The sequence below is a fragment of the Pseudophryne corroboree genome, chromosome 1 (genome assembly GCF_028390025.1).
Source record: "Pseudophryne corroboree isolate aPseCor3 chromosome 1, aPseCor3.hap2, whole genome shotgun sequence".
Lineage (NCBI taxonomy): Eukaryota > Metazoa > Chordata > Amphibia > Anura > Myobatrachidae > Pseudophryne > Pseudophryne corroboree.
In genome coordinates, this window is record NC_086444.1 from 914,222,663 (window position 1) to 914,294,751 (window position 72,089).

The following is a 72,089-nucleotide window of genomic DNA, read 5'->3' on the forward strand; positions in this document are numbered from 1 at the left end:
GTCTGGAGCGACTGCTGATGCTGACATCTGGTCCGGACTGAAGGACCTGCCAACAATTACTGACATGTCGTCTACTGTCACTGCATATGATTCTCTCACCATTGAAAGAATGGTGGAGGATTATATGAGTGACCGCATCCAAGTAGGCACGTCAGACAGTCCGTACGTATACTGGCAGGGAAAAGAGGCAATTTGGAGGCCCTTGCACAAACTGGCTTTATTCTACCTAAGTTGCCCTCCCACAAGTGTGTACTCCGAAAGAGTGTTTAGTGCCGCCGCTCACCTTGTCAGCAATCGGCGTACGAGGTTACTTCCAGAAAATGTGGAGAAGATGATGTTCATTAAAATGAATTATAATCAATTACTCCATGGAGACATTCACCAGCAGCAATTGCCTCCAGAAAGTACACGGGGATCTGAGATGATGGATTCCAGTGGGGACGAATTAATAATCTGTGAGGAGGGGGATGTACACAGTGAAAGGGGTGATGAATCGGACGATGATGATGAGGTGGACATCTTGCCTCTGTAGAGCCAGTTTGTGCAAGGAGAGATTGATTGCTTCTTTTTTGGTGGGGGCCCAAACCAACCAGTCATTTCAGTCACAGTCGTGTGGCAGACCCTGTCGCTGAAATGATGGGTTGTTTAAAGTGTGCATGTCATGTTTATACAACATAAGGGTGGGTGGGAGGGCCCAAGGACAATTCCATCTTGCACCTCTTTTTTCTTTTTTTCTTCTTTGCGTCATGTGCTGTTTGGGGAGTATTTTTTGGAAGGGCCATCCTGCCTGACACTGCAGTGCCACTCCTAGATGGGCCAGGTGTTTGTGTCGGCCACTAGGGTCACTTAGCTTACTCACACAGCTACCTCATTGCGCCTCTTTTTTTTCTTCTTTGCGTCATGTGCTGTTTGGGGAGTATTTTTTGGAAGGGCCATCCTGTGTGACACTGCAGTGCCACTCCTAGATGGGCCAGGTGTTTGTGTCGGCCACTAGGGTCGCTTAGCTTACTCACACAGCTACCTCATTGCGCCTCTTTTTTTTCTTCTTTGCTTCATGTGCTGTTTGGGGAGTATTTTTTGGAAGGGCCATCCTGCGTGTCACTGCAGTGCCACTCCTAGATGGGCCAGGTGTTTGTGTCGGCCACTAGGGTCGCTTAGCTTACTCACACAGCTACCTCATTGCGCCTCTTTTTTTTCTTCTTTGCGTCATGTGCTGTTTGGGGAGTATTTTTTGGAAGGGCCATCCTGCGTGACACTGCAGTGCCACTCCTAGATGGGCCAGGTGTTTGTGTCGGCCACTAGGGTCGCTTAGCTTACTCACACAGCTACCTCATTGCGCCTCTTTTTTTCTTCTTTGCGTCATGTGCTGTTTGGGGAGTATTTTTTGGAAGGGCCATCCTGCGTGACACTGCAGTGCCACTCCTAGATGGGCCAGGTGTTTGTGTCGGCCACTAGGGTCGCTTAGCTTACTCACACAGCTACCTCATTGCGCCTCTTTTTTTTCTTCTTTGCGTCATGTGCTGTTTGGGGAGTATTTTTTGGAAGGGCCATCCTGTGTGGGACTGCAGTGCCACTCCTAAATGGGCCAGGTGTTTGTGTCGGCCACTAAGGTCGCTTAGCTTACTCACACAGCTACCTCATTGCGCCTCTTTTTTTCTTTGCGTCATGTGCTGTTTGGGGAGTATTTTTTGGAAGGGCCATCCTGCCTGACACTGCAGTGCCACTCCTAGATGGGCCAGGTGTTTGTGTCGACCACTAGGGTCGCTTAGCTTACTCACACAGCTACCTCATTGCGCCTCTTTTATTTCTTCTTTGCGTCATGTGCTGTTTGGGGAGTATTTTTTGGAAGGGCCATCCTGCGTGACACTGCAGTGCCACTCCTAGATGGGCCAGGTGTTTGTGTCGGCCACTAGGGTCGCTTAGCTTACTCACACAGCTACCTCATTGCGCCTCTTTTTTTTCTTCTTTGCTTCATGTGCTGTTTGGGGAGTATTTTTTGGAAGGGCCATCCTGCGTGTCACTGCAGTGCCACTCCTAGATGGGCCAGGTGTTTGTGTCGGCCACTAGGGTCGCTTAGCTTACTCACACAGCTACCTCATTGCGCCTCTTTTTTTTCTTCTTTGCGTCATGTGCTGTTTGGGGAGTATTTTTTGGAAGGGCCATCCTGCGTGACACTGCAGTGCCACTCCTAGATGGGCCAGGTGTTTGTGTCGGCCACTAGGGTCGCTTAGCTTACTCACACAGCTACCTCATTGCGCCTCTTTTTTTCTTCTTTGCGTCATGTGCTGTTTGGGGAGTATTTTTTGGAAGGGACATCCTGCGTGACACTGCAGTGCCACTCCTAGATGGGCCAGGTGTTTGTGTCGGCCACTAGGGTCGCTTAGCTTACTCACACAGCTACCTCATTGCGCCTCTTTTTTTCCTTCTTTGCGTCATGTGCTGTTTGGGGAGTATTTTTTGGAAGGGCCATCCTGCCTGACACTGCAGTGCCACTCCTAGATGGGCCAGGTGTTTGTGTCGGCCACTTGGGTCGCTTAGCTTAGCCATCCAGCGACCTTGGTGCAAATTTTAGGACTAAAAATAATATTGTGAGGTGTGAGGTGTTCAGAATAGACTGAAAATGAGTGGAAATTATGGTTATTGAGGTTAATAATACTATGGTATCAAAATGACCCCCAAATTCTATGATTTAAGCTGTTTTTTAGGGTTTTTTGAAAAAAACACCCGAATCCAAAACACACCCGAATCCGACAAAAAAAAATCGGTGAGGTTTTGCCAAAACGCGTTCGAACCCAAAACACGGCCACGGAACCGAACACAAAACCAAAACACAAAACCCGAAAAATTTCAGGTGCACATCCCTAATTATATTATATATCTATATAATATATCTATATATACACATAATATATAATATATCTCAGTAGGGGACCCAAAAATGTGGGATTTTGAATTTTGGATAAGGGATACTCAACCTGTATTGTATATATCAGTACAGAGCTGTGTAACTGTGACCCATGTGTGTCCTGACAAGCAGTATAGAAGCTATAGAAAAGTATATATTATATACTGGTGGTCCCCAGTCCCCACAATGCAGCACACTGATCAGATATTTGCAGCACACTGAGCACAGATATGGAGCGTTTTCAGGCAGAGAACGTATATATTTTCAGCACACTGAGCACAGATTATTTGCAGCACACTGAGCACAGATATTTTCAGCACATTGAGCACAGATTACGGAGCTTTTCAGGGAGAGAACGCTGCCACGTCCTCTCCGTTCAATCTCCAAAGCACGAGTGAAAATGGCGGCGACGCGCGGCTCCTTATATAGAATACGAATCTCGCGAGAATCCGACAGCGGGTTGATGACGTTCGGGCGCGTTCTGGTTAACCGTGCAAGGCGGGAAGAGCCGAGGCTGCTTTGGAACCGTGTAAAATGGGTGAAGTTCGGGGTGGTTCGGATCACAAGGAACCGAACCCGCTCATCTCTAATATACACTGCTCAAAAAAATAAATGGAACACTAAAATAACACATCCTAGATCTGAATGTATGAAATATTCTTCTTAAATACTTTGTTCTTTACATAGTTGAATGTGCTGACAACAAAATCACACAAAAATGATCAATGGAAATCAAATTTATTAACCCATGGAGGTCTGGATTTGGAGTCACACTCAAAATTAAAGTGGAAAAACACACTACAGGCTGATCCAACTTTGATGTAATGTCCTTAAAACAATTCAAAATGAGGCTCAGTAGTGTGTGTGGCCTCCACGTGCCTGTATGACCTCCCTACAATGCCTGGGCATGCTCCTGATGAGGTAGCGGATGGTCTCCTGAGGGATCTCCTCCCAGACCTGGACTAAAGCATCCGTCAACTCCTGGCCAGTCTATGGCATTGGTGGATGGAGGGAGACATGATGTCCCAAATGTGCTCAATTGGATTCAGGTCTGGGGAACGGGCGGGCCAGTCCATAGCATCAATGCCTTCGTCTTGCAGGAACTGCTGACACACTCCAGCCACATGAGGTCTAGCATTGTCTTGCATTAGGAGGACCCAGGGCCAACCGCACCAGCATATGTTCTCACAAGGGGTCTGAGGATCTCATCTCGGTACCTAATGGCAGTGAGGCAACCTCTGGCGAGCACATGGAGGGCTGTGCGGCCCCCCAAAGAAATGCCACCCCACACCATTACTGACCCACTGCCAAACCGGTCATGCTGGAGGATGCTGCAGGCAGCAGAACGTTCTTCTTGGCGTCTCCAGACTCTGTCACGTCTGTCACATGTGCTCAGTGAGAACTTGCTTTCATCTGTGAAGAGCACAGGGCGCCAGTGGCGAATTTGCCAATCTTGGTGTTCTCTGGCAAATGCCAAACGTCCTGCACGGTGTTGGGCTGTAAGCACAACCCCCACCTGTGGTCGTTGGGCCCTCATACCACCCTCATGGAGTCTGTTTCTGATCGTTTGAGTAGACACATGCACATTTGTGGCTTGCTGGAGGTCATTTTGCAGGGCTCTGGCAGTGCTACTCCTGTTCCTCCTTGCACAAAGGTGGAGGGGACGGTCCTACTGCTGGGTTGTTGCCCTCCTACGGCCTCCTCCACGTCTCCTGATGTACTGGCCTGTCTCCTGGTAGCGCCTCCATGCTCTGGACACTACGCTGACAGACACAGCAAACCTTCTTGCCACAGCTCGCATTGATGTGCCATCCTGGATGAGCTGCACTACCTGAGCCACTTGTGTGGGTTGTAGGGAGGTCATACAGGCACGTGGAGGCCACACACACTACTGAGCCTCATTTTGACTTGTTTTAAGGACATTACATCAAAGTTGGATCAGCCTGTAGTGTGTTTTTCCACTTTAATTTTGAGGGTGACTCCAAATCCAGACCTCCATGGGTTAATAAATTTGATTTCCATTGATAATGTTTGTGTGATTTTGTTGTCAGCACATTCAACTATGTAAAGAACAAAGTATTTAATAAGAATATTTCATTCATTCAGATCTAGGATGTGTTATTTAAGTGTTCCCTTTATTTTTTTGAGCAGTGTATATATATTTTTTTATTTTTATTTTTTGCACTTTTAGAGGGGGAAAGTTTTAGGTGAACTGAACTAACTACATAGTGTTTTTATGATAAAGTTGTCACTTTAATTTACTGTATCTTGCAGTATTTATGGGAACTGTATCAAATGTTCTACAAATTAATCTTTTATAAGTTAATCATAATTATCCTGCTGATGACTATATGTCAAAAGTTTTCAAATAAAAATGGATTAATTTAGATTCTTGATTGCAGTACTTTAGTTTCCCATGGCTTTGCTTTTATACAAAAAAATGCAACATAAGAAAATGTAAAAATAATTAAAGAGCAATAAAATACATATACATTTCTATCAACCCTGTGAGAAATAAAACACCTTGAAAAACATATTGCTTTACAAGTCTGGAAATCTGTTTAATATTATTGGTAGCATAGTTCAACATTCTCTTACTTTCCCAATAATTTTTTTTAAAAAGAAATTACAATGTATTTCAAACAAATGGCTTCTATTAAATATATTACAGTCCAACATATATATTTTCCAATACAACATAGTACAGTGTCTCTGAACTACAGTATATTGTATTTATGACTACCTGTGGAGTAGTACTGTTTCTCTTGGTTGCACTGGGTAACAGACCAGCCTTGGTCAAACATCTTCCTTCTTAAAACCACATTTTGTGTTCCCTTCTCTGCAGATTTTATAGCTGTGCATTATTAAACCAGTAGCTTATAGAATTAATCTATAGACACTAAAACACACTATGTAACTTAGGGGTCTATTTACTAAGCCTTGGATGGAGATAAAGTCAGTGGAGATAAAGCACCAGCTAATCGGCTCCTAACGGTCATTCCACAGGCTGTTTGAAAAATTACAGTTAGGAACCGATTGGCTGGTACTTTGGCCCTCATTCCGAGTTGATTGCTCGCTAGCTACTTTTAGCAGCCGTGCAAACGCATAGTCGCAGTGCACGGGGGAATGTATTTTCGCTTTTCAAGTGTGCGAACGCATGTGCAGCCGAGCGGGACAAAAACGTTTTTTGCAGTTTCTGAGTAGCTCTGGACTTACTTGCGATCACTTCAGTCTTTTTGGTCCCGGAATTGACGTCAGACACCCGCCCTGCAAATGCTTGGACACGCCTGTGTTTTTCCAAACACTCCCAGAAAATGGTCAGTTGTCACCCACAAACGTCCTCTTCCTGTCAATTTCCTTGCGATCGGCTGTGCGAATGGATTCTTCGTTAAATCCATCGCCCAGCAACGATCTGCTTTGGACCCGTACGACGCGCCTGCGCATTGCGGTGCATACGCTCAGACGGCAAAGTTTCTTAGATGTTCCGGGAATTGCGTATGCATCTGCGAGTGGATAGCGATCTGCGATGCATTTGCAATTTTGCATGAGGTTTTTTTTTCCTGTCGGGGCTGTGCCTTTCTACTCTCAGACAACTGCAATTTCTCTGAATAGAGAGTCATGCTGAATTAGGCCCTACATGCTGTATTATGAGTAAGTTAGAAATAATTATGTAATCTACTACCAGTTGTTACTTTGTTTTTCTTATGACATTCACAACTTTCAGAGACCTGGGGACGGATGTAAAGGCTTGCGAGATAGCCAGATCTTCAAGACTCCGGCTGAACTCATACGTTTTTTTTAAAGCATCAAATGTTTACAAGGCAAAACCTGGTTGGTATACTGACCGCCGGGATCCCGACAGTCTGCAAATTGAATGGATCCCACAAGCACATACATGTAACCTTTGGGCCTCTGGTTGCACACAGTGGTGTGGTTGGTGGGGTCAGGGCCAGTGACAGGGGGGGTCAAAGTGGACTGCTATACCGGTCCCCATGTTTCAGAGGGGCCCTGATGCAGAGGGACTCAAAAAATAGGTGTTGGAGTGCCTGTAAATACTTTATACATTGCCCACTCCACCTGCCAATTAAGTAAGGGGGAAAAAAAACAATTAACTGTCCGCACCATCTATACTCCCCCTCCTTCCCCCTTGTTACCCTCTCACTTGGTCTGGTTCGGTGACCCCTCCTGTACTACCGATGTCGTAACGCATGATGCTGCTCCAGCCCTTCCATGCTGTTTCTTGTGCCGTTGAGGAGCAGAGCATCCCTGAGCCCAGGAAAATCACCTCCTGTTGGGCACACCTTGACAGTAGCAGCCGCCACCCACAGCCCCTCTGCTGTCCCCTGACTGTGGTGTGTTCCTCCTGGGTCCTGGCACCCTCAGTGTGTGTGTGTGTGTATTTATATGTATATATGTATAAATATATGTGTATACGTGTATACGTGTGTGTGTGTGTGTGTGTGTGTGTGCGTGTGTGTGTAAATATGCATATACTTACATATATGTGAGTGTGTTGAGAGGAATTAATTGGGGGTGGCCCCAGAGAAATACGTGTACTGTGCCCCAAAATTTCTGTTGCCGGCCCTGGGTGGTGTGGGGAGTAAGCAGGTACTATTTACCCAGGCCCAGGCCTGATGAAGGGGGACTCCAAGTACACCCCCCCCCTCCTTTACTTTGTAGCAGCTGAGCTCCAGTGTGGCCAGGGAGGTGCTTAAAGTACTATTTTGTTCTGTAAGTGTGCAGGGCCACGACTCCCGTGGTTAGGACACGCCCTCTGAAAAGTACCTGGGCCCATCCAGGCTCTTTACTGCCCTGGTTGCACATGTCAGGAACATATATTTTGCAGCACGATTTAATAGTTTTGATTCATTTATAATATAGGGTTAAATTCTGGGCTAAAATCTTTTGGATGTGGAACTTCTTTGGTAGCAGTGACTCAACCCAGTAGTGTAGCGGAAATGCTGTTATGCTGGAATGGAAAGAAGTAGAAGCACCTTAACAAACATCTACCATTAGCTTTCCATACTGCTGTCCCATGACTTTGGCACTTCAGAGTATAGTATAATGCATGTAATGGTGACTGCCAGCTCTGTATTTGCACCAGAGGCTGTTATCATGCTTGTTCGTGTATTACTTCGGCTTCATACACACAGAAGTCACTTTTCCTTTTAATCAGAAGGTCACATTAATCTTATAAACGCAGGTTACCATATTAATTTATGCTCTTCTTGAACTATATAACAGTGGAACAGCCAGATGCGAATATGCGTGTTCTTGGATAAAATAAGTTTGTTAAAGGTGCTGACAATTCCATTTTCAGTGAGAAAAGGCAAAGACGTTTCAGTTACAATGCGCGTGGTAGGCATACAGATATTTTTCCATGGCACCTTTTGTTCTGTTCATTTTTATTCTTTCTGGGCTTGATTTTCTGATCTGTGTATGAAATTGTTAGAAATTTGCAAATACCACGCTGAGCAGCCAAATGTTACAGATGGATGCTTGTGCTAGACAGCAAAACCTCACCAAAACCATCTTTTTTTGTTTCTTCGAGTTAATTTGATTTGGCTGAATGACCATAATTGCACCAGTATAAAAAAAAAAAAACGTAAAGGACCCAATTCCAGTATTTAATTTTTAAATTGAGTATTTTTATTTGAACATCATACTATAAATAAAAAACAAAAATAAGTGTATGTGGAACAGAGGACTACCATCTAGATGTAGCGATTCTTTGAGTGGAGCAACTGCCAGTGAATATATACCTAATTAGGAAGATATATAGAAATAATCTTATATAAACAGTTGGACAAGAAAGGGAATGCCGCTACAGATGATGGGGTCTATTTACTAAGCCTTGGATGGAGATAAAGTGGCTGGAGATCAAGTCCCAGCCAATCGACTCCTAACTGCCATGCCACCGGCTGTGTTTGAAAAATGACAGTTATGAGCCGATTGGCTGGTACTTTATCTCCAGCGACTTTATCTCCATCCAAGGCTTAGTAAATAGACCCCTTAGGGGGACATGTACTAAGCAGTGATAAAAGTGAATTGAGCCAGTGGAGAAGTTGCCCATAGCAACTAATCAGCATTGACGTAACATTTATAATTTGCATACTATAAAAGTATACAGAGCAGCTAATTGGTTGCCAAGGGCAACTTCTCCACTGGCTCAAATCTCTACTTTTATCACTGCTTAGTACATGTCCCCAAACCCCCCCCCACAAAAGTGCCCGTGAAGACACTGGCCCAATGAAACAAACTAAGAGGATAATTCATCTTGGGGATTCAGTTTAGCATAACTTGACCTCAAACACTTAGATCAGATGGTATCAAATTAGAATTCTGCTTGACTGCCAGATACATATATTTATCATGGCTGGTAGTGGCATTAACCAGAGATGTCCAGATCCAAAAAAAAAAAAATATATATAATACTCCCTTGGGGGTCAGCCATGACAGTACATACTTTAGCAATCATATAAACAATAAGGGCATACTGAGACACAGAATGTTAATTGCACAAATCAATTTATTGGTCCATCACAGGTGCAGGTAAGGGATGGGGTTAGTTTAAACTAAAAAGGAAAAAAATCCCCCTGCACACACAAATAGACTAGCAAAAGAGACATAAGTCCTACAGTACATGATAATAGTAATGCAGAGATCTCAGTTACATACATTTGCAAACATCTGATAAACCACCAACCACAACAAGGTGCAGTAGCACACGCAGGGGGGGTTTCTGAGTACCCAGAAACCCCCCCTGATCAGTGCTGGCTGGCAGACACTCTGTCTGCATATCTGACCTTAGGACGGCTGTTATGAGCCAGCCGGAAGCTGACAGAAAGCAGCTATCTATTTGTGCCACTGCCGAGTGCAGTGCTATCGGGTGTTTCTAGAGGCCCCCATCTCCATTTGTTCTGTCCCAACTGCAAGAAGTCGTCCCTGCTGAGCGCAGCCACAAACTGAACGCAGAGCTGACATGAGGCATGCAGCTCAGGGGCAGGAGCACGAAGCGTGGGGGAGAGACCTGACACAGAGGATTCCACTCAGGAGCTGGGATCCTACAGAGGAAGAGTAAGCTTGGCTTTGTGTGTAATCGATCTACAGTCTTTCTCTCTCACTCGGTTTCCCCCTGTCTCTATCTATCTACAGTCTATATCTCTCTCTAGGGGGTTTCTATCTCTCTACAGTGTCTCTTTCTTTCTCTCTCTAGGGATTCTACATTTATCTTTCAATCTGGATTCTATATCTATCTATCTATCTATCTATCTATCTATCTATCTATCTATCTATCTATCTATCTAAGCATAACCCCCCTTCTGCTGCCTGAACCTATCTCCCCAGTGCGTCCCGCTGTGTGGATGTTCAGGAGACAGGCTGTCTGTATTTTGATGCCGGCATCCTATTTGGCGTCAGTACATTGACGCCAGGATGGTGTACTCCATCGGGATCCCGGCATCAGTATATCGACCGCCGGGATCCTGTTCATGTAAATATTGTATATAGATGTGTCCTGCTATGTTGTTGCCACATTGCGTAATTCTTAACGTGGGATGCATGTTACCGCTATCCATTAGCTTCAACTGAGCGCGGCATACCATGATGCATACGCATTGCAGTGCTGCTATTAAATGCTGTTATTTGCAGCAACAACATAGCAAGACACACACAGAAACCCCCCCTTATAAATTCTGCGTTTGCCCATGAGGTGTCCTACACTACATGAAAATAACACCTACTTTGGGTCATACATTTATTTATTTCTAAACTGAGAGCCAACTCATCTGGCGGCACCCCCTTATTATCCAATATGGCACTACAAGGACCAATATACCCTCCAACCACAGATCCCATCCATTGGAGAAAAGTTAAACATATGTTTTCAAATGTACGTAATTGAGACAAAAACTGAGGAGCAAAGAATTAAATAACCACAAGATATGGGAGCACCCCAGCCATGAAGGCATTCACTAAGCATACAATCTAAAATGAAAATAGACTTACTGTACACTACAAACTGACTCCTTTGTATGGGAAATATAGGCACCGAAAATTCACTGGTTGCAGTCCCAGAAAGTAACAACATAAAGGAGAGAACTGAAATAGAAAAAAAAAACATTTTCAGAAAACAACTTGTTAACGCGTACATGTCACAAATACTGTATATATAAGAAGCTCACACAACGTTATGGGCTAGGCACCTACAGTATATACTGTAGTGCAGTGTTTTTCAACCACTGTGCCGTGGCACACTAGTGTGCCCTGAGCAGTCTCCAGGTGTGCCGCCATAGAAGCAGAGCCAGGCCAGTTTTAATTTTGGGTCCGGGCAGTGTTGGGCTCTTCTGGCTTTCTCAGATGTGGCTCATACGTTACCTATGGAGAAGCTGCGACATGACATTCTAGAACACACAACTGCACCATGCATCACCATTATATTTGAGTTGAAAAAAATGGTGTGCCTTGGCAATATTGAAATCTTGTTCAGTGTGCCGCGAGTTGTAAAAGGATGAAAATCTGTGCTGTAGTGCATCTGACCCAGAAAGCATCATATAACATGCATCATATAACGTAAGATAAGAGATATTACATATAAACTTTTTATATGTACAAAAGTAAACTAAAATTTACAGGGAGATGTACTAAGTGCATAATTCAGACCTGATCGCTGCTGTGCGCTTTTGCACAGCAGCCGATTAGGTCTGAACTGCGCAAGCCATGCCTGCGCAGTGCGCCGGTGCATGCCAGACAGCCGATGGCCATCTCAGCCCTGCGATCGCCTCTGCCTGATTGACAGGCAGAGGCAGTCGCTGGGCGGGAGGGGGCGGGCCGGCGGCGTTTGGCCGCCATTTTAGGGGCACGGTACCATATTGGGGGCGGGGCGCGGCTGCATGATGTCACACACAGCCGATGCAACGTGGACAGCGACGAGTAGCTCCCTGCCAGCATGCAGGAGCTGCGCAGGTAGGGAGCTACTCGTAAAGTACAAAAGCATCGCTGCCGTGCGATGCTTTTGTACTTGTTTGGCCTAACTCTGAATTAGGCCCTATGCCTTGGAGAGTGATTAAGTGGAGTGAGATGAAGTACTGTAGGGACTTGCAGAAAATTGGGGTACAGTACGTTGACAATGGTCTGCAAGCTTAATGTTTTGATCAAAATATGACAAACTCCCCTATTTTATTTGCTACAGTAAATACACACAGATTAGCAGTTATGGTGGCCAATCCCAGGATCGGGATTAGCGGGAACCCGGGATTTTGGCCAAAAATTGCCCGGGGTTCAATCCCGGGATTGGGGCTACCAATCCCTGGGATTTTGGGATTAGGAAACCCCTTTGTTTTTTCAAAACTGGGCAGCATTGAACATCCTTAGGAGGCTCAGATGCTGCCCGGCTCACCCTGCTCACCTCCCCCTGCCCCCCGCTGTGCACACTACGCAGCGTGACATAAAGTAAGAGGTCATGCTGCTCAGACAGCTGCACACCGGCCACCGGTCGGACCTCGGCACCGGCACTCAAGTTAGTAGCAGGTAGACCCACCCTCCCACCCAGTCAGATGAGGGTGTTATTATGTGGCATGTACAGTGAGGCAGAGCATGGGACAGTGGTGGCAGACATTGCAAGGGAACCAATCCCGGGTATCCCGGAAATGCTGGGATTTTTAATTTTTCAATCCCAATTCCCAGGATTGAAAAAATTGACCGGGATTGGCCACCCTATTTGCAGTATATTATTGTTAGCACAAGTCATATCGAACTGATGACGGCAGATGTGCCAAGCCTTAGAGAGTGAGAAAGATTCAGTTGGGCCAGATGCATCATCGCTTTGAAAGTGATAAAATTGAGAGTAAAAAATGACCAGCCAATCAGCTCCTAACTGCCATATTTCAAACAGAGCCTGTAACATGGCAGTTAGGAGCTGATTGGCTGGTACTTTTTCACTCTCTATTTTATCACTTTCCAAGAGACGATGCATCTAGCCGAAAGTACGAACCAATCAGCTCCTAACAGCCATGTTACAGGCTACTGTATGTTTGAAAAATTGGTTGGTAGTCTATTTATCACCACTAACTGTAATCACTCTACAAGGCACAGCACATATTCCCTGTAGAGTTTAATTCAAAGATGTACTGTATGTAAACTCAATATTTATATACATCTCCGATATTTTCAAATATGTGAATGCGCAGAAGCCGCACTGCACATCTGCAGATCCGGGGCGGCAATATCGCTTACAGTGCTCCAAGCACTGCAGATTGATTGACATTTGGTGGTGGCAAAAGGCAGCTCTACAGAAAATGGGGGCATAGCTGCCCCATATTCTTTGTGCACAGAAGCCAGTGGCTGTGTCCTTGGACCTAGCTTCACTGGCTTCAGTAGCATGAATTTTCAGCAATCCTGAGTAACCAGAGGGTTACTCAGATGACCGATGTTCATGCAAATAAGCTAATACTGCATCTTCAAACACAGCAGCGGATCAGAGAAGCCTGCAGGATGCGTCTCTTGAGGACACAGAAAGGATATACATTCAGAGTTGTTTTATTTACTTAGATTTGTAGCTCAAATCTAAGTCAGTATCTACCAGATACCAGCATGGACCAGTGACGTGCGGTGGGGTCAGGCAGGTGAGTTTTTTGACTGAATAAAGTATATGAAAAATACTAATAATTTGTTTGAAATACCTTCTTTGCATTATTCTAATAATTTTTATAGCCCAAACTCTGGAGTAAAAAGTCTATGACAGGTGAGGCAGTGCCTCACCTTCTTATCTTTTCAGCACATCTCTGATCAACACTTACCAAATTTCCAGGAGTTTATACTGCTGCACCTGTGTATAATGCCCAGATGTACCCTTTGGCTCATATAATGCATGGAATTCTTGCTCTGGGGTTAGCCAGTGCCTCCTGAGCTATTTACCTCACCACACGTCCCTGGCATGGACAGACCCTCCTGAGTGGTGCAATCAAAGCTTCTGGGATTAACACTCTGTTGGAAGAAAAAAAAAGCTTTGTATAAAATGATGTATAGCAAGTGATGAAAATTAAATAAACTGAAATGAAATTAAGTTGAACTAACAATCAGATATAATTACATATTACAACTTTAAAGAAAAGTCCACATATTTAAAGTAATAAAATATAATAATAATATACATAATAATATACAGAATTTTATACAGATATGTCCTCATAAATAATTTGCTGCATGAGAATCTTCAAACAACAGGCCTCTTTTTTTCTGAAAATGCATCTTATTGGCAACATAATATGATTATGATGCATGGGGACACTGTTCTGATTAATTTGATATATGACACTTGTACTGTATATCTGTGTGCGACTGAGTTTCAAAATATTCTTACTGTACAAAGTGATACAATGTAGCACTAGCAACCACACTTTTTTTCCTGTTGTGTTCTGTATACAGACTTGGGCCCTCATTCCGAGTTGTTCGCTCGCAAGCGGATTTTTGCAGATTTGCTCATGCTAAGCCGCCGCCTACTGGGAGTGAATCTTAGCATCTTAAAATTGCGAACGATGTATTCGCAATATTGCGATTACACACCTCGTAGCAGTTTCTGAGTAGCTCCAGACTTACTCGGCATCTGCGATCAGTTCAGTGCTTGTCGTTCCTGGTTTGACGTCACAAACACACCCAGCGTTCGCCCAGACACTCCTCCGTTCCTCCGGCCACTCCTGCGTTTTTTCGGGAAACGGTAGCGTTTTTTCCCACACGCCCATAAAACGGCCTGTTTCCGCCCAGAAACACCCATTTCCTGTCAATCACATTACGATCGCCAGAACGATGAAAAAGCCGTGAGTAAAATTCCTAACTACATAGCAAATTTATTGGCGCAGTCGCAGTGCGGACATTGCGCATGCGCATTAAGCGGAAAATCGCTGCGATGCGAAGATTTTTACCGAGCGAACAACTCGGAATGAGGGCCTTAGTCACACACGATATACAAGTGTCATATATCAAATTAATCAGCACAGTCTCCTCATGCGTCTTAGTCACATTGTGTTGCAACTAATATGCTTTTTTGGCAAAAAAAAGATGCCCAACGTTATCAGAGTTGCACGGGACCTGGTGGCTATTTCACGCCAAGCATCTCGCGCTGCATGGCGTATTTAGGCTAGATGTATGAGGACACATCTCTATAGTGCTTTTCTCCAATAAGGCTCAAAATGCTTTACAGATCATAAGAACATAATACAGGGGTTCAGATTGTCATAAAATACAGAAACCATGAGTACAGGGGCATATTAATAGCCAGCAGGGCAGCAGACACTGATCACTATGGTCATTTGTAGACCCACGTGTTTTGCCCAAGTCTAGTGTGCATACACAGGTCTCTGGGAAAATGGCCACCATACCATTTTCCTGGTGGTTTGTACAGCTTTGCTGCCGATGAAGCGGGACTCCAGAGGGGTAAGTATTTCTGAAATGGGCGCAGGGTGTCCAGTGTGGGCCCCTGGACCCAGCGTCCCGTGTGCACTTATTTTGACCACCGGGATCCCGACTGTTTGGAAACTTAACTGCATCCCACATACAGTAATTTGCAATATCATCAGAACTATGCATTTTTCATTCTACACAATAGAGTACCTGGCGAGGCAGCCATGCTGGGCGCACTTCTTTGATTACAATGTGCGAAAAGCAATACATGGTAATAAGACATACAAAATGAAAAGTGACTCACAGGATAGCCACTGCATAAAAATCTTAACGGTTTGTTCTTCCTGCCCTTGAAAGTACCAGGCAGGACAGGATGGGCAGCATATAGAAGTGTAACATGCAGCGGGAAATTAAACAGAACATAAAAAGTACAGTACAGTAGGTTGAAATGGGTGGAAATACTGGGTAAGTAGGATTGGGAAGAACGAGGAAAGGGGAGGGACGGTGGAGTAGTTCATGAGTTGGCAGTATGGCGAGACATGCAAAAAAGTCAGTATATTGCAAATAGAGGTTCGTGATAAAATGGATTAGTAACAGAAATGCCATACTTCATTATGTGTGAAGACAGAATGCAGTGGTATTAATAGCCAATATTAAGCAACAATGGCCCAAATGTATTAAGCCTTAAAAAGTGATAAATTGGAGATGGATAAAGGGCAGTATTAAACTGATATATCACACCCAATCTCCTTTCTAAAGTGATCCCCGTTATTGCACATATTGTGCCCATAGTAATTAGGTTTACCTCCGTAAAGGGTTGGGTGCCCTCGCTACCCTGGTGGTAGCGAGCTAAAATATTTATACAACGCCCTTCAGCAGAAACAGAACAGGTGTGGAAGGGGGTGAAGAGAATTGAATACGGCCAAAGAGTGATAAATGACCAGCCAATCAGCTTCCTACAGTAACTGCCATGTCACAGGCTGTGTTTGAAAGTTGACAGTTAAAAGCTGGTTGGATGGTCATTTATCACTCTTTGGGGTCTATTTACTAAGCCTAGGATGGAGATAAAGTCAACGGAGATAAAGTACCAGCCAATCGTCTCCTGTCATTTTTCAAACACAGCTTGTAGCATGGCAGTTTGAAGCCGATTGGCTGCCACTTTATCTTTGTCGACTTATCTCCATCCAAGGCTTAGTAAATAGACACCAGTGTCTGTCTCCACATTATCACTTTTTAAGGCTTAATACATTTAGGCCAATGTGTGAGGTTGCAGGAGATGGAATGGAGTAGCAGCATGCAGGGGTTGTAATGCTTGAGATCTTGTGGTATTTTTAAAATTAGAGAGTGATGTAAAATCCAGTCCAAATACAGTTTAAACTCCGGTTAAAACTCTCTATCCCTGGAATGACATCCTTAGAATGCAGCTTTCACAATGGCAGACCACGGCCTGATTGCAGGTCCTGAAATTCAGCCTCTTAAATACTGCACACTGTAACAGCTTGTATAGGGAAGGTGTGTGTTCATATGTTCAGTAGTCTAATTAACAGGGGGGAGGCGAACTGGCGTATTTATAATAGGTGCAGTGTGTGATGTACATACAGGCCCCCAGGGTCCAGGGTGGCCTATACCTCACACCCTGCACCCATTATTTTTAATACTTCACTGGGAAAATGGCACAATGCCATTTTCCTGGTGTTTCACGCATGAGCAGTAAGAAACTCACTGGGAAAATGTGCACACGCCATTATCCCAGAGCTCTAGGCTCTGGGACGCCGCTAGGGACCCCTAGTTCCCAGAACTACAGCACTGCTAGCTAGAGAGGAGGGGACCAAGACGAAGCCTGCACACAGGCCACCTCCTCTCTAGATACGCCCCTGAAGACAAGATTACAGTTGCAGACAAACTACGGTGGGAAAAGTGTAGCCAGAGAGAAAGTAAAACCTCAGATACTGTATATCAGTTGAATATGGTTTCAACTGTGAAAAAACTAAATGGCTTTCATTAATTATAATAGACCCAAACAGGGGTGTCAAAACGTTTTTTGGTTGGGGGTGGGGGGAAGATGAAATCTCAGTTTGGCGCCCCTAACTTCTGACCACCTTAGCTGGGAGGGAGTGGCTCCTTGTACACATTATGCCAGGTAGCGCCGCTTATACACATTACCCCTGGTAAAGCCCATTATACACATTATGCCAGGAAACCCCTTATACACATTAGACCAGGTAGAGCTCATTATACACATTATGTCAGGTAACCCCTTATACACATTACGCCAGGTAGGGCCTATTATAACAGGTAACACCTTATACATATTACGCCAGGTAGAGCCCATTATACACATTATGCCTGGTAGAACCACTTATACACATTACGCCAGGTAGAGCTCATTATACCAGGTAGCCCCTGATACACATTACCCCAGGTAGATCTCATTATACACATGCCAGGTAGAGCCCCTTGCACACATTTTGCCTGGCAGAGCCACGTAGGCCCAGATTTATCAAGCCTTAGAGAGTGATTAATTGCACGGTGTTAATGTAACAACCAATCAGCACCTGTCAGTTTTCAAACACAGCCTGTAAGATGACAGTTAGGAGCTGGTTGGTTGGCACTTTATCACCATACTATTTATCACTCTCCAAGGTTTGATAAATCTGGGCCCTAGTCCGAATGAGAACTCTGCAGGCTCAGTAAGTGATGGCTCATTCAGAAACAGTGAGAATTTACAGCCCTTGAAGCCAGTTTTGCAAGGGGCCATAAAGTGCAGCTCTTTGTGTTCTCCGTCACTAAGCAAATACACAATAAACAGTTTCAAAAGCCAAGTATTATGTTTACTAACAGCGGGATGAATGAGTCTGCTACCTGCCCCTCCCTTTCTGTCACCTGTCCCTCTGTCACTGTCACCTGCCCCCTCCCTCACTTCTTACCTGCTGCTGCTGCACTTGGGAGAGATTACTTTGTAGACACATTGGGAGCTTCCCCGGGAGGGGAAGGAGTCCCCCGGGCAAACAGCTATACTGCTGCTTACCTCTGTTGTCACCGGTGGCAGCACGTCCCTGCAGAGCGCAGACATTGCAGGAGATGAGGTGGGGGCGGAGCACACGGGGCAGGCGCAGGCTGCTTCAGCACTGCCCAGAGCCGGCCCTAACCAATTTAATGCCCTAGGCAAGATTTTGTCTGGTGCACCCTAGAACATGGAAAGGGGGGTACATACACACATATGCCTTTGAGGGGCATGGGGACATACACTCTGGGCCTGGGGAGGGGGATGGTGACATACACAGAGTAGCTTGGGGGGATATGGTGACATACACACTGGGGCATGGTAAAGCACGGTGGCACACATACTGGGACCTGGGAGGATATGGTGACATATACATAGGGGCCTAGAGGGATATGCTGGTACGCATACTGGTGTCTGGGAGGGAATGGTGACACACATCCTGGGGGGTGGGTGAGGGAATTGGTGACACACATAGTGGGGCCAGGTGAGGGACATGGGGGCACACATCCTGGGGGCTGGGTGAGGGACATGGGGGCACACATCCTGGGGGTTGGGTGAGGGACATTGTGACACACATACTGGGGGGTGGGTGAGGGATATTGGGACACACATAGTTGGGCTGGGTGAGGGATATGGAGACACGCATCCTGGGGGCTGGGTGAGTGACATGGGGACACACATCCTGGGGGCTGGGTGAGGGATATGGGGACTCACATACTGGGGGGCTGAGTGAGGGATATGGGGACACACATAGTGGGGCCGGGTGAGGGACATGGGGACACACATCCTGGAGGCCGGGTGAGGGACATGGGGACACACATCCTGGGGCTGGGTGAGGGACATGGGGACACACATCCTGGGGGCTGGATGAGGGACATGGGGACACACATCCTGGGGGCCGGGTGATGGACATGGGGACACTCATCCTGGGCCGGTTGAGGGACATGGGGACACATCCTGGGGGCCGTGTGAGGGATATGGGGACACACATAGTGGGCCCGGGTGAGGGACATGGGGACACACATAGTGGGGCCGGGTGAGGGACATGGGGACACACATCCTGGGGGCCGGTTGAGGGACATGGGGACACACATCCTGGGGGACAGGTGAGGGATATGGGGACACACATACTGGGGGGGCGGGTGAGGGATATGGGGACACACATCCTGGGGGGCGGGGTGAGGGATATGGGGACACACATGGTAAGGCCTGGTGAGGGACATGGGGACACACATACTGGGGGCCGGGTGAGGGACATGTGGACACACATCCTGGGGGCCGGTTGAGGGACATGGGAACACACATCCTGGGGGACGGGTGAGGGATATGGGGACACACATACTGGGGGGCCGGGTGAGGGATATGGGGACACACATACTGGGGGGCCGAGTGAGAGATATGGGGACACACATAGTGGAGCCGGGTGAGGGATATGGGGACACACATAGTGGGGCCGGGTGAGGGATATGGGGACACACATCCTGGGGGCCAGGTGAGGGATATGGGGACACACATAGTGGGGCCGGGTGAGGGACATCGGGACACACATAGTGGGGCCGGGTGAGGGACATGGGGACACACATCCTGGGGGGGCCGGGTGAGGGATATGGGGACACGCATCCTGGGGGCCGGGTGAGTGACATGGGGACACACATCCTGGTGGCCGGTTGAGGGACATGGGGACACACATCCTGGGGGCCGGATGAAGAATATGGGAGCACACATAGTGGGGCCGGGTGAGGGACATGGGGACACACATCCTGTGGGCCGGGTGAGGGACATGGGGACACACATCCTGGGGGCCAGGTGAGGGACATGGGGACACACATCCTGGGGGTCCGGGTGAGGGATATGGGGACACACATACTAGGGGCCGGGTGAGGGACATGGGGACACACATCCTGGGGGCCGGTTGAGGGACATGGGGACACATCCTGGGGGACGGGTGAGGGATATGGGGACACACATTGTGGGGCCAGGTGAGGGACATGGGGACACACATCCTGGGGGCCGGGTGAGGGACATGGGGGGACACATCCTTGGGGCCGGGTGAGGGATATGGGGGCACCCATAGTTGGGCCGGGTGAGGGATATGGGGACACACATACTGGGGCCGGGTGAGGGATATGGGCACACACATAGTGTGGCCGGGTGAGGGACATGGGGACGCTCATCCTGGGGGACGGGTGAGGGACATGGGGACACACATCCTGGGGGCCGGATGAGGGACATGGGGACATACATAGTGGGGCCAGGTGAGGGACATGCGGACACACATTCTGGGGGCCGGGTGAGGGACATGGGGACACACATCCTGGGGGCCGGGTGAGGGACATGGGGACACACATCCTGGGGGCCGGGTGAGGGATATGGGGACACACATACTGGGGGCCGGGTGAGGGATATGGGGACACACATACTGGGGGCCGGGTGAGGGACATGGGGACACACATACTGGGGGCCGTGGTGAGGGACATGGGGACACACATCCTGGGGGGCTGGGTGAGGGATATGGGGACACACATACTGGGGCCGGGTGAGGGATATGGGCACACACATAGTGGGGCCGGGTGAGGGACATGGGGACACACATCCTGGGGGCCGGTTGAGGGATATGGGGACACACATAGTGGGGCCGGGTGAGGGACATGGGGACACTCATCCTGGGGGCCGGATGAGGGATATGGGGACACATATAGTGGGGCCGGGTGAGGGACATGGGGACACACATAGTGGGGCCAGGTGAGGGACATGCGGACACACATTCTGGGGGCCGGGTGAGGGATATGGGGACACACATACTGGGGGCCGGGTGAGGGACATGGGGACACATATCCCGGGGGCCGGTTGAGGGACGTGGGGACACATCCTGGGGGACGGGTGAGGGATATGGGGACAAACATAGTGGGGCCGGATGAGGGACATGGGAACACACATCCTGGGGGCCGGGTGAGGGACATGGGGACACACATCCTGGGGGGCCGGGTGAGGGTTATGGGGACACACATACTGGGGGCCGGGTGAGGGACATGGGGACACACATAGTGGGGCCGGGTGAGGGACATGGGGACACACATCCTGGGGCCCAGTTGAGGGACATGGGAACACATCCTGGGGGACGGGTTAGGGATATGAGGACACACATCCTGGGGGCCGGGTGAGGGACATGGGGACGCTCATCCTGGGGGACGGGTGAGGGACATGGGGACACACATCCTGGGGGCCGGATGAGGGACATGGGGACATACATAGTGGGGCCAGGTGAGGGACATGCGGACACACATTCTGGGGGCCGGGTGAGGGACATGGGGACACACATCCTGGGGGCCGGGTGAGGGACATGGGGACACACATCCTGGGGGCCGGGTGAGGGATATGGGGACACACATACTGGGGGCCGGGTGAGGGACATGGGGACACACATACTGGGGGCCGTGGTGAGGGACATGGGGACACACATCCTGGGGGGCTGGGTGAGGGATATGGGGACACACATACTGGGGCCGGGTGAGGGATATGGGCACACACATAGTGGGGCCGGGTGAGGGACATGGGGACACACATCCTGGGGGCCGGTTGAGGGATATGGGGACACACATAGTGGGGCCGGGTGAGGGACATGGGGACACTCATCCTGGGGGCCGGATGAGGGATATGGGGACACATATAGTGGGGCCGGGTGAGGGACATGGGGACACACATAGTGGGGCCAGGTGAGGGACATGCGGACACACATTCTGGGGGCCGGGTGAGGGATATGGGGACACACATACTGGGGGCCGGGTGAGGGACATGGGGACACACATCCCGGGGGCCGGTTGAGGGACGTGGGGACACATCCTGGGGGACGGGTGAGGGATATGGGGACAAACATAGTGGGGCCGGATGAGGGACATGGGAACACACATCCTGGGGGCCGGGTGAGGGACATGGGGACACACATCCTGGGGGGCCGGGTGAGGGTTATGGGGACACACATACTGGGGGCCGGGTGAGGGACATGGGGACACACATAGTGGGGCCGGGTGAGGGACATGGGGACACACATCCTGGGGCCCAGTTGAGGGACATGGGAACACATCCTGGGGGACGGGTTAGGGATATGAGGACACACATCCTGGGGGCCGGGTGAGGGATATGAGGACACACATAGTGGGGCCAATGAGGGACATGGGAACACACATACTTGGGGCCTGGGTGGGGGGGACCTGGTTACAAGCACATTAGAGCCTGGTAGGGTATATAACATCAGACACACACTGACTTACACACATACACAGGCTTCAGCTACAGTGAGAATATGCTGAGGCAGGTTGCTCACCTCAGATTGTGATTGAGCTGCAGGAGAAAGAGAGGGAACAGGCAGCAGTGCACACAGCTAGAACCCGCCCCCACTCTCTGTCACGCACTCACGGCTCCCCGTTCCGCCCCCAGCTGCTGGTGATAAGGTAATCACTGATCTTCCTCCCCTACCCGTGCGCGCGGCGGCGGCCGCCCAGTTCCCGTACGCCGCATTTGCCTATTATGCCTAGGGTCGGCTCTGCCGCAGCCCGCGCTGCGCACTTGGGGCCTGGGTGGTGGGGACCTGGTTACAAGCAGCAGTAGCAGTAACACTACACAGCGGCTCCTCTGCAGCTGGTGGCGGCGGCGGTGGCTTACACAGGCAGGGGATGGATGGCGCCTCTCTCATGTTTGGGGGGAGCGAGCTGCCCCCTTGCCCCCCCCCCCCCCCCATTCCGACGCCCCTGGACCCAAACATGCCTATTTGCCATTAAATATGGTACTGATGAGCTCTATTTCGGAAAGTACTGTATAATGATGCTATTTCCTTCTGGTATGATAAATAATTTGGTTCGGTAGCTCTGGATAAAAGACGTTGCTATGGAGTTTTATTACTATCCAGCCATCTTCTTCTCACTTTGGCCCTCATTCCGAGTCGATCGCTCGCTAGCTGCTTTTAGCTGCAGTGCAAACGCTAAGCCGCCGCCCTCTGGGAGTGTATCTTAGCTTAGCAGAATTGCGAACGAAAGGTTAGCAGAACTGCTCGAAAAAAATGTCATGCAGTTTCTGAGTAGCTCCAGACCTACTCCTACCTTGCGATCACTTCAGTCTGTTTAGTTCCTGTTTTGACGTCACAAACACGCCCTGCGTTCGGCCAGCCACCTCCCCCCCCCGTTTCCCCAGGGTATCCGGACTCCAGGTCGACAACAAAAAGGTCGACACACCTTAGGTCAACGCCAATTGGTCGACACACCTTAGGTCGACATGGACAAAATGTCGACATGGACAAAGGGTCGACAGGAACAAGGCCGACATGGAAAAAGGTCGACATGAGTTTTTCGCAATTTTTTTCTTTTTTGGAACCTCTTCATACTTAACAAACCACGTGGACTACGATTGGAACGGTAATCTGTGCAGAGCGAAGCGGAGCGAAGGCACCATGCCCAAAGCATGGCGAGCGAACGAGGTGCACTAATTGGGGTTCCCCGTCATTCTACGAAGAAAACTACACCAAAAAAACATAAAAAACTCATGACAACCTTTTTCCATGTCGACCTTGTTCCTGTCGACATTTTGTCCATGTCGACCTTTTGTCCATGTGACTTAAGGTGTGTCGACCAATTGGTGTCGACCTATGGTGTGTCGACCTTTTTGTTGTCGACCTGGAGTCCCAGACCCTTTCCCCAGGCACGCCTGCGTTATCTTCTGACACACCTGCGGTTTTTAGCACACTCCCAGAAAACGGTCAATTACCTCCCAGAAACGCCCCTTTCCTGTCAATCACTCACCGATCACCCGTGCGACTGAAAAGAGTCGCTCGACCTTGTGTAAAACTGCATAGTTTTGTGTGAAAGTACTTCGCGCGTGCGCACTGCGGCCCATACACATGCGCAGAACAGCCGATTATTTTGCCTGATCACTGCGCTGCGAACAACGGCAGCTAGCGATCAACTCGGAATGACCCCCTTTAAACTTAGTTTTGTGTTACCTTTGCTGAAACGTTATGGGCTCTCACTAAGTGACAACAAGCTGATGTTTTTGTTGATTGGCAAATGATACATAGCACCTTGTGAGGATGGCGCTATGGATACTTACCCGTCCTGCCACCTACCAGAAGATCATTATGCATGTGACATCCTGAATGAGATCTTGCGGTATTGCAAAAACAAGGCCATGTGCACCAGGGACGTACAGTCAGGGGGGGCAGGGGAGGCAGTGCCTCCCCTGTCACTAATGAGTAAAATAATATTAAGAAGATACATAAGACACATATTCTGTGTCATATGTATCTTCTTAATATTATTCTAATGAAGTTAGCCTATAAAATTACTTTGGGAGGCACTCATAACAAGTGCCTCCCGTACGCAGTGAAAACGGGGATGCAGCGGGGGGCGGGGCCTAACACTGGGCTTTAAAAGCCCATTAGAAAGAAAGGGGACAGCGGCACTAATACAAGTGCCTCGCTGACAGCCTGGGATGGGCTTTCAGGCATGACAGCTGTGATTGGACAGCGGATCCAGTGGTGGATCCGCTGGTCCAATCACCCAGAGGCGGTGGGAAAAGCGGAGGCGGGACCCGGCAGTTAGTGTGAGCTGTCCCGGGTCACTACGGTAAAGCAGCGGCGGCCCCGGGAAGCCCGGAACTGGAGAGTATGCGGCGGCGGTGGCCAGCACTCTCCAGTCTAGTTCCTGCTCCTCCACCCTCCTAGCCAGCAGCAGAAGCAGCGTCTCAGGTGAGAGAGGGGGTCAGCTGGATGGGCTGCACTGGCGTGCGAACGGGGGGGGCGACGACACACGTTTACAACACATTACCACAGTCCTGTCACCACCCTCCAAGTGTCCAGCTTAATTTAAATCATGTGTAACTCTTCTCACCAAGAACATTGGACTGCAGTAACAGTAACATTGCAGTAACATTGGGCTGCAGTAACAGTTTCCTGATAGCGGCATCACACACACACACCTGTCCCGATGTGAGGGCTCTGTCCGGCCTGTGTCAAGTGTCAAAACCATTTGAGAACTCAGACCCTATTACATAACCCACATGATGATCAAATGCTTGCATTGTATTTGGAGTGCGTTTAGGGGCCTATTCTGGTATGCGGCTCATACTGTGTAGCGTAATGTGAATTTTGTTTCATACCATGTGGCGTAATGTGAATTTCGGCTCATACTGTAGGTGGTAATGTGAATTTGGCTCATACGGTGTGGGGTAATGTGAATTTTTGTTCATATTGTATGGCGTAATGTGAATTCAGCTCATACTGTGTGGGGTAATGTGATGTTCGGCTCATACTGTGTGGGGTAATGTGAATTTGGCTCATACTGTTTGGCGTAATGTGAATTGCGGCTCATACTGTGTAGTGTAATGTGAATTTCGGCTCATACTGTGTGGCGTAATGTGAATTTCGGCTCATACTGTGTGGCGTAATGTGAATTTCGGCTCATACCGTGTGCTGTAATCAAAATCAGGGTGTAGGTGCTGGGGGTTGCAAGGGGTGGGGAGTGTATGGGGGGCAGGGGGAGGGGAATGCATATGCACGTAGGCCCATCACTCGCTAGTTCCGCCACTGGGTCAGGAATAGGTTGGGAAAGTGTAAGCAGCGATAGGGTGCAGCGGCAGCTAGGACTCAGGGTTATGCCGTAGCACAGGGGTGGGCAATTATTTCAGCTGGGGGGCCGCTTAACACTTCCAGCGAATATTCGAGGGCCACACACAAAATACTCAAAAAGAGATCCCTTTTTACACATTACGGCAGACAGCGCCCCCGTTTTTACACATTACGGCAGACAGCGTCCCCGTTTTTACATATTACGGCAGACAGCGTCCCCGTTTTTACACATTACGGCAGACAGCGTCCCCTTTTTACACAATACGGCAGACAGCGCCCCCGTTTTTATACATTACGGCAGACAGCGCCCCCGTTTTATACATTACGGCAGACATCGCCCCCGTTTTTACACATTACGGCAGACAGCGTCCCGTTTTTACACATTACGGCAGACCCCCTACCCCCTGTCCCCCCCCCCTCCCCTAAACCCATATTGCAGTTTTTAACTCCCCTCCCTCCCCATCCCTAAACCTACATGGCAGCTTAAGCAGTGATCCAGGGGCTGGCTGGACAGGGGGTTTACCTGTTTGTCACAGTGGCAGACGATCCCCGCTGTCCGATGATCTGCGCTGCTGCCGGCCGGAGTCACTGCTGATGTGGCCTCTCCCGCTCGCTGCCCGCCGCTTCCTCTCCTCACTCGCCGCCGCTTCTCGGCCGCCGCTCCTGCTCACAGCAGTGCCCGCCCCCGTGCCTCCCAGCGCATGATAACAGAGGAAATCCCGGTCAGCTGACCCTGTGACGTGACCGGGATTTCCTCAGCGGCGCCACGTCTGAGAGCAGTGCAATGACAAGCGGCATGTCGGGCCGCTTGTCATTGCACTCTGGTGGGGCACAGCGGGCCAGGCAGGATCGGTCCGCGGGCCGCATCCGGCCCGCGGGCCGCCTGTTGCCCACCCCTGCCGTAGCAGATAGTTCGTACCAGCCAGTGGTCGCACCATTATGTTTAATTTTTTTTCCCTGGGGTGTATTATATCTACTTGTAATATTAGGAACTAGGGAGAAATTAGATTAAGCCATGTGATTTTACTGAGAGAATGTAAAACAGTGGTGGGCGGTGCTAGACATGCACAAAAGACTGTGCTAGACACGCCTCTCTGGCAGAGCACCCCCTAATAAAATTAGCTGCGCACACCTACGATGGGCTGCAGGGAGGTGCAAAAATGGACTATGATCTGATGTGAATATATATATATATATATGTATATATATATATATATGTGTATATATATATATATATATATATATATATATATTATTATGCCTCCCAAGCCAAAGACCTCACCGCACGTCACTGATGTGCACAAGGGATGTGCGGTGAGGTAAATGGCTCAGGAGGCACTGGCTAGTGCAAGAGACAGATTTACACACAATATATGAGCTAAAGTATGCATGTGGACATTAAACACATGTGCAGCAGTATATACTGCTGGAAATTTGGTGAGTTTTGATCAGAGATGTGCGGAAAAGATAGGCGCCTCACCTGTCATGGGCTTTTTTTTGTTTTTAGTTTTGACTATAAAAATGATTGGAATAATACAAAGATTAATTTTATATATTCTTTGTATTTCTCATATACTTTACATAGTTCAAACTCTGGCGTGTACATTACGATGTAAAGCCTCTGCCTCGCCTCACCACACGTCACTGATGTGCATCTCGTCAGCACCAAGTTGAAGTGGATCAGGCAGAACAAAAGTCACTGGTGGGGTTAGTTACTGTAACACCTCTCCAGTACCTGTCTACTACATTTCGGCAATGCAGGATGTCACTTGGCAGTGAGAAAAGGGGCATGGTCAGGGCCGGCGCTACCATTAGGCAGCTGCCTAGAGCGCCAGCCGCTGGAGGGCGGTACTTAGCAGCACACCTATAAAATGAGGGATGAACGGCGCCACTTTCTCCCGCAACCCACAGCATCGTTTTTATTTCATATAGATCTGTAGAGGGAATTGAGGACAAGTGACAGCATTTATGCAGCAGCCGCCCGCCCCCGCCCCTCGCTAGCAGCAGTCTCCCGCGGCCCGCCCATCAGCAGCTGCAGCGCACTATGGAGGCGGCGGCGGCAGCAACGGGAGCAGTGACTCCCCACCAGCAGCGCTAGCCCAGGCGGCACCATGAGCCAGAAGAGGGTGGCAGCAGCAGGGAGCAGTAATCCTACACAGCATCCTGGCCAGTGGTAAGATGCCGCACCTGTGTTATGGTGGGGAACCCAACTTGATTGATTCTAACCATAACCAACCCGGACTAGTGGCTGCCTAAAGTCACAACCTGGGGGGAGTGTGCACTGGCTGGGGGAGGAGGGGGATTGGATTTATGTGTGTATGTATGGAGACAGTATGTATATATGGATGTATGTTCAGCATGGATGTATATATGTGTGTATGTATGGAGATAGTATGTATATATGTGTGTATGTATAGAGGCAGTGTATGGATGTATGTATGTGTGTACGCATAGAGACAGTATATGGATGTAAATATGTGTGTATGTATGGAGATAGTATGTATATATGTGTGTATGTATAGAGGCAGTGTATGGATGTATATATGTGTGTATGCATAGAGACAGTATATGGATGTATATATGTGTGTTATGTACGGAGGTAGTGTATGGATGTATGTATGTGTGTATGTATAGAGACAGTATATGGATGTATATATGTGTGTTATGTACGGAGGTAGTGTATGGATGTATGCATGTGTGTATGTACGGAGGTAGTGTATGGATGTATATATGTGTGTATGTATGGACATAGTGTATGGATATATATGTGTGTGTATGTATGGAGGTAGTGTATGGATGTATATATGTGTGTATGTACGGACGTAGTGTATGGATGTATATGTGTGTGTATGTACGGACGTAGTGTATGGATGTATATATGTGTGTATGTATGGAGGTAGTGTATGGATGTATATATGTGTGTATGTATGGAGGTAGTGTATGGATGTATATATGTGTGTATGTACAGAGGTAGTGTATGGATGTATATATATGTGTATGTACGGAGGCAGTGTATGGATGTATATATATGTGTATATATGGAGACAGTGTGTATATATTGATGTATGTATAGAGGCAGTGTATGGATGTATATATGTGTGTATGTATAGAGGCAGTGTATGGGTGTATATATGTGTGTATGTATAGAGGCAGTATATGGATGTATATATGTGTGTACGTACGGAGGCAGTGTATGGATGTATATATGTGTGTATGTATAGAGCCAGTGTATGGATGTATGTTTGAGAGAGGCTATGTATGTATGAGAGAGGCTATGTATGTATGTATGTATGTATGTATGAATGAGAGAGGCAGTGTATGGATGGATATATGTGTGTTTGCATGAAGGCAGTGTATGGATGTATGTTTGAGAGAGGGTATGTATGTATGTATGTATGTATGTATGTATGAGAAAGGAAGTGTATGGATGAATGGATGTGTGTATGTATGTATGTATGTATGCATGGAGGCAGTGTGTGTGTGTGTGTGTATGTATGTATGTATGTATGTATGAGAGAGGCTATGTATGTATGTATGTATGTATGTATGAGAGAGGCAGTGTATGTATGTATGTATGTATGTATGAGAGAATGTATGGATGTATATATGTGTGTATGCATGGAGGCAGTGTATGGATGTATGTTTGAGAGAGGCTATGTATGCATGCATGTATGTATGTATGTATGAGAGGCTATGTGTGTGTGTGTGTGTGTGTGTGTGTGTGTGTGTGTGTGTGTGTGTGTGTGTGTGTGTGTGTGTATATGTATGTATGTATGTATGTATGAGAGAGGCAGTGTATGGATGGATATATGTGTATGCATGGAGGCAGTGTAGGGCTGTATGTTTGAGAGAGGATATGTATGTATGTATGTATGTATGTATGTATGTATGAATGTATGAGAGGCTATGTATGTATGTATGTATGTATGTATGTATGTATGAGAGAGGCAGTGTATGGATGGATATATGTGTGTATGCATGGAGGCAGTGTATGGATGTATGTATGAGAGAGGCTATGTATGTATGGATGTATGTTTGAGAGAGGCTATGTATGTATGAGAGAGGCTATGTATGTATGTATGTATGTATGTATGTATGTATGAGAGAGTCAGTGTATGGATGGATGGATGTGTGTATGTATGAGAGAGGCAGTGTATGGATGGATGGATGTGTGTATGTATGCATGGAGGCAGTGTATGGATGTATGTATGAGAGAGGCTATGTATGTATGTATGTATGTATGAGAGAGGCTATGTATGTATGTATGTATGTATGTATGTATGTATGAGAGAGTCAGTAAATATATGTATGTATGTATGTTTGTATGTATGTATGTATGTATGTATGTATGAGAGAGGCAGTGTATGTATGATAGAGGCAGTGAATGGATGCATGTATGTATGTTTGCATGTATGTGAGAGACAGTGTATGGATGTGTGTGTGTGTGTGTGTGTGTGTGTGTGTGTGTGTATGTGTATATATATATATATATATATATATATATACACACATACAGAATGTATGTATGTATGAGAGACAGAATGAAAGAGAGATGTGTGTGGCAGAAATAAAGGGAGATAGTATACTGTATGTGTAAAAGAGAGCAAGAATGACAATGACAGAGAAAAAGTAGAGAGATGTGAAGGAATGAGGGAGACAGAGTATGAATATATACTGTATATGAGAGAGACAGTGTATGTATGTGTATGTATGTATGTATGTATGTATGTATGTATGTATGAGAGATGAATGAAATAGAAAGAGATAGGCAGCTGGGTAGGGTGCCAGGATTTGGGAAGGGTGTGCCACTAGGTGTACCCATCAAATAATTAAGGATGTCTTTGAGAGATACATCCTTATACTCAATGCAGTCAGACGGCTGGGAAACATATAAGACGCCACCTATGTACTTTCACCTTAGTGACTGGGAAAGTGAGTAATTGATGGTTTTGGGGGGCAGTAGTCAGAAATTTTGCCTAGGGTGCCAAGAAACCTTGCACCGGCCCTGGGCATGGTAATACACTGACTCCAATGGCAGAGGTAGAGACATATTAGTGCTACTATTTAATGTGTTAAATCAGTATCTGATGGAAGTTTCAGTGAATTGAATCTAAGTGCTTTGATGTTACTGCAGACTGTCCTTCCCCCTCCAATTGTGAAAAAACTAGAAAGACAAAAAACGGCAAATTGAACTCACAGAAGCTTCTACAGGAGGTATTTCTGGGGTCACAATAATAAAACAAAAGCACAGACACATTTCTTGGACAAATATTCACTTTATTATAGATAATATTTAAATAAGGAATTATATGTTAAGTATGCCCAAGAGTAATACAAACAATATACTGAAAGATCACAAGCAAGAGTGAAGGAGCTAATTCAAATACCAACCAGGTGAAAGATGTGAAACTATTATTTGTTAGGATAATAAGGAAAAAGGACTATACCCATTATTAACTGGCCCCAAGTGGATTTGTCCTAATGAGGATTTAATCAGAAACCACAGAAATGTATGGGTAAATACTAAATACACACCAGCACTAAATTCAGAAAACAAAAAAGTGTTCTGCTGATAGAGGTCATGTTAGCAATTCTATATCCCTGGTTATTCATTGGCTATTTGTGCTGCTCATTCACATCCAAAACAAGAGAAAATTATACGTACAGAGAAGAAATCATTGCAGTAACCGCAAAGAAAAGCTAAGTAGAATTATCTGGTTCTGTCATTGCTTTATACCCACTTCTCCACTCTATCTTCCGTCCCCATCCTGGCTGACCATACACTGCACCACTCCAACTTCTATCCTGGCTGACCATACACTGCACCACTCTATCTTCCGTCCCCATCCTGGCTGACCATACACTGCACCACTCCATCTTCTATCCTGGCTGACCATACACTGCACCACTTTATCTGTCGTCCCTATCCTGGCTGACCATACACTGCTACACTCTATCTTCCGTCCCCATCCTGGCTGACCATACACTGCACCACTCCATCTTCTATCCTGGCTGACCATACACTGCACCACTTTATCTGCCGTCCCTATCCTGGCTGACCATACACTGCTCCACTCTATCTTCCGTCCCCATCCTGGCTGACCATACACTCCAAAATCTAATTCAAACTACCTACCCTGACCTTATACATTCCTGATCTCATCCTGAAAAACTCTCTTTCACACTCTCAAACATTTGTATCTAACTAATGCTTTGCCTGCCTTTCACTCCTGGATCTAATACAGCTCCAGTGCTGCTCAATGATTCTGGAAATCCCTACCCCATCTGAGCAGACTCTCCGCAAACCTTCAAACTTCCACGTTCTCTCTGAAACCTATCTCTTCACTATATTGCATATTACCCCCACCTGATGTTACAACATCTCAGTACTACCAACTAGCTAATCTCCACTCAGTCCCATTAGCTCCACTCAGTCCTAATAGTTTCTGTTGTCTCAGTTAGAGATGTGCACCGGAAATTTTTCGGGTTTTGTGTTTTGGTTTTGGGTTCGGTTCCGTGGCCGTGTTTTGGGTTCGAACGCGTTTTGGCAAAACCTCACCGAATTTTTTTGTCGGATTCAGGTGTGTTTTGGATTCGGGTGTTTTTTTTCTTCAAAAAACCCTAAAAAACAGCTTAAATCATAGAATTTGGGGGTCATTTTGATCCCAAAGTATTATTAACCTCAATAACCATAATTTCCACTCATTTTCAGTCTATTCTGAACACCTCACAATATTATTTTTAGTCCTAAAATTTGCACCGAGGTCGCTGGATGACTAAGCTCAGCGACCCAAGTGGCCGACACAAACACCTGGCCCATCTAGGAGTGGCACTGCAGTGTCACGCAGGATGGCCCTTCCAAAAAACACTCCCCAAACAGCACATGACGCAAAGAAAACTGAAAGAAAAAAGAGGTGCAAGATGGAATTGTCCTTGGGCCCTCCCACCCACCCTTATGTTGTATAGGACAGGACATGCACACTTTAACCAACCCATCATTTCAGTGACAGGGTCTGCCACACGACTGTGACTGAAATGACGGGTTGGTTTGGACCCCCACCAAAAAAGAAGCAATTAATCTCTCCTTGCACAAACTGGCTCTACAGAGGCAAGATGTCCACCTCATCATCATCCTCCGATTCATCACCGTGTACATCCCCCTCCTCACAGATTATCAATTCGTCCCCACTGGAATCCACCATCACAGCTCCCTGTGTACTTTGTGGAGGCAATTGCTGCTGGTGAATGTCTCCATGGAGGAATTGATTATAATTCATTTTAATGAACATCATCTTCTCCACATTTTCTGGAAGTAACCTCGTACGCAGATTGCTGACAAGGTGAGCGGCGGCACTAAACACTCTTTCGGAGTACACACTTGTGGGAGGGCAACTTAGGTAGAATAAAGCCAGTTTGTGCAAGGGCCTCCAAATTGCCTCTTTTTCCTGCCAGTATACGTACGGACTGTCTGACGTGCCTACTTGGATGCGGTCACTCATATAATCCTCCACCATTCTTTCAATGGAGAGAGAATCATATGCAGTGCCAGTAGACGACATGTCCGTAATCGTTGGCAGGTCCTTCAGTCCGGACCAGATGTCAGCATCAGCAGTCGCTCCAGACTGCCCTGCATCACCGCCAGCGGGTGGGCTCAGAATTCTGAGCCTTTTCCTCGCACCCCCAGTTGCGGGAGAATGTGAAGGAGAGATGTTGACAGGTCGCATTCCGCTTGACTTGACAATTTTCTCACCAGCAGTTCTTTGAACCCCTGCAGACTTGTGTCTGCTGGAAAGAGAGATCCAAGGTAGGTTTTAAATCTAGGATCGAGCACGGTGGCCAAAATGTAGTGCTCTGATTTCAACAGATTGACCACCCGTGAATCCTTGTTAAGCGAATTAAGGGCTCCATCCACAAGTCCCACATGCCTAGCGGAATCGCTCAGTGTTAGCTCATCCTTCAATGTCTCCAGCTTCTTCTGCAAAAGCCTGATGAGGGGAATGACCTGACTCAGGCTGGCAGTGTCTGAACTGACTTCACGTGTGGCAAGTTCAAAAGGTTGCAGAACCTTGCACAACGTTGAAATCATTCTCCACTGCGCTTGAGACAGGTGCATTCCACCTCCTATATCGTGGTCAGTTGTATAGGCTTGAATGGCCTTTTGCTGCTCCTCCAACCTCTGAAGCATATAGAGGGTTGAATTCCACCTCGTTACCACTTCTTGCTTCAGATGATGGCAGGGCAGGTTCAGGCGTTTTTGGTGTTGCTCCAGTCTTCTGTACGTGGTGCCTGTACGCCGAAAGTGTCCCGCAATTCTTCTGGCCACCGACAGCATCTCTTGCACGCCCCTGTCGTTTTTTAAATAATTCTGCACCACCAAATTCAAGGTATGTGCAAAACATGGGACGTGCTGGAATTTGCCCAGATTTAATGCACACACAATATTGCTGGCGTTGACCGATGCCACAAATCCACAGGAGAGTCCAATTGGGGTAAGCCATTCTGCGATGATCTTCCTCAGTTGCCGTAAGAGGTTTTCAGCTGTGTGCGTATTCTGGAAAGCGGTGATACAAAGCGTAGCCTGCCTAGGAAAGAGTTGGCGTTTGCGAGATGCTGCTACTGGTGCCGCCGCTGCTGTTCTTGCGGCGGGAGTCAATACATCTACCCAGTGGGCTGTCACAGTCATATAGTCCTGAGTCTGCCCTGCTCCACTTGTCCACATGTCCGTGGTTAAGTGGACATTGGGTACAACTGCATTTTTTAGGACACTGGTGAGTCTTTTTCTGAGGTCTGTGTACATTTTCGGTATCGCCTGCCTAGAGAAATGGAACCTAGATGGTATTTGGTACCGGGGACACAGTACCTCAAACAAGTCTATAGTTGGCTCTGCAGTAATGATGGATACCGCAACCACGTTTCTCAACGCCCAGGATGCCAAGGCCTCAGTTATCCGCTTTGCAGCAGGATGACTGCTGTGATATTTCATCTTCCTCGCAAAGGACTGTTGGACAGTCAATTGCTTGGTGGAAGTAGTAAAAGTCGTCTTACGACTTCCCCTCTGGGATGACCATCGACTCCCAACAGCAACAACTGCAGCGCCAGCAGCAGTAGGCGTTACACGCAAGGATGCATCGGAGGAATCCCAGGCAGGAGAGGACTCGTCAGAATTGCCAGTGACATGGCCTGCAGGACTATTGGCATTCCTGGGGAAGGAGGAAATTGACACTGAGGGAGTTGGTGGGGATGTTTGCGTGAGCTTGGTTACAAGAGGAAGGGATTTACTGGTCAGTGGACTGCTTCCGCTGTCGCCCAAAGTTTTTGAACTTGTCACTGACTTATGATGAATGCGCTGCAGGTGACGTATAAGGGAGGATGTTCCAAGGTGGTTAACGTCCTTACCCCTACTTATTACAGCTTGACAAAGGCAACACACGGCTTGACACCTGTTGTCCGCATTTCTGTTGAAATACTTCCACACCGAAGAGCTGATTTTTTTGGTATTTTCACCAGGCATGTCAATGGCCATATTCCTCCCACGGACAACAGGTGTCTCCCCGGGTGCCTGACTTAAACAAACCACCTCACCATCAGAATCCTCCTGGTCAATTTCCTCCCCAGCGCCAGCAACACCCATATCCTCCTCATCCTGGTGTACTTCAACACTGACATCTTCAATCTGACTATCAGGAACTGGACTGCGGGTGCTCCTTCCAGCACTTGCAGGGGGCGTGCAAATGGTGGAAGGTGCATGCTCTTCACGTCCAGTGTTGGGAAGGTCAGGCATCGCAACCGACACAATTGGACTCTCCTTGTGGATTTGTGATTTCGAAGAACGCACAGTTCTTTGCTGTGCTTTTGCCAGCTTAAGTCTTTTCATTTTTCTAGCGAGAGGCTGAGTGCTTCCATCCTCATGTGAAGCTGAACCACTAGCCATGAACATAGGCCAGGGCCTCAGCCGTTCCTTGCCACTCCGTGTGGTAAATGGCATATTGGCAAGTTTACGCTTCTCCTCCGACGATTTTATTTTAGATTTGTGAGTCCTTTTTTTACTGATATTTTGTGTTTTGGATTTTACATGCTCTGTACTATGACATTGGGCATCGGCCTTGGCAGACGACGTTGATGGAATTTCATCGTCTCGGCCATGACTAGTGGCAGCAGCTTCAGCACGAGGTGGAAGTGGATCTTGATCTTTCCCTATTTTTGGAACCTCAACATTTTTGTTCTCCATATTTTAATAGGCACAACTAAAAGGCACCTCAGGTAAACAATGGAGATGGATGGATACTAGTATACTTATGGATGACGAGTGACTGACGACACAGAGGTAGCTACAGCCGTGGACTACCGTACTGCGTCTGCTAGTATAGAGATGATAATGATATAAAAATATATATATATATATATATATCACTACTGCAGGTATATATAATATAATGACGGACCTGCTGGACACTGTCAGCAGACTCCTAAACTACTAGTATGAAGAAGATAGAAAAAAAAACCCCACCACAGGTAGGTATACAATTATGGACGAGCACTGACGACACAGAGGTAGCTACAGCCGTGGACTACCGTACTGCATCTGCTAGTATAGAGATGATAATGATATAAAAAATATATATATATCACTACTGCAGGTATATATAATATAATGACGGACCTGCTGGACACTGTCAGCAGACTCCTAAACTACTAGTATGAAGAAGATAGAAAAAAAAAACCCACCACAGGTAGGTATACAATTATGGACGAGCACTGACGACACAGAGGTAGCTACAGCCGTGGACTACCGTACTGCGTCTGCTAGTATAGAGATGATAATGATATAAAAAATATATATATATCACTACTGCAGGTATATATAATATAATGACGGACCTGCTGGACACTGTCAGCAGACTCCTAAACTACTAGTATGAAGAAGATAGAAAAATAAACCCCACCACAGGTAGGTATACAATTATGGACGAGCACTGACGACACAGAGGTAGCCACAGCCGTTGACTACCGTACTGCGTCTGCTAATATAGAGATGATAAAGATGATAGAGATGAACAAAAAAAATATAACACTACTGCAGGTAAATATTTATATAATATAATGAATGACGGACCTGCTGGACACTGTCAGCAGAATGCGTTTATAGAATAAATAAAAAAAACACCACAGGAGTGTTTAACTTTTTCAGGCAGACAATATACTGGTGGTCACTGGTCAGTCACACTGGCAGCAAAAGTGTGCACTGTACTCCTGCTATAACTGCACCCCAGTCTCCCCCACAATTCAGCTGTGTGAGCAGTGAGCACTCAGCACAGTCAGATATACATAGATGATATTATCATGCAGCACACTGAGGCTGAGCACAGATATGGTATGTGACTGTGTATCGGTTTTTTTCAGGCAGAGAATGGATTATATTAAATAATAAATAAAACTGGTGGTGGTCACTAGTAACTATCAGCAAAACTCTGCACTCTGAGTACTCCTAACTAATGCTCCCCAAAATTACTAAGTTAGTAGTAAATCAACTCAAGTGTCTCTATCTATTCTAACGGAAAGGACGCCAGCCACGTCCTCTCCCTATCAATCTCAATGCACGTGTGAAAATGGCGGCGACGCGCGGCTCCTTATATAGAATCCGAGTCTCGCGATAGAATACGAGCCTCGCGAGAATCCGACAGCGGGATGATGACGTTCGGGCGCGCTCGGGTTAACCGAGCAAGGCGGGAAGATCCGAGTCTGCCTCGGACCCGTGTAAAAAGGCTGAAGTTCGGGGGGGTTCGGATTCCGAGGAACCGAACCCGCTCATCTCTAGTCTCAGTACAGTACTTCAATCCCCAATTACATTACCTATTCAATTATTCAAATATTAATAATGGGGACAGGCAAAAATAAATACAAATGTCTAAAATATATAAACAAATAAGGGGGTAATTCAGAGTTGATCGTAGATTGTACAAAATTTAGCACATCTACGATCATTTACTCTGACATGCGGGGGGACGCCCAGCATTTCAGCATTTCAGGCCCTACCCACCCCCGCACAGGTACAAAAGCATCGCACGGCGGCGATGCTTTTGTACCTGACAAATAGCTCCCTGCCAGTGCAGCTCCTGCGCACTGACAGGGGGATAACCACAGCGTCATGGGTCGCAGCGGCTGCGTGTCATGTCAAGCAGCCGCCGTGGCCCGCACACCCAACGGTCCGGACACGCCTCCATTGTCCAGCCCGCGCCCCACCAACGGCCACCTCCCGCCCACGCGACCATCTCTGCCTGTCAATCAGGCAGAGGCGATCGCATCTCACTGGCTGCACATGCGCATAGTAATTCAGACTGCGATCGCTGCATCGATGCAGTTTGAATTACCCACTAAATAAATAAACAAACATACAGAAGAGCCTTCAGGTAGAGAAAGCACTATAAGCAACTATAAACAAAAACAGCATCCAGTGTAATGGTGTTATCAATAATATTAGCACCCCTCCATTGGCACAGTTACCTTCCCCTGTGCATATTTACCACTTCCCCTCCCTACCTCTCCCTGGGCACAGTTACTATTTTTTCCCTTCTTCCATTGGAACAGTTGCCAGTTCTCTCCCCACCCCCATACTGTACACACCTGCCCCTCTAGTCAGTCAGGTCCCACTGCCACCCTTCAGCCAATCATGGGCACCCTGCAGAAGCAGTACCTTAGGAGCTCTTTTCCAGTGACAGATTTAATCACTATAGCAGTGTTCACTCATTCAATTCTCCCACCGCACGCATCCACATACTGGCCTTGGCTCCACCCCCCAACACGCCCAGCGCCTGACGTCACAAGATAATTCCAGCAGGCTGCACTCGTGACCAGGCTTTCTTCACCTGCATTCATGGCTCAGAGCTGTGGTAGGGCAAGGACAAGCAGCTGGTCAGGCCACTTGTCATTACGCACTAATGGCAGGCACCGGGCCGGGCAGGATCGGTTCACGGGATGCATTTTGCCCACCCCTACACTAGATGATATGTCATCCAATCCGGCGGAGTGGACTGATATATCGGGCACATCGTCTAGTGTGTACCTACTATGTCGCAAATGATACGCACCCCCGTGGATCATCAGTGACATCCTCCATCGGCCCTACTGTACGGTACATGCAAGACCGCCAAAAAAGATTGTTAGTAAAGGCCATGCTGAATACAGCATGGCCATCGTTTTTTGTTCCATCTCTGTACACATCGACAAGTGTGTATGCATTTGCCAATGCAGGATTCCGCCCAGTGGTCACGCCAATGTCACTGGGTACCCAGCTTAAAGAGCAAGTGTAGAAGTTGCCATAGAAACCATTTTCTAGCTTTCATTTATCCGTACAGTCTATAAAATGATTGGTATGATGCTACAACTTTTTCACTTGCCCTGTAGAAGGTTTGACAAGTGTCCCCCAATGGCTCACACACAAGGCTCTACTTGTAATTGCAAATAAATAAACAAATAATTAAATAAAATATGATGCTGGTGATGAACATTGTATGTGGATTTTTAAAACTATTGGCGTAGACAAGCATCAATCAATTAAATGTTCCAAACATCAAAAATATTTGTAGGTGTGTGTGTACGTGTGTGTGTGTTTGTGCTGATAGCCTCATAGCCAGATTAAGGAGGGGTCGCAGGGCATATAGTACCCCGGGCCCCCCTTTGTTAGGGGGCCCCCCATACAGAGCACACCAACATCGCTAGCTTTCCCTCTCAAGCAGTCCAACCAGTGCTCTCAGCTTTAAGTAATTTGCACCAGTGTCCAGGACTGCTACAGATATGCCCTCGCTGATTGCATTCGCTGCGTACGTATGCACCACGTGTGTGATTATTCTTGCTTGCATGTGACTCAGGGGTCTATTTACTAAGCCTTGGATGGAGATAAAGTGGATGGAGATAGAATACCAGCCAATCAGCTTCTAACTACCATGTCACAGGCCGGGTTTGAAAAATGCCAGTTAAGAGCTGATTGGCTGGTACTTTATCCCCATCCACTTTATCTCCATCCAAGACTTTGTAAATAGACCCCTTGGCCACTGGAGCCCACTCACCATGTTCTCACCCGTGGGCATGCTAGTCATGGCAAATGAGTCATGTTTGCAGCCAACGGCAGGGCCGTCTTAATAGCAACGTAGGCCCCTGGGCAAAGCAATGCACTGGGGCCCGGACCCATCCTCCAGCGGTAGGGGTGGGGGGTGCTATCAGTGGCAGCTTTGATGTCCCGCGGGTGGTAGGGGCTGTTTTATATTCCTCCAAGCATGTATGACCTGGAGCAGTAATTTCTGCTAATTACTCCTTTACTGCTGACAATGCTAAATTCCTTTGTCGTATAAACAACCCTTTATGAAGTCTAAGAACACTGTACGCTGTTTACTTAAGAAGTACCGTACGGGTACGCTGGTTGCGTAACGATCGCTCAGCCGTAGGCGAGACGCTCAAGCGTCACGTTCGCTCACGGCCCAGCGATCACAGGACAGCACGTTAAGGGCTATGACTAGAGTAATGATTCGCTATGGCGTAGCGGACGCTCGAGACCACGAGGAGATCACCAGCGGCGCAGACGCTCACAACGCTATACCTTTATATCTAAACCTTATACCAATGAAATACACAGAATACCTTAATGTGAATACAGGGTGTAAGTGCAACCTTGTGTAACCTGACTAACTACAAAGCTGCTTGAGCGTCACCGACGCTCAAGTGAACACTTAACACTATAGGAAATACACAGATACTGGTTTAGGGTCCAAAGCCTATTAACTGTATTATATCTAATATACTTGTAAAAGGGGATAACAGTACAAATGATACACTACAATATAACAGAGACTTCCTAACCAAAATACAGTACTATCTAATACAATACAATACTGATCTAATACAATACAATACAATACTAGTCTAGGGGAGATGTGAGAGGAAAGAGAATGGAGAGAGAGAAGAAATGGAGAGAGATGAGAGAAATTGGCTCACAGTAAGACAATGATTACGGAGAGAAACTTACGCACAAAGGGTATGATCGCATGCGCCTCGATATCCAGCTCCCGGTTATCAGCAGAAAACCGTTGATGAGAGAGTGAAGTTGGATATGGTCGGCCTGCCTATTTATGCCCCACACACAATGCAATCTCATAGTCCCTACAATCCCATTGTCCATTGGACGTCGGAATTCGGCCCTGTATCATAACAAAAGGTCATAGGTTGATTCATACAGGTGGGCTGTGACGATTTCAAACAGCTCAGGTGGGTGGGAAACTAGGTTTCCCGCCGAGTACCTGAGTATGAGTAAATAATAGAAATGGACATAAACTTCTTATGTCCATAACTATTCGCACGAGCGATTAATACGCTCCAAACCAACACCGGAATATTGCTAATTAAATACTCTTCCGATGGGTACCAAACACTGCTGTATGATTCCTGTTAGACCCTTCCTACAATACAAAGAGGGCTTCCTCAGCTCAGGGACATTCTATATTAACCAAACTTTCAGAAACTATCAAAGGGACCATGATCTACAAACTACATTAATTGTGAAAATATGTAACGAAGGAGTCGCACGCTACGACTACATAAACTCTACCGTAAATACGCATACCGTGCGCTCGCGGGTGCACGCTATTGCTGGTATGCGCCTTCACGGGAGAGCGTACGCATGCGCAGCGCGGACCAGTGTGCGGTGCAAATATGGCAACGTGCATAGAGACATTTTTCTGACTTTGACAGTCCACCCTTTGGCAGTCAATAATAACTGCCACCTTCTAAAACATTTCAAAAAGGAGAAAAAATGTAAGTCAGGGGTTAATTGATTTCTATGGTGGGGTAAGGAAGAAGAGTGGAGTAGGTGTGAAGAGGGTATGACCTAGTGAGAAAGCAGAAGCATGTGTGTATGAGTCCATGTTTGGAGGGTCATGTATCATCGTGCCGTACGTGTGGTAAATCAAGCTTCGAGGTATTGCGAAGTATACATTTGAATTCCTTCTTATCCCGTACTAAGGGTCTGTGGATGGGCTGTCAAACTCTACCGAGCTCATTTCGGCTTTCAGTTGTAACAAAATGGGGATGCACATTTTAGTTGATGATACATGAATGGGGGAGGTATGTGGTTGCTGATATCTGTGCCTGTATTCCCTATCGTCTATGTGTGTCATTACCTGAGGGTTGTAGAGATGAAGATAAAGAACACTTATGGAAAATGCAATGATATTCTATGTCAGGGAAATGTACATCTGTCGTTGAAGTTGTGTTCGGTATCTGTTGAGAGTCGTCTTCTTTGCGCTGTATTGCTCCTTGGGCATGAGCAAATAGCTTTGTCAGTGCCATCAGATTTACAAAAATGTTGGGCTAGCGTGAGTTTAAAAATACTAGGGAAACTGGGGATCCATGGCAAAGTTCATCAAGTGTCCATATCATAGGTTGTCAAAACTTCATCTTTGGTGCTTGTCTGTTGTCTGTATAGCGTCTCGTCAACTTCCTCGTCCAAGGGGGTCTTTTTATCTTGGAGAAAAGCAGAAAAACAGGTGAAAGAAACGGACCGTATAATCGCATTTTCATCACATTCTGGTTTCTATCATTGGGTCATAAATCAAATCCAGGTTAATTACAGTTTCCTCACTCCTCAAGCTCATCACTTTTGTACTTTGTTTGCACCTCATTAAAGCCTGCCCGCATCTAAATATCAATCCAATCGATATAACGACACCCAAGATACATAGTAGAAACTTTCCAACATCCATTATGACTCCTTGAGCCCAGTCTCCCAAACCGGAGAACCAATTTCGCGGGTTCAACCATGACACCCAACCAGTCAGCTCATTACCTACAGCAGCAAGGGTGAGATTGTGTTTTCGACGAAATTCCCACTTTAATTGCAGAATATCGTCCATCTTTTGGTCTATGACCTCTACCGGATCCTCGGTGCTATTTGTGATATACGTGCAACACTTTATGCCGTACTGTGTTGCCAATGTAACACAATATCCGCCTGTTACTGCTGTAAGATAATTAAGAACCATCCTATGCTGAACTAGTTCTGTTTTATAAGCTTGAAGTTCTCTTCCAGTGTATCTAAACGTGTCATCATACATTTCAGTGATATTATCTAACAAATTGGCGAGTGCGGAAATGTATTTATAGTTCATCACTCCTCGAGCGGTGCGAGTGAAATCTAACGCTACCAGAACCTGAATCCCGGTGGATTCATGGATAAGATCAGAGGCCGGATGCTCTAACCTTTCTGACAGTTGTCTTTTAACTCGGTGCTCGTAATGAGTGTGAGTATAAGGAGCTTGGTCACCACGGTGTATGTCCTTCATTTTGTCATGTGTAACAGTCATCACTTCAGGCAATACTTTTCCAATATAACACAATCCTTCAGAGTTTGGGGCAAGCCACTTGTACGCCTTTCTCCCGCATATGAAATATGCATCATCGGGGAGAACATATGGGACGGAGAAGGACATTACCATGTTACAAACCTTCCAGGTGAAATCTCCTGACCCTAATTCTTCCATCTGCTTAATGCACGTATCAGTTTGTACGATATGTGCACAGTATCCTGGTGATACCTCTCCAACTCTAGTAATCCTATTTCCTAAGGTATATCGATACCGGAAAGATTTTCCTCTACTGGCTATGTGGCGTACAAGCTCTGTATCTGTAGGCATTCTATCTGCTCTGTGTGAAAAGGTCATGGTAAGGTTGCTCCATGACACTTCCCAATTTCCCGGTTTTCTGGGATTGGAGATGTTGAAACATAAGAGGGACCTATCCACATGGTATTGGTGGAGCTTCAAACTAGGAGGGCTGGAGATATTAAACCTCCGGTCCACCGGTCTCCCACCACTTAGCTCAAGTACCTCCCCTAACGTTAAAGGAAATGGTACTAGCCCTGATTTGCTATGACCCTGAGGTACTTGAGAGCATACCCAACAATCTGTTTGGTTTAATACGTTACCCACTAAGGAGTGATAGTCACTCAATGGATGCCGGTCCATATGGATATTAAAACTGGATTGGCATTTCTTTATGCATCCATCTTCAACCAGATTATCACAGAGCCTACAGATACAGTTTTCTTCAGCTAACAATCCGTTACAATTTCTTCTATGATCAATGCTATCGGATCGTTTTCTGATACTCGCCTTTGCTTGTTGGTTTGGTTGATCTTGGAAAACTACGCCTCCATCATCATAATCGGAACCCATTCCAGAACCTCTCTCGACCTCTATGGTACTCTCGCCGGAACAGACTGCTCTGGTCAACATCATGGTCAACATCATAATCCGGATCACAGTCTCTTGGGGCAAGTCCATCTTTGAGGAGGAAATGGAGAAGAATGAGAAGGGGGAAAAAGAAATTTTAAGGGAGAGGGGATGGGAAGTGGAGAAAAACAATAAAAGGGAGAGGGGAGTCGACAACTGCTTTCGGTCTTCAAGGCTCAGGTGCCGCCTCAGTCCTCCTGGAACAGACACTCCAGTGATACAACCTCTACCGTCTGTTCCTTATCACGGGACTTCTCTGGATCAGCAACCTTTTTGCAGTGGGATGAATGGACCCAAGTCTCTCTCTCAGCAACCTTCAATGCTGTGGTGCTAGTCAATAAGACCTGGTATGGTCCTTCCCATCTATCAATAAGACAACCCGTTGACACGACCTCACCTATCCCTCCGCTAGGGGCCTTCACTAATCTCGTGAGTGGTGCAGTTCCTACTGTGGTTTCTGATATGGTGGCCGCTAGAGAGAGCGCTGAAATTGTTGCCGAATCGTCTTCTTGATCACACTCCGGAGGAAGGTTCAAAACAGGGTACAACTTGCACGGGTTAATAATTTCATGGGTTACTAGGTTAACATCATTAACATTTACAGGGTTGCTAAGAGTTTGTGTTTTACAACCCAGTGCGTTTCTCTCCGCAATCAATTTCTCTCCTGCAATGTATGGTGGAGGAGGGGCTGTGGCTATCAGCTTCCTGACTGCTCCAGATCCTGCCGCCAGAGCCAAACCTCTCTGTATCTCACCTTCCTGGTGCCATAACTGTAAATAATCATGATGCTGAATTCGTCTCTTTGTTGATTTTATGAGACATATCCTCCTCCTTAAATTTTGTAACACTTCTGGACTGAAGCTACCTATTCTTGGGAATTTGTCCCTGTCTTGTACAGTCATTCTCTCCCATTCATCACATAAAGATTCTGTGTGACTTCCGTATTTTTCACACATGATGTACCTTGCCGACCCGACGGGTCGGTTCTCTGAATCAAACCGAACCGAGGTTGATCGCCCCCTACCTGAACAACTGGCCCCCATAATCTGCAGGTGTTGCTTACTACTCCTGTGATCTTTATATCACGGTCTTCAGCGAACCCTTACAGCAAACCAAATTGTCCAAAAATAGGCCGGCGGTGGCGGTTTACCGAGTACCCCACTCACTCGCCCACCTCGACCAATACGACCTGATCACACCGATATGGTGCTGGCGTACTCGATACAGGGCCCCTATGGAACCTTCTGTTTACTGGAACATATGAGGGTTACCCGCAGGACACTTACTCTTTCCAGTAAAGGTGGGGTTGTTAGATAGTTCCAGAGTGACCAGCGAACTTCCCTTCCAAAAATAAAAAATTACACAAATCACGTCAGAATGTACAAATAGCGTTTGTGACCACTTTACTCTAATGGTATTAGGTCAGATTACTAACTACTGCACACAATTACGTGCGGTACAATCGTTCAGTACATAAGCACTACTTGTCATGTACTGAAAGATCAATGGAATCGATGTTTCCGGCCGCGATTCCTTCAGCAAGAGCTTGTATGGCCTATATGGGTTCTGCACCAACACCCCAGGCGTTGTGCCTCTTGTACCTTTATAGCGGACCTCTTTGTCTATTTAACCTGTTACCTTATGACCTCCTGGTCTGTTACCGTCTGTTAATGACCTCCTGGTCTGTTACCTTATGACCTCCTGGTCTGTTACCTTATGGTCCGCTATACTCTAATGCTCAAATATTATTTAACCAGGGATGCCTCCCTAGCCACCGTATATGTCACTTACACGTATGTCCTTTGACGAGTACCCGACTTTCCTTTTGGTTCAACCTCTAAGTTATATAAACTTATGCGATAAAAACACACTCACTCAACACATGTACACTTTGTTTCTATATCTATTTCTGCGCAGAAATTGTCTTTAGTCCAGCTGTGTTACCAATTAGGAGCAGGATCTGTTAAACTAAATTTCAGATTTCCAAAAATAGACTTGCGTTATTTACCGCGTCGCGTTATCTACCGCTGTGCGTTACTTATCGCCTTTGCGCTAATTATCGCTTTGCGCTAATTCAACTTTTCGTGACTTGAGCTACGTGGGCGTAACCGGACGCTACGTTGCGTAATGTACGCTGCGTGCGTCTGCCTTTTGGATTGCGTACGCAAGTCTTTTGTTAGGGACACGTGTACGCAAAACAAAGATCCACCGTAACACAATTTCTACTTTTATCAATGTAGATGATCCCTGATCATCTACCGCACACCACACTGACTGCCTTATCTCCCAGACAAGCCGTGTGTTGGTCTATACTTTAACTATTACCTCTACTATGAAATAACAGCAAATCTCTTTTAGCACTTTCTATCAACTATAAAATTGGCAAACAGGAATAGTGATATACGAAATTTGAAAAAAGAAATGCAGATATATATGTATGCGTGCGTGTATACGCAAGACAGAAGAGAAATAAACAGTTTTAAAAGACACAAGCGTTTTGTTCTTACTTCCGGTTCCCGGATTCCTTCAGCACTCTTTATCTAAGCGAAGCAGACGCTTATCCCGTCAGCACTGCGAGACAACCTCCCACCCTTTGCTGGGGGATAATGTCTGCTGATCTACCTAGTGCGGATATGAGAAGGACAGGACGAGTCCCCAATTGACAATGCTAAATTCCTTTGTCGTATAAACAACCCTTTATGAAGTCTAAGAACACTGTACGCTGTTTACTTAAGAAGTACCGTACGGGTACGCTGGTTGCGTAACGATCGCTCAGCCGTAGGCGAGACGCTCAAGCGTCACGTTCGCTCACGGCCCAGCGATCACAGGACAGCACGTTAAGGGCTATGACTAGAGTAATGATTCGCTATGGCGTAGCGGACGCTCGAGACCACGAGGAGATCACCAGCGGCGCAGACGCTCACAACGCTATACCTTTATATCTAAACCTTATACCAATGAAATACACAGAATACCTTAATGTGAATACAGGGTGTAAGTGCAACCTTGTGTAACCTGACTAACTACAAAGCTGCTTGAGCGTCACCGACGCTCAAGTGAACACTTAACACTTTAGGAAATACACAGATACTGGTTTAGGGTCCAAAGCCTATTAACTGTATTATATCTAATATACTTGTAAAAGGGGATAACAGTACAAATGATACACTACAATATAACAGAGACTTCCTAACCAAAATACAGTACTATCTAATACAATACAATACTGATCTAATACAATACAATACAATACTAGTCTAGGGGAGATGTGAGAGGAAAGAGAATGGAGAGAGAGAAGAAATGGAGAGAGATGAGAGAAATTGGCTCACAGTAAGACAATGATTACGGAGAGAAACTTACGCACAAAGGGTATGATCGCATGCGCCTCGATATCCAGCTCCCGGTTATCAGCAGAAAACCGTTGATGAGAGAGTGAAGTTGGATATGGTCGGCCTGCCTATTTATGCCCCACACACAATGCAATCTCATAGTCCCTACAATCCCATTGTCCATTGGACGTCGGAATTCGGCCCTGTATCATAACAAAAGGTCATAGGTTGATTCATACAGGTGGGCTGTGACGATTTCAAACAGCTCAGGTGGGTGGGAAACTAGGTTTCCCGCCGCATACCTGAGTATGAGTAAATAATAGAAATGGACATAAACTTCTTATGTCCATAACTATTCGCACGAGCGATTAATACGCTCCAAACCAACACCGGAATATTGCTAATTAAATACTCTTCCGATGGGTACCAAACACTGCTGTATGATTCCTGTTAGACCCTTCCTACAATACAAAGAGGGCTTCCTCAGCTCAGGGACATTCTATATTAACCAAACTTTCAGAAACTATCAAAGGGACCATGATCTACAAACTACATTAATTGTGAAAATATGTAACGAAGGAGTCGCACGCTACGACTACATAAACTCTACCGTAAATACGCATACCGTGCGCTCGCGGGTGCACGCTATTGCGGGTATGCGCCTTCACGGGAGAGCGTACGCATGCGCAGCGCGGACCAGTGTGCGGTGCAAATATGGCAACGTGCATAGAGACATTTTTCTGACTTTGACACTGCACAGATGGTGGGAAATGGGGATGGAGAGAGAATACTAAACTGTAGAAGGGGCATTGGGCTAAGTGAAGTGGCCCTGTTACATGACTATGAATATACCCTCAGAAAAACACTAACTTAGACAAAACCCGAGATACAGTATTTGTCTGGGAAGAGCAATTAACAGGCTTGGATGGGGACCACTGCTTTGAAGTCGGATATCTCCGGATCCCCAGGGCCGATTTTAAAAAATCTGGTACCCCTGGAAAAAAGGGACCCTTGGCTACAAGTCTATGGCCCTTATACTCATGGGGCCCTTGGGCAACTGCCAATTGAGCCCATATGAAATGACAGCCCTGGCTAGTGGCAAAGATGAGCGGTGACTCATCTGTAAAATAGAACACACTGGATGCCAGTTTGATAGTTGATGAGGTAAAGTAATTGTCTTTGCCTCTAATACTGTATGTACATATATGACATTTTTTTTATGATGTAACCTCACAGTAATTTACAAAATGCAAACATCACTTATGGTCCCGTTGTGCACCGTGATTTGCATAAGTACATAAGTGCATAGCTCTGCATATCAAGATGACAATGGGGTATACGTGATACAGTCTGAGTTTGCCAAAGGAATGGAATGTCGGCCAAGAATAGCCGTCTTTTTGAAGCGGCAATCATTTACAAGGCATAACCAACCTGTAAATGATTGCCACTTTAAAAATATGTCCATTCTCAGCAGACATCCTGCACCTTTGGCAAACTCGAACCCTATTAAATATACCTCAATATTTGCAGAAGGCTGCACAGGCTAAGAATTTGGGTGGTAAGAGGGTGTCTTCACCAATGTGGGTAGTACAGTGCCTGCAGCATTATAGAAATTAGATTTCCTTTTGTGGAGTTTGATTATTGAAATGAGGTTAATGGATGTAGAAGTTGCAATGTTAGGGATTTCCTTCACTCTGTGGCAGGTTGCATGGCCATTTCCTCTTTGCTGAATGTTGATCTGCTCAGAACTAGTGGCCTTCGGGTATCATCCTATGCTTTTAATGCATCCTATGTCAGGACTGTACAGTATGTTGAACTTTAGCATGCTTCAAAAATTATTTAAAAAAAAGTCTTCACATACATAGTTACTATACGAGTAAAACAGTCTCCAGGTTCCCTCCATATCCTGATTAAAAGAACTATAAATGAAGATGCTGCACAGAAATGTCAGACGATTGCTATGGGATTGTACCTTTTTCCACCCCTAGATGCGCTTTTAGGGCCTGATACTGTGCACAAACGCAAACAGTGAGTTATAGCAGACAGCGCAGCCACAGATGCAAATTTACCCCAACTTGTTATCTCCATCCTATTCTGAGTCAGACAGAACTCCATTGGATTTGTCTTTCTGTTAACTTGGGCCTTTTGTGGCGGTAACCATGCAAGTGCATAGAACAGCCCTGCCTTGTGGGAGTTTCATGGGCATGTATGAAAAACTCTGTATGATTCTGAGTGTAAACTGTAAATGTGGTTCAGTGTTTTGTTTATTGCTAGGGGAAACATTTCTAAAATTATTTTTTGGAATGCAGTTATTTACTTGCTCTGCTTACTGCTATCTTACTTGGTAATCTTATATAGCAAACATATACATCATGAGGCTACCACTGTCACCTGATGCTAGGAGCCACAGAGAGTCAATCAAACTATAAGCTTGCACGTTGGTAAGTCCTCCATGTCTCTATGATACAGATCATAGCATGATAGCAGGGACAGGTTGTAAGGTGAACTTGCTAAAATATCAGTTTTACACAATTCTTTTATATACTTTTTTTTTAAATAGAAAATGATGTAATTCTTATTCCAGAAAATCTTTTTAACTTTTTAGTCCATTTTTTTCTAAATCATGTTTATAGACTAATCCCCAAATTCCCAGAATTATTATTATTGTAGCATTTTTTTTACTCTTATATATTAGTTGAAGAAGTTATATTCAACAATGGTTTACAAATGCAGTTTTGTCAAAATTAATAAAATAAAAATAATTAAAGGATATGTTTTCTTCAATTGTTAATACACGGGAAACTAATATATTTTTAAAGAAAATAATATGGTTCTATTGTGTGGAATTAAATAATTAACTGCAATACACAATTATCCAACCTTTAATATAAAATCTGCAGTATTTTTTTTTTAAATATGCACATTGTTCAACATTAATAAACATTAAAGATTAATTTTGAAGATTAATTTTGAAGATTAATTTGAGAAATTCCAACAATTGTTTATGTTGCTATTAGTGTTAACAATTAAAACCATTTTTCTGGCTGCTATTTGCATTGTAAATGTCATATCAGACAAAAGATATTTTCTCAATTACAAAAATACATCTGTCAGCTATATTTCCCAACCATGTCTATGAGAATGGAAACTGCAAGAGGTGGTGAAAGGAAATAGATGTTAACACATTCTTTGTATGGAACTACAAGCTGGATATATTTTACACAGGGGACCTAAATAAGAACATTTAAATACACTTATAAGTATGGTTTGGAAATGTTGTATTTCTTTGTGGCTTTCACTCTTTCTTCTCTATTGAAATTTACTTATCTGTTTCTTTTTCTATAAATTACCTTCCCTTCTGTATATCATTAACACATATTGTGCCAAATGTATGTCTGTTTGTGGTGTGTGCACTACTTTTTTTTGCATGTTTTCACACTGTCCATAATCTGTAAACTAGACTACACTAGTGGTTCTCAAACTGTGTGCCTAGGCACCCTGGGGTGCATCAGGACACTTGCAGGGGTGCCTTGAATTGGTGGTCCATGACCAATTCAAAGTATTTATGGTCAATGTAATAGGTAAAACTAGTTGTAGTAGTTGTCAATCATAAAATATATGTACAAACAGAAGCACAATTGTATACCTCCACATAACTGGCATTTTAGTTCATGTAGTTCATGTACTGATCAATGGATATAATCCTGCAGACCCCGACAAGGTACCCCGCTAAACTGCAGATTCTACTTTATTGCTCAAAATAATTACCATAAAAATAGCTATCACATTAGTGTTAAAATGTTAGTGTTATAGCAGGAAGAGTAAGTTTACATACACTCCCTTATGTGGGTGTCATAGCAATGGTAAGATACGGAAAAAGTTTAGGGCAATCAAATTGTACTATTTATTTATTTATATATATTCCTAAGAACAGTCTTATTTTATATACATTGTCTTAAACAAATATGTTTTGATAAATTTAAAATGTATCATTTGATCTTATTAACTACTTTAATAAAAAGCAGGAGAGTCAGCTTATTTATGGTTGTAGGAGGTGAGGGAAACCCAACATGTTTCGTCCTATGACTTCTGAATCTCACGACTGGTGAAAAAATGACAGGAGTCTTGCTTCCACTGTCAATGTTTCAATGTTATTATAACATTTTTGTCAGGACAAACAAGACATGAAACATACATTACCTTTATCACCTCTTCCGACTGTGTATGGTGCCATTCACCCACTGCGTTCAGCTCAGCCCCAAATGATGTCATCCACGGGCGCTGGCGTCCAACGCCATAGCAACACATACAACATAATATTAGCACACATACAACAAAATATTAGAACTAACCTCTTGTCTGCTAAGGAAGAGCTCCTCCTCAATGGTGAACATGTAGCAGTTTGCAAATGATGGAGCTACATTACTGCCCATGGCACAACCCTGTAGTTGAAGGTAATGGGCAGTGTTGAACACAAAATATTATGCTCTAGCAACAATTGTAAAAGATGTATGAATAAGTCAACGGGACCTCTGTACAGGGGATTACCCTCAATCACTGACCTCCCGCTAACACTCCATATGTCAGATACATCTGTACAGGCTTTTGATATCCATCATGACTAGTATAAATTGCGAAGGAACAAATTGAATGTCTGCCAATTTATTCAACAAATATGTTATATCCTTCAAATAGCTCGCCTTCGCCTGCAAACATGGCTGGAGAAAATTATCTAAATACATTGACACCTTCTGATATAAAGACCCCCTCGCTGATATAATTGGCCATGCAGGGGGGCACTGGCTGTTTTTGTGGATCTTGGGTAGTGAATACAGTAATGGTTTTACTGGAAAAGAAGTTGTTAAAACATCACATGTAGCTTGTGTGATAAGGTTGTCAGACACTGCTTCACACAAAATCCAATCCAATTCACATTTAAATTGACTAGTAGAGTTAGAAGGGAGTTTCTGGTAAGCACAGATGTCAATCAGTTGGCGGTTTAACTCATGCACGTAGTCTGATGTATTTTGAATGACTAGGGAGCCACCTTTGTCTGTGGGTCTTCTGACCACATCATCAAACTTACTGAGTGACATCAATGCTTCCCATTCCTCCCGACACATGTCAGAGTGGCCACTCATGGAATTCTTAACTGCTCATTGCACAGAACTATCCAAAGTGTGACAAAATATTATTAAATAGTAATGACCTGGGAGAGGGAGTAGGATCTGAAAATGGCAGTGATCATCTGAAAGGAAATGTATGTCTGGAGAAAAGGAAAGCCCTCCTTAAGCAGCACTCAATGGAAATTCAATAAGGGCTGTTCGAGAGGAGCTGTTTATCGTCTGGGTGCTGGAAGTAAACCACAGACCAGAGGAAGGACCATTACAGGGCCTATACCCCGCTAACCTTCCATATAATTTTAAAGGGTACAAATATTCCTGCAATAAAATTGATATATAGTATACTAAATTTAGCAACAGAAGGTACAAAGGGTCGATGTCATGTTTGAATTTCCACAACAGATTTCAGATTCAGGCCTGCACATACTGTAGCAGGGAGCACACTTACCAATGCCATTATTGATACTGATGCCATGTGTGCAGGTGAGTTCTGTCCTGCCAGAGGTCCTACATGTCCAACACTGAGACTATGTACCTGGTTGCTGGCTGTCTCAGTGTCCGGGTCAGAACACCAAATTAAATTAGTGACATGGGGTTACATATATTGTGAAATATTTTCTTAGTAAACTATTAGGTAGATCTATGGTTTGATGCACATTACTGTATGGTTTTGTTTTGTTTTACTGACAATGAGCGTGCCCCCAGTATATAGCTCTAATGTCCCTCCTCCATGCATTTGATGTGAGATACATTGAAATGGTCAAACGATTGGTTCTCATGGCCACATCCCAGCATGTTCTGCATTGTGGGGCTATTCTGTGTCCATACTGTATATAGCCATCATGCATATGGGGATCTGCACAGCTCCACTTGAAGTGACATGAGTCCAGTCTGAAATTCTTTCTTCAGAGCTCTAATTGGCAGTATTGTTTAACCTACAGTATTAGAGAGCTGCTGGAAAACTCCATGTAAGTCCATTTTTAATCCATCTAGACCCAGGTGGTTTTTACATCCCATCTACTGTATTGAAAGGTGTGCCATTTTATTTTGTGAGTGTGATCTGCAATGTCCCACCAAATGGAAACCAATGTTGGCCACTGCAGCTTGGAAATCTGGGTATTTGTGATGAAGGCAGAAATGTTGATTATCTTTGTAATGCAATGAGAGGTGGCAATGATAATGTGATGAGATTGGCTGCCATACAGCTCTATCATGTTTTTATGAGTTTTACTGATTGGCAATGACAAGACATCATTAACTTCTTCTGTTCATGCTGCTGAACTAAGCCAGTCACTCCTGTGACCAGGTGTGAGTGCCAGCTGGTGTCACCAGTTGTAGGAGGGTTATTACTGCCACCACTGGGCTTCGTCACTGACACTTGGAACAGCTCTTTGGTAATAGGCAGCTACTGGAGTGTCTCTCTTTGTCTTCCTTTCCTCTTATTTTGGATGACTGCTGGGTAGCTGGTGGAGTGCTGATGCAGGACACAGGTTTCAATAGACAATCAGATGATGGTTAAAAATGATTGTTTTATTTTCATAGCACAGGCACACAGCAGACACAAGAGGCGGAATTCAAATAATATATCACACCCAATCTCCTTTCTAAAATGATCCCCGTTTTCATGCATATCGCACCCATAGTAATCAGGTTTAGTTGTGTAAAGCATTGGGTGCTTCGCTAACCCGGGGGTAGCGAGCTGAAATGATGATACTACGCCCGGTAGCAGAAACAGAACTGGCGAGGAAAAGGCGGAAAGAATTGAATACTGCCCAGGAATTCACAGGAGCAGGCAGGGTATTATTTATTTACCAACATTTATTTGCAGCATACTCCAGAGGTTTGGCAACAACTGCAGTAATGATACAAGACTGGGTATTAACAGACATACAGTAGAAGCTTACAGTCTTATTATTAATTATATTTAATGTACTACTGACTTAATCATTCCAGGTTAACCTTCTTATCTGGAAACGAGGGTCTGTCGCTGCATATTAGTTTTCATTTACATTTACTGTACTAGTGGTGAAGAGGTTTGGCAAGTATTTTGGGTTTTGTGTCAAATATAATTTTCAAATCTATCACCAGTTTCTAAATAGGGAAGTGGTAGCATAGCAATGGTCTGCAGTTTCCTAGAGAGGTCAGCAAACTGATAAAACGTTTTCATGAATTATGCTGATAGCATAAAATAAATTAAAAAACATAAGATATGCTTTAAGTGTATGAAGTACTAGAAGTGTATCACATCTCTGTATTACAGCAGGGATATCTCAATGTCTGACCTCAAAGTAAACTATGGGAAATGCACACAGTGATGACACTTATTTTTTATCCGCTTCATGCCTCTGTTCCTTGTTAAGTTTTTGTTTATTTTTAACCTGTGGATATCAGCATGGACCAAAGAAGTTCCCAGGTGGGCAACATAAATGAGCACTGTATCTGGGGTATGGGTTTGTGTTTTTTACTCAAATGATTGTTTTTCTACTCATTTGGTGGTATTCAATTCTTTCCACCCCCTTTCTGCTGACGGGGCGTGGTATCATCATTTCAGCTTGCTACCCTTAAGGTAGCAAGGTGCCCTAACCATTTACGCAGTGAAACCTGATTACCATGGGTGCGATATGCGCAATAACGAGGATCACTTTAGAAAGGAGATTGGGCGTGATATATCATTTCAATACCACCCATGGGGGCAGATGTGTTAACCTGGAGAAGGCATAAGGAAGTGATAAACCAGTGATATGTGCAAGGTGATAAAGGCAGCAGCCAATCAGATCCTAACTGTAAATTTACATATTGAAGCTGATTGGCTGGTGCCGTTATCACCTTGCACATATCACTGGTTTATCACTTCCTTATGCCTTCTCCAGGTTAATACATCTGCACCATGGTGTTTTATCAGCATTTCATCATGAAACACTGTGGGTCTTAGCTGACCCTGATTCTACAAGTGCTAGCACCAGCAAACCAAACACCTTAAGATGGCCACTGCATGCAGATTTTTTTATTACACCACACTACACACATCAGTGGTGTGCAAAGTGTCCTTGGGGGTCATTCAGATCTGATCGCTGCAGTGCATTTTCGCACAGCGGGCGATCATGTCATAACTGCGCATATATATGCACAACAATGCCCACGCGTGTTGGACAACAACAAAGGGCATCGCTGGTCAGTGATGGTATGGTGCGAAAAATCTGATCGCACGGGGGTTCGCAATGTGATTGACAGGAGGAAGCCGTTTGTGGGTGGTAACTGACCGTTTACTGGGAGTGTCCGGAAAAACGCAGGCGTTCCCAAGCATTTCAGGGAGGGTGTCTGACGTCAGCTCTGGCCCCAATCAGCCCGTTCTCATCGCACTGGAGCAGTAAGCCCTGGGCTGTGCAGAGACTGCACAAAGTGGATTTTAGCAGCTCAGTGTACACATAGGATCGCACACTTGCATTTCGAATATACACTCCCTCTGAAGGTGGCGACTATCAACGCAAGACAGCAAAATTATCAGCCAAGCAATCAGATCTAAATGACCCCCGTAGTGCTTTCAGCACTGGGCTATATCTTGCTTGGGGCATGGTTCACTTATTTTTTTTTTCAGGGCACAAGCTACCTATGAAATGTAGTTGAGTGCTGATTGAAATAAGGGTAGTTGGCACTATGGCACGATAAAGTAGTGTAACACCAGACCTGGCCGAAATGTTAGCGTTGGCTTTGCCATTTTCAAAGGAATCCCATACTTTCTGCTCCAGGCTTCCCTAGTATTGCAGAATCCAGCTTAGTATGACAGCACTATATATGGTTTACATATTTTGGGGGAAAAGACTGTGTTTTCTTAACATTATCTTATTCAGCTGGTGCAAGGTCTAAATCAGCATGGATTTTATACCAGTGGGGAAACAGTCAGGACAGATACGCCCATTGAGAGGTATATATGTGCAGTGCTTCATCTCTCCATGGTTTCTAAGTTGTGTGAAGATACCCTTACTACACCTGGGTTATGCTAGCCTGCCCCTTTCTTTCCGCTGTCTACCTCATTTAGGGTACTGAGTATTAAATATAAAATATGACCAACTTATTATATGCAGTGGGCAAAATTTCCTGTATGTGCACAGTAATAAACACCTTACTTTGCACTTCTCCTGTTTGTGAGACCACAAATGTCATATCATTCTCATAATTTGCACTAAATCACATCATCATGGCACCATGGCGCCTTTACAGTGCCAGTTGCATAGCACCACCACCAGCCTGGCTGCCCCCTGTCAGTGGGTGCAGACAAAAAGTCAACAAATAAGTGATAGAACAACCATTAGTCACGCAAATGACCGGAATGCCATAGCAGTAAGTGAGGGATGTGCTGATCTTTCTGGAGTCAGTGACCATTCCGTGATTGAGATCATACTTGCCTGTGACAAGGGCAGTTTTCTGATGTGATAAGCCCAATGGAGGAACTGTGAAGCCAGAAATAAAAAGATAATGGAAGGGCACAGTACATTAACAGTATAGAGTAGTAATGAGAGGCTTCTATCTAACTGGTACAGAAATGCCGTGTTGTCATACACATGGCTACATGAAACACAATTCATACTGTAAATCCAACTTGTTATACAAATAACATCTGCTTAAACTGCTTACTCCTGAAGACCTGCCAAATTTCAATGGCATCATGTGCTTATTTTGCTTGTAATTGCCAGACTCATAGGGACTTTAAAATAATTTTTATTTTTGCAGTGTATTATACAACTCAGTATAACAGCATGACATTCTTTATTACACAGCCCTTAATTACAGTAGTAAGCCGCTATCACAGTAAAAAAGATGTTTTAAATATGAGGTTTATATGAGTGAATTGTCATTTTTAAAATAAATTGTAACTAAACTGATAATGATAAAGGACCTAATGATATGTAGAATGCCATGCTATAGAAAAATAATTGTGCCATTGGTATACATTCAGGATCCCGGCTGCCGGAATCCCCGACAGCTGTCAGATCTCCAAAGCTGGAATCCCAACTAAGGCAGCATTCGGATGCTGGGATACCGACAGCGGGAAACCTGAAGGCAAATATAAATGGGCATAGGCAAATGCAGGGGGGGTTTCTGGTTGCCCGGAAACCCCTCTTCTCTTGCCAAGTGGCTTAAATTATGACAATAGCAATGATATACTTTATAATACAAATAATAGAGCTGCTGTCACATCATGCAGTTTAAGGGACAGAGCAGAGCTGCTGCGCATGCGCAGTGTAGCAGCTTTATCTACCAAGTTTGCTGTGAGTGGAGCTGAGACTTCAATCAGTTACAAGGTAGAAGAGACAGAAGCCTTATCATGATATGGGAGAAAGTGCTTAGAAAGTGCAGTACTGGTTCTATTAAGTTTGTGTATTTATTAGAGATGAGCGCCTGAAATTTTTCGGGTTTTGTGTTTTGGTTTTGGGTTCGGTTCCGCGGCCGTGTTTTGGGTTCGAACGCGTTTTGGCAAAACCTCACCGAATTTTTTTTGTCGGATTCGGGTGTGTTTTGGATTCGGGTGTTTTTTTCAAAAAACACTAAAAAACAGCTTAAATCATAGAATTTGGGGGTCATTTTGATCCCAAAGTATTATTAACCTCAAAAACCATAATTTACACTCATTTTCAGTCTATTCTGAATACCTCACACCTCACAATATTATTTTTAGTCCTAAAATTTGCACCGAGGTCGCTGTGTGAGTAAGATAAGCGACCCTAGTGGCCGACACAAACACCGGGCCCATCTAGGAGTGGCACTGCAGTGTCACGCAGGATGTCCCTTCCAAAAAACCCTCCCCAAACAGCACATGACGCAAAGAAAAAAAGAGGCGCAATGAGGTAGCTGTGTGAGTAAGATTAGCGACCCTAGTGGCCGACACAAACACCGGGCCCATCTAGGAGTGGCACTGCAGTGTCACGCAGGATGGCCCTTCCAAAAAACCCTCCCCAAACAGCACATGACGCAAAGAAAAAAAGAGGCGCAATGAGGTAGCTGTGTGAGTAAGATTAGCGACCCTAGTGGCCGACACAAACACCGGGCCCATCTAGGAGTGGCACTGCAGTGTCACGCAGGATGTCCCTTCCAAAAAACCCTCCCCAAACAGCACATGACGCAAAGAAAAAAAGAGGCGCAATGAGGTAGCTGTGTGAGTAAGATTAGCGACCCTAGTGGCCGACACAAACACCGGGCCCATCTAGGAGTGGCACTGCAGTGTCACGCAGGATGTCCCTTCCAAAAAACCCTCCCCAAACAGCACATGACGCAAAGAAAAAAAGAGGCGCAATGAGGTAGCTGACTGTGTGAGTAAGATTAGCGACCCTAGTGGCCGACACAAACACCGGGCCCATCTAGGAGTGGCACTGCAGTGTCACGCAGGATGTCCCTTCCAAAAAACCCTCCCCAATCAGCACATGATGCAAAGAAAAAGAAAAGAAAAAAGAGGTGCAAGATGGAATTGTCCTTGGGCCCTCCCACCCACCCTTATGTTGTATAAACAAAACAGGACATGCACACTTTAACCAACCCATCATTTCAGTGACAGGGTCTGCCACACGACTGTGACTGATATGACGGGTTGGTTTGGACCCCCCCCAAAAAAGAAGCAATTAATCTCTCCTTGCACAAACTGGCTCTACAGAGGCAAGATGTCCACCTCATCTTCACCCTCCGATATATCACCGTGTACATCCCCCTCCTCACAGATTATCAATTCGTCCCCACTGGAATCCACCATCTCAGCTCCCTGTGTACTTTGTGGAGGCAATTGCTGCTGGTCAATGTCTCCGCGGAGGAATTGATTATAATTCATTTTAATGAACATCATCTTCTCCACATTTTCTGGATGTAACCTCGTACGCCGATTGCTGACAAGGTGAGCGGCGGCACTAAACACTCTTTCGGAGTACACACTTGTGGGAGGGCAACTTAGGTAGAATAAAGCCAGTTTGTGCAAGGGCCTCCAAATTGCCTCTTTTTCCTGCCAGTATAAGTACGGACTGTGTGACGTGCCTACTTGGATGCGGTCACTCATATAATCCTCCACCATTCTATCAATGTTGAGAGAATCCTATGCAGTGACAGTAGACGACATGTCCGTAATCGTTGTCAGGTCCTTCAGTCCGGACCAGATGTCAGCATCAGCAGTCGCTCCAGACTGCCCTGCATCACCGCCAGCGGGTGGGCTCGGAATTCTGAGCCTTTTCCTCGCACCCCCAGTTGCGGGAGAATGTGAAGGAGGAGATGTTGACAGGTCGCGTTCCGCTTGACTTGACAATTTTGTCACCAGCAGGTCTTTCAACCCCAGCAGACTTGTGTCAGCCGGAAAGAGAGATCCAAGGTAGGCTTTAAATCTAGGATCGAGCACGGTGGCCAAAATGTAGTGCTCTGATTTCAACAGATTGACCACCCGTGAATCCTTGTTAAGCGAATTAAGGGCTGCATCCACAAGTCCCACATGCCTAGCGGAATCGCTCCCTTTTAGCTCCTTCTTCAATGCCTCCAGCTTCTTCTGCAAAAGCCTGATGAGGGGAATGACCTGACTCAGGCTGGCAGTGTCTGAACTGACTTCACGTGTGGCAAGTTCAAAGGGCATCAGAACCTTGCACAACGTTGAAATCATTCTCCACTGCACTTGAGACAGGTGCATTCCACCTCCTATATCGTGCTCAATTGTATAGGCTTGAATGGCCTTTTGCTGCTCCTCCAACCTCTGAAGCATATAGAGGGTTGAATTCCACCTCGTTACCACTTCTTGCTTCAGATGATGGCAGGGCAGGTTCAGTAGTTTTTGGTGGTGCTCCAGTCTTCTGTACGTGGTGCCTGTACGCCGAAAGTGTCCCGCAATTTTTCTGGCCACCGACAGCATCTCTTGCACGCCCCTGTCGTTTTTTAAAAAATTCTGCACCACCAAATTCAAGGTATGTGCAAAACATGGGATGTGCTGGAATTTGCCCATATTTAATGCACACACAATATTGCTGGCGTTGTCCGATGCCACAAATCCACAGGAGAGTCCAATTGGGGTAAGCCATTCCGCGATGATCTTCCTCAGTTGCCGTAAGAGGTTTTCAGCTGTGTGCGTATTCTGGAAAGCGGTGATACAAAGCGTAGCCTGCCTAGGAAAGAGTTGGCGTTTGCGAGATGCTGCTACTGCTGCCGCCGCTGCTGTTCTTGCGGCGGGAGTCCATACATCTACCCAGTGGGCTGTCACAGTCATATAGTCCTGACCCTGCCCTGCTCCACTTGTCCACATGTCCGTGGTTAAGTGGACATTGGGTACAACTGCATTTTTTAGGACACTGGTGAGTCTTTTTCTGACGTCCGTGTACATTCTCGGTATCGCCTGCCTAGAGAAGTGGAACCTAGATGGTATTTGGTAACGGGGGCACACTGCCTCAATAAATTGTCTAGTTCCCTGTGAACTAACGGCGGATACCGGACGCACGTCTAACACCAACATAGTTGTCAAGGCCTCAGTTACCCGCTTTGCAGCAGGATGACTGCTGTGATATTTCATCTTCCTCGCAAAGGACTGTTGAACAGTCAATTGCTTACTGGAAGTAGTACAAGTGGGCTTACGACTTCCCCTCTGGGATGACCATCGACTCCCAGCGGCAACAACAGCAGCGCCAGCAGCAGTAGGCGTTACACGCAAGGATGCATCGGAGGAATCCCAGGCAGGAGAGGACTCGTCAGAATTGCCAGTGACATGGCCTGCAGGACTATTGGCATTCCTGGGGAAGGAGGAAATTGACACTGAGGGAGTTGGTGGGGTGGTTTGCGTGAGCTTGGTTACAAGAGGAAGGGATTTACTGGTCAGTGGACTGCTTCCGCTGTCACCCAAAGTTTTTGAACTTGTCACTGACTTATTATGAATGCGCTGCAGGTGACGTATAAGGGAGGATGTTCCGAGGTGGTTAACGTCCTTACCCCTACTTATTACAGCTTGACAAAGGGAACACACGGCTTGACACCTGTTGTCCGCATTTCTGGTGAAATACCTCCACACCGAAGAGCTGATTTTTTTGGTATTTTCACCTGGCATGTCAACGGCCATATTCCTCCCACGGACAACAGGTGTCTCCCCGGGTGCCTGACTTAAACAAACCACCTCACCATCAGAATCCTCCTGGTCAATTTCCTCCCCAGCGCCAGCAACACCCATATCCTCCTCATCCTGGTGTACTTCAACACTGACATCTTCAATCTGACTATCAGGAACTGGACTGCGGGTGCTCCTTCCAGCACTTGCAGGGGGCGTGCAAATGGTGGAAGGCGCATGCTCTTCACGTCCAGTGTTGGGAAGGTCAGGCATCGCAAACGACACAATTGGACTCTCCTTGTGGATTTGGGATTTCGAAGAATGCACAGTTCTTTGCTGTGCTGCTTTTGCCAGCTTGAGTCTTTTCATTTTTCTAGCGAGAGGCTGAGTGCTTCCATCCTCATGTGAAGCTGAACCACTAGCCATGAACATAGGCCAGGGCCTCAGCCGTTCCTTGCCACTCCGTGTGGTAAATGGCATATTGGCAAGTTTACGCTTCTCCTCCGACAATTTTATTTTAGGTTTTGGAGTCCTTTTTTTACTGATATTTGGTGTTTTGGATTTGACATGCTCTGTACTATGACATTGGGCATCGGCCTTGGCAGACGACGTTGCTGGCATTTCATCGTCTCGGCCATGACTAGTGGCAGCAGCTTCAGCACGAGGTGGAAGTGGATCTTGATCTTTCCCTAATTTTGGAACCTCAACATTTTTGTTCTCCATATTTTAATAGGCACAACTAAAAGGCACCTCAGGTAAACAATGGAGATGGATGGATTGGATACTAGTATACAATTATGGACGGGCTGCCGAGTGCCGACACAGAGGTAGCCACAGCCGTGAACTACCGCACTGTACTGTGTCTGCTGCTAATATATAGACTGGTTGATAAAGAGATAGTATACTCGTAACTAGTATGTATGTATAAAGAAAGAAAAAAAAACCACGGTTAGGTGGTATATACAATTATGGACGGGCTGCCGAGTGCCGACACAGAGGTAGCCACAGCCGTGAACTACCGCACTGTACTGTGTCTGCTGCTAATATATAGACTGGTTGATAAAGAGATAGTATACTCGTAACTAGTATGTATGTATAAAGAAAGAAAAAAAAACCACGGTTAGGTGGTATATACAATTATGGACGGGCTGCCGAGTGCCGACACAGAGGTAGCCACAGCCGTGAACTACCGCACTGTACTGTGTCTGCTGCTAATATATAGACTGGTTGATAAAGAGATAGTATACTCGTAACTAGTATGTATGTATAAAGAAAGAAAAAAAAACCACGGTTAGGTGGTATATACAATTATGGACGGGCTGCCGAGTGCCGACACAGAGGTAGCCACAGCCGTGAACTACCGCACTGTACTGTGTCTGCTGCTAATATAGACTGGTTGATAAAGAGATAGTATACTCGTAACTAGTATGTATGTATAAAGAAAGAAAAAAAAACCACGGTTAGGTGGTATATACAATTATGGACGGGCTGCCGAGTGCCGACACAGAGGTAGCCACAGCCGTGAACTACCGCACTGTACTGTGTCTGCTGCTAATATAGACTGGTTGATAAAGAGATAGTATACTCGTAACTAGTATGACTATAAAGAAAGAAAAAAAAAACCACGGTTAGGTGGTATATACAATTATGGACGGGCTGCCGAGTGCCGACACAGAGGTAGCCACAGCCGTGAACTACCGCACTGTACTGTGTCTGCTGCTAATATAGACTGGTTGATAAAGAGATAGTATACTCGTAACTAGTATGACTATAAAGAAAGAAAAAAAAACCACGGTTAGGTGGTATATACAATTATGGACGGGCTGCCGAGTGCCGACACAGAGGTAGCCACAGCCGTGAACTACCGCACTGTACTGTGTCTGCTGCTAATATATAGACTGGTTGATAAAGAGATAGTATACTCGTAACTAGTATGTATGTATAAAGAAAGAAAAAAAAACCACGGTTAGGTGGTATATACAATTATGGACGGGCTGCCGAGTGCCGACACAGAGGTAGCCACAGCCGTGAACTACCGCACTGTACTGTGTCTGCTGCTAATATAGACTGGTTGATAAAGAGATAGTATACTCGTAACTAGTATGACTATAAAGAAAGAAAAAAAAACCACGGTTAGGTGGTATATACAATTATGGACGGGCTGCCGAGTGCCGACACAGAGGTAGCCACAGCCGTGAACTACCGCACTGTACTGTGTCTGCTGCTAATATAGACTGGTTGATAAAGAGATAGTATACTCGTAACTAGTATGACTATAAAGAAAGAAAAAAAAACCACGGTTAGGTGGTATATACAATTATGGACGGGCTGCCGAGTGCCGACACAGAGGTAGCCACAGCCGTGAACTACCGCACTGTACTGTGTCTGCTGCTAATATATAGACTGGTTGATAAAGAGATAGTATACTCGTAACTAGTATGTATGTATAAAGAAAGAAAAAAAAACCACGGTTAGGTGGTATATACAATTATGGACGGGCTGCCGAGTGCCGACACAGAGGTAGCCACAGCCGTGAACTACCGCACTGTACTGTGTCTGCTGCTAATATAGACTGGTTGATAAAGAGATAGTATACTACTAATATTATATATACTGGTGGTCAGGTCACTGGTCACTAGTCACACTGGCAGTGGCACTCCTGCAGCAAAAGTGTGCACTGTTTAATTTTAATATAATATTATGTACTCCTGGCTCCTGCTATAACCTATAACTGGCACTGCAGTAGTGCTCCCCAGTCTCCCCCACAATTATAAGCTGTGTGAGCTGAGCAGTCAGACAGATATATAATATATATAGATGATGCAGCACACTGGCCTGAGCCTGAGCAGTGCACACAGATATGGTATGTGACTGACTGAGTCACTGTGTGTATCGCTTTTTTCAGGCAGAGAACGGATATATTAAATAAACTGCACTGTGTGTCTGGTGGTCACTCACTATATAATATATTATGTACTCCTGGCTCCTGCTATAACCTATAACTGGCACTGCAGTAGTGCTCCCCAGTCTCCCCCACAATTATAAGCTGTGTGAGCTGAGCAGTCAGACAGATATATATATAATATTATATATAGATAATAGATGATGCAGCACACTGGCCTGAGCCTGAGCAGTGCACACAGATATGGTATGTGACTGAGTCACTGTGTGCTGTGTATCGCTTTTTTCAGGCAGAGAACGGATTATAAAGTAAACTGCACTGTCCTCACTAGTAAACTCTCTCCACTCAGTCTCTACACTTCTACAGTAACAGTACTCCTCCTAGTCAGCTCCAGTAAATCTCTCTCAGTCTCTTATAATCTAAATGGAGAGGACGCCAGCCACGTCCTCTCCCTATCAATCTCAATGCACGTGTGAAAATGGCGGCGATGCGCGGCTCCTTATATAGAATCCGAGTCTCGCGAGAATCCGACAGCGTCATGATGACGTTCGGGCGCGCTCGGGTTAACCGAGCAAGGCGGGAAGATCCGAGTCGCTCGGACCCGTGAAAAAAAACATGAAGTTCTGGCGGGTTCGGATTCAGAGAAACCGAACCCGCTCATCTCTAGTATTTATTATGGTTTGTTTTTCCATTTCCTGGCCATTTAATTCTATTATTTAAATACAGCTTATACTATAGACCATCTATAATGTTAAATATTAATACTATATTCCATCCAATAACCAGTGTATAAAAAGATCAATGTGAACATTAATGTCCAGGGTCTGTACCAGGTACTTCTACCGCTCCCCCAGACTGCCACACTTGCTCCAATGTTCTACAGAGTGGGAGATTATGGATTGCATGTGGAAACCCCTCTCTTGAAATTCTGCGTTTGCCACTGATGGGGGGGAAGGGGGGGGGTGTTATGCACCACTTGGGGGAGGGGGTATATAGGTTTAGGCCAGGGGTTCTCAAACTGTGTGCCACACAATTAAACCTAAGGATGACATATAAACACAATTTACTTAATTTTTTAAAATATATTTCTAGATAAAAACACTTTTGGCCTAGGGGTGCCGTGAAGAAAATGTTGACACTCTGGGGTGCTGTGGTTTAATAAAGTTTGTGAACCATTGGTTTAGGCACTAAGGGGGTAGGGTTAGGGTTAGGCTGCAGAAAGGTGGTGTTAGGTGTAGGCACAAAGGGGAGGTTAGATTTAGGCACTAAGGAATGAAGTTAGGGTTAGGCTGCGGTAAGGAAGGGTTAGGGTTAGAGGGGTAGGGCGGAGATAGAGTACTTACTTCACCCCTGTCGGGATTGTGAACATCAGGATGCCTGCGTTGTATTCGAACTGCGGGCATCCCATCCACCGGGATCACATACCAATCCCTTGCCATTAATACGATATACTGTATAATCATTGGATAATATTCAATGAATGACACTGATTATATTTTTGATTTACGTTAACAGCATGATTTGCAATTAGTTTTGTAGGCTTAGTTCAATAAAAAAAATAATAATAATATGAACCTATTGATAATTCAAATAACAAAAAGCTCTGTAAAAAAAATATCAAACGAAACATGGCAAAACACGGGTTGGGTATGGGTGACCCGCAGTTGGGATACTGCTGGACACCATACTGACACCGGGATTCCTGTGCTTAAATTGCCTTGGGAGGGGGGGGGGGAAGCCCAACGAAGCCCCTTGCGGGCTCGCTGCACTCACCACGCAGAGGGCTATTCACACTATGTGGGTGTCGTGGACACCTATGAGTGGGAATAGTCCCTGCCAGTCGACATGACGACTGGCATGCTTTCCACTGGCGGGATTCTGGCATTGGTATAATGACCGTCAGTCTCCTGACCGCCGGTCACATAACCGCCTCCCATCTGAGAAAAGTCAGTACAAAGTCTTACACACATCTCCCCTAATAACAACTATGGGGTATATTCAATTAAAGTCCGATCCATTCCGACATTCATTTGTCGGAATGGATCCGACCTGGCCTATTCAATGGACATCTCAATTCGACTTTTACGAATTGAGATGCGCGGGGGGGACAGACGGGGGAGAGCCGCGGGGGGGGGGGGGGGAGAGCAGCGCTACAGCAGCAGCTGTATAGCTGCTGCTGTAGCGCTGCTCTCCCCCATCTGCCGGTGGCTCTCCCCATCCCTCCTGTCTCACAGCCGCCGCTCCGTCCCCCCGTCACAGCCGCCGCTCCGTCCCCCATCCAGCCACCACCGCTCCCCGTCTCCCCCTCTCTCACAGCCGCTGCTCATGGGTCTCGCTTGCTGGAGCCAGGTGGACGCTGCTGTGAGCGACGGCTGTCCTCCAGCGCTGCTCACCCCGTCCCCGCCTCCGGCGCTGCTGTCCCCATCTCATTCGACTTTTTTTTTTAAGTCGAACTGAGATGGTCGTTTTCGACACAAGCAAGGGGATCAGCAGCTATTCCGCCGATCCACGTGCTTTTCGACAAATCGAATTCCTCGACTTGTCGAATAGAACTGAATAGGTCTGAATAGGTCGAATCACGATTCGACCTTCAAAAGTCGAAAACTGCCGTCTTTTCGACAGATGGCAGTTTTCGTCACCAATTGAATATATCCCTATGACTAGTAAACAATATACTGAGGAAAATATATAATATCTGCAATATAATAATTCTAATAATGCTTAATTATATTTATTAATGCACACAAGCTCCAAGTGACTGTGAGGGAGATTTATCAAATCTTGAAGAAAGATAAAGAGAGAAATAACGTACCAACCAATCAACTCCTCCTGTCATTTTTCAAACACAGCCTGTAAAATAACTGAAAGTTACATTTGATACATTTTCCGCTGATTGTGAATCACTTATCATAGTTATGTATTAATGTATCTCTGTTAGCCTGTACAGTGTATTCACATCTTGTATGTCCTTATATATTTGCACAAAAAAAATTTAATTCTCCAGTTTTGTGCCCCGATAAATCAAAGGGAGAGGGGGCATGAACTATACCACACACATGAGATTAATCTATGCAGCTTATGTCATCAGCGCTCAGTAACCCGGATAGTTTTCACAGTGTCATGAGCATTCACTGTAAGCAATAAGATATATATTGGATTCTCCAGCATTGCAGACATCTGTTGCACCCTGACATTTTTGTTTCATTGTTGATAGAAGAACTCTTCACCCATATACAGTAGTGATTATTTTCCTTTTACTATAACCTATAGAGAACTCCAACAAATCTTTTTTCTTCCTTCATGATGAGATTTTTAGTTTTAGTTCAGAAACATACACAGACAAAAAAGAGATCCACAGTACACAACATTTAGCATTATATTATACAAACATACTGTATGCGGTAAAGCAAATGACACTAGAAACACATTATACAATTGCTGATGGCCTTTTTTATTAGTGTAAGTTAAAATAGTTACATTTTAATGCCATTAATGGTTATAATGATACAGTAATATACAGTATGGTACTGGTTGTTGTTTTTTTTTGGAATGTTGCAATTATTCAAACATGTTGTGTTCTTGATATATGTATGTGTAATTCAGGTGTTAACAATTTAGTTTTAGTTAACAAATTACTTATATTTTCTCTGACGTCCTAAGTGGATGCTGGGACTCCGTAAGGACCATGGGGATTAGCGGCTCCGCAGGAGACTGGGCACAACTAAAGAAAGCTTTAGGACTACCTGGTGTGCACTGGCTCCTCCCACTAAGACCCTCCTCCAGACCTCAGTTAGATTCTTGTGCCCGGCTGAGCTGGATGCACACTAGGGGCTCTCCTGAGCTCCTAGAAAGAAAGTATATTTAGGTTTTTTATTTTACAGTGAGATCTGCTGGCAACAGACTCACTGCAGCGAGGGACTAAGGGGAGAAGAAGCGAACCTACCTAACAGGTGGTAGTTTGGGCTTCTTAGGCTACTGGACACCATTAGCTCCAGAGGGATCGACCGCAGGACCCAACCTTGGTGTTCGTTCCCGGAGCCGCGCCGCCGTCCCCCTTACAGAGCCAGAAGCATGAAGAGTCCGGAAAATCGGCGGCAGAAGACTTCGGTCTTCACCAAGGTAGCGCACAGCACTGCAGCTGTGCGCCATTGCTCCTCATGTACACCTCACACTCCGGTCACTGATGGGTGCAGGGCGCTGGGGGGGGCGCCCTGAGGGCAATATAAGACACCTTGGCTGGCAAATCATCACAATATATAGTCCCTGGGCTATATATGTGATAAATTACCCCTGCCAGAATCCATAAAAAAGCCGAAAAAGGGGCGGGGCTTCTCCCTCAGCACACTGGCGCCATTTTTTCTTCACAGTGCAGCTGGAAGACAGCTCCCCAGGCTCTCCCCTGTAGTTTTCAGGCTCAAAGGGTTAAAAAGAGAGGGGGGGCACTAAATTTAGGCGCAATATATGTATACAAGCAGCTATTGGGGGAAAAATCACTCAGTTATAGTGTTAATCCCTGCATTATATAGCGCTCTGGTGTGTGCTGGCATACTCTCTCTCTGTCTCTCCAAAAGGACTTTGTGGGGTCCTGTCCTCAGTCAGAGCATTCCCTGTGTGTGTGCGGTCTGTCGGTACGGCTGTGTCGACATGTTGGATGAGGAAGGTTACGTGGAGGCGGAGCAGAGGCCGATAAATGGGATGTCGCCCCCTGTGGGGCCGACACCAGAGTGGATGGATAGGTGGAAGGTATTAACCGACAATGTCAACTCCTTATATAAAAGGCTGGATGACGTAACAGCTGTGGGACAGCCGGCTTCTCAGCCCGCACCTGCCCAGGCGTCTCAAAGGCCATCAGGGGCTCAAAAAACGCCCGTTACCTCAGATGGCAGACACAGATGTCGACACGGAGTCTGACTCCAGTGTCGACGAGGTTGAGACATATACACAATCCACTAGGAACATCCGTTACATGATCTCGGCAACGAAAAATGTGTTACGCATTTCTGACATGAACCCAAGTACCACATAAAAGGGGTTTTATTTATTGGGGAGAAAAAGCAGCCAGTGTTTTGTTCCCCCATCAGATGAATGAATGAAGTGTGTAAAGAAGCGTGGGTTCCCCCGATAAGAAACTGGTAATTTCTAAAAAGTTACTGATGGCGTACCCTTTCCCGCCAGAGGATAGGTCACGTTGGGAGATATCCCTTAGAGTGGATAAGGCGCTCACACGTTTGTCAAAAAAGGTGGCACTGCCGTCTTAGGATACGGCCACCTTGAAGGAGCCTGCTGATTAAAAGCAGGAGGCTATCCTGAAGTCTGTATATACACACTCAGGTTATATACTGAGACCTGCAATTGCCTCAGCATAAATAGTGCTGCTGCAGCGTGGTCTGATACCCTGTCAGATAATATTAATACTCTAAGACAGGGATAATATTTTGCTAACATAGAGCATATTAAAGACGTCGTCTTATATATAAAGGATGCACAGAGGGATATTTGCCGGCTGGCATCCAGAATTAATGCAATGTCCATTCTGCCAGGAGGGTATTAGAAACCCAGCAGTGGACAGGTGATGCTGCCTGTAAAAGGCACATGGAGATTCTGCCTTATAAGGGTGAGGAATTGTTTGGGGATGGTCTCCGGGACCTCGTATCCACAGCAACAGCTGGGAAGAAATTTTTTTACCTCAGGTTTCCTCACAGCCTAAGAAAGCACCGTATTTTCAGGTACAGTCCTTTCGGCTTCAGAAAAGCAAGCGGGTCAAAGGCGCTTCCTTTCTGCACAGAAACAAGGGAAGAAGGAAAAAGCTGCACCAGCAGCCAGTTCCCAGGATCAAAAATCTTCCCCCGCTTCCTCTGAGTCCACCGCAAGACGCTGGGGCTCCACAGGTGGAGGGGCGCGTCTCGGGAACTTCAGGGACCAGTGGGCTTGCCCACAGGTGGATCCCTAGGTTCTGCAAATAGTATCACAGGGATACAGGCTGGAGTTCGAGGCGACTCCCCCTCGCCGTTACCTCACATCAGCCTTGCCTGCTGCCCTCGGAGAAAGGTAGTACTGGCGGCAATTCACAAGCTGTACTTCCAGCAGGTGAAATCAAGGTACCCCTCCTTCAACAAGGCCGGGGTTACTATTCCAAAATGTTGTGGTACCGAAACCAGACGGTTCGGTGAGACCCATTCTAAAATTGAAAGCCTTGAACACTTATATACGAAGGTTCAAGTTCAAAATGGAATCGCTCAGGGCGATTATTGCAAGCCTGGATAATTTCAGGGTATCACTGGACATCAAGGATGCTTACCTGCATGTCCCTATTTACCCTCTTCACCAGGAGTACCTCAAAATTGTGGTACAGGATTGTCATTACCAATTCCAAGACGTTGCCGTTGGTCTGTCCCCGGCACCGAGGTATTTACCAAGGTAATGGCCGAAATAATTGTCCCGTACTTGGACGATCTCCTTATAAAGGCGAGGTCCAGGGAGCAGTTGTTCGTCGGATTAGCACTATCTCGGGAAGTGCTACAACAGCACGGCTGGATTCTGAATATTCCAAAGTCGCAGCTGGTTCCTACGACGCGTCTACTGTTCCTGGGTATGGTTCTGGACACAGAACAGGATAAAAAGGGTTTCTCCCGGAGGAGAAGTCCAAGGAGTTGTCGTCTCTAGACAGAGACCTCCTAATACGTATACAGGTGTCGGTGCATCAATGCACGCGAGCCCTGGGAAAGATGGTAGCTTCTTACGAAGAAATTCCATTCGCCAGGTCCCATGCAAGGATTTTCCAGTGGGATATGTTGGACAAGTGGTCCGGGTCGCATCTTCAGATGCATCGGCGGATAACCCTGTCTCCAAGGGCCAGGGTGTCGCGGTTGTGGTGGCTGCAGAGTGCTCATCTTCTAGGGGGCCGCAGATTCGGCATACAGGACTGGGTCCTGGTGACCATGGATGCCAGCCTTCGAGGCTGGGGGGCAGTCACACAGGGAAGAAACTTCCAAGGCTATGGAAAAGTCAGGAGACTTCCCTACCTATAAATATTCTGGAACTAAGGGCCATTTACAATGCCCTAAGTCAGGCTAGACCCCTGCTTCAACACGGGCCGGTGCTGATCCAGTCAGACATCACGGCGGTCGCTCATGTAAACCGACAGGGCGGCACAAAAAGCAGGATGGCGATGGCAGAAGCCACAAGGATTCTCCGGTGGGCGGAAAATCATGTGTTAGCACTGTCGGCAGTGCTCATTCCCGGAGTGGACAACTGAGAAGCAGACTTTCTCAGAAGACACGACCTCCACCCGGGAGAGTGGGGACTTCATCCAGAAGTCTTCCAAATGAGTGTACACCGTTGGGAAAGGCCACAGGTGGACATGATGGCGTCCCGCCTCAACTAAAAGTTACAAAGATATTGCGCCAGGTCAAGGACCCTCAGGCGATAGCTGTGGACGCTCTGGTAACACCGTGGGTGTACCAGTCGGTGTATGTGTTCCCTTTCTTTGCCTCTCTT

The 72,089-nt window shown here is 46.0% G+C and overlaps 1 long non-coding RNA gene across 1 annotated transcript; it reads right to left on the minus strand.

The window, feature by feature from the left end:
- Positions 1–5,560: 5,560 nt before the first annotated feature.
- On the minus strand, positions 5,561–51,961 carry LOC134966855 (uncharacterized). Its single transcript, XR_010188721.1, has 4 exons — positions 51,874–51,961; positions 13,820–13,888; positions 10,913–11,005; positions 5,561–8,338 (listed from the first exon to the last, which is right to left on the minus strand). It is a non-coding gene; the product is annotated as an uncharacterized LOC134966855 (long non-coding RNA).
- Between the last annotated feature and the right edge of the window lie 20,128 nt (positions 51,962–72,089).